Source organism: Oncorhynchus tshawytscha, linkage group LG08 (genome assembly GCF_018296145.1).
Source record: "Oncorhynchus tshawytscha isolate Ot180627B linkage group LG08, Otsh_v2.0, whole genome shotgun sequence".
NCBI classification, from domain to species: Eukaryota; Metazoa; Chordata; class Actinopteri; order Salmoniformes; family Salmonidae; genus Oncorhynchus; species Oncorhynchus tshawytscha.
This window is the reverse complement of record NC_056436.1, coordinates 30,468,666-30,529,613: the sequence shown is the minus strand read 5'-3', so window position 1 is coordinate 30,529,613 and position 60,948 is coordinate 30,468,666. Positions and strand designations below refer to the sequence as shown.

General features: G+C 42.8%; 2 protein-coding genes and 1 pseudogene across 4 annotated transcripts; 1 reads left to right on the top strand and 2 right to left on the bottom strand.

Moving 5' to 3' along the window:
* The first annotated feature begins 2,275 nt into the window (after window positions 1-2,275).
* Window positions 2,276-16,959, top strand: LOC112256661 (muscarinic acetylcholine receptor M5-like). Its single transcript, XM_024430063.2, has 2 exons — window positions 2,276-2,662; window positions 13,649-16,959. Exon 2 carries the CDS (start codon window positions 13,739-13,741, stop codon window positions 15,320-15,322), a length of 1,584 nt encoding a protein of 527 aa, XP_024285831.1. The 5' UTR covers window positions 2,276-2,662; window positions 13,649-13,738; the 3' UTR covers window positions 15,323-16,959.
* Window positions 16,960-17,279: 320 nt separating this feature from the next.
* LOC112257137 lies at window positions 17,280-22,213 on the bottom strand (annotated as a pseudogene).
* Window positions 22,214-22,994: 781 nt separating this feature from the next.
* On the bottom strand, window positions 22,995-34,455 carry LOC112256662 (KATNB1-like protein 1). 3 transcript variants are annotated; one of them, XM_024430066.2, is made up of 10 exons: window positions 34,268-34,455; window positions 28,867-28,993; window positions 28,668-28,705; window positions 27,910-28,177; window positions 27,669-27,784; window positions 27,528-27,578; window positions 27,345-27,440; window positions 27,166-27,264; window positions 26,962-27,055; window positions 22,995-26,863 (listed from the first exon to the last, which is right to left on the bottom strand). In XM_024430066.2, the coding sequence occupies exons 1-10, from the start codon at window positions 34,279-34,281 to the stop codon at window positions 26,831-26,833; spliced, it is 936 nt and encodes a 311-aa protein (XP_024285834.1). In that variant the 5' UTR covers window positions 34,282-34,455; the 3' UTR covers window positions 22,995-26,830. The 3 variants fall into 3 exon arrangements, with proteins under 3 accessions (XP_024285834.1, XP_024285833.1, XP_042181335.1); XM_024430065.2 differs by lacking the exon at window positions 34,268-34,455 and adding an exon at window positions 29,638-29,797; XM_042325401.1 differs by lacking the exon at window positions 34,268-34,455 and adding an exon at window positions 29,165-29,285.
* Window positions 34,456-60,948: the final 26,493 nt, after the last annotated feature.

The window sequence follows — 60,948 nt, the reverse complement described above, 5'->3', positions numbered from 1 at the left end:
GGAGCATCTGACACATCAGCCGTCATCATCACAGGCCATAGGAGAAAGCACCACGCTATAGAGAACATGGGCAAATTATCATAAGCGATGTGAGAGAGAACAGCTAACAGAGAACATAGATACATTATCAGAGGCGATGGGAGAAAGCACAGCGAACAGAGAACATAAGTACATTATCAGAGGCGATGGGAGAAAGCACAGAGTTACAGAGAACATAGATACATTATCAGAGGCGATGGGAGAAAGCACAGAGTTACAGAGAACATAGGCCAGCCATGATCACACTACAACTCACTCCCACTGGGTCTGAGGAAAAGCCGCAGGGTTTTGGTGTATTGGAAAGGCATAATTTAGCTGGAGCCATGAAAAAGCTGTTTTACTGCTCTATTCACAGTACAAAGATCAGATGTTCTATTTTACTTCCTCCAAGTTCGTTTTGGACATTGGAATAATTGATTTATTGTTGTTTTCCAATGCATTAGTGGAAAAGTGAATAAGGCAGATCATGTATGTTTTGAATGGATGATCTGTGGAATATACAAACCATTCAGCATTCATGGTTGGAAAATAGTGAAAATATGTGCGTGTAGGGTGAGGGTAATCTCATGAAGATCAAGCCATAAACCAAGAGCAGGTCAGTGATACATCTCAGATGTTTAGCCCAGTCCACTCTCCTGTGGCCTGGTGCCTGACAGAGTCATTATTAAGGGGGATTTTTGGGGCAGATGTGGCGATAGGATTTCATGCAAAAGTGCACAGCATGACATTCGCATATAGCTGTGGCATGGCCTCATTATCATCTCAGACAGAGCATCCCATAATTCCTGATGTGGTAAGAGTGATGTGGGGAGTTTCAGGGACTGTCATGTGTCTCCATGGGCCAGTGGTAAGCTCACTTTGCCCCCAGGGAGATAAAAGCCAGTTGGAGCACATCTCGATCCACTGAATTGTGTGTAATGACAGTGGTCTCGGGTGACCAACACTAATACGTGTATAATAGGTACTATCCCAGAATAATAATCTTCTGACCAGGGGGACTATACAGTATTATTCCAGTTGGAACAAGTAGTACATATTGACATGCCAAGATATAGGACTTCTGAGTAAACCACGTTGCAGTGCATAATATTACTGCTCTTTATCAGCAAATTAGAAATCAAGGTTACCGTGCAATCATTTAGCATGTTCATTTTGTGGTTTTGGAGGTTATTGTTCATGGATGGTACTAGGACCTAAAGAGAGTGACCTAATTCAGTTCACATAGGAAAAATGTACAGTATATTCTACGTGCTGTACTGATATCTCTGTGTCCTACTTGAATGTACTTGTCATATCTCAGTGCAATTCCCCTGGTGATTTAGTGGGGCCGCGTGGGACAGATCAGCACCCTTCACCAGGACACAAGGGGTTTAGTCTAATAAAACCCTTGTCACAGCCTCATCCCTAGCCGTTCCCTCCTAATAATGCCCCCAAAAATATTCTCCGCACGGCAGCCAGGCAGGAGCACACAGACACAAAGATCCTATGGGGAAACGTTGTAGCCTCAGCAGCATCCTTATCTGGCCAGGCCAGGTCAACGCTGCCTGTGAAAAGGGGAAAAGCAGTGTGATTTGTGTCGAGGCATAGAAAGCTACAGATGGAGTCTGTGATAGGCGCTACTCACCCAAAGCTGTTCAAATGCCCAGACACCAATCACGGCTGATAACCTGGGCTTTGTCTCCCGTTTGCTCTTTGAAGAGCAACAATAGTTGTGCCCTAAGGGTAATTAAAGGGCATGAGACAGCTCTGCTCTGCTCGTTAGTGCTGCGTACTAACAGAAATGCAGATAAACCCGCAACACCACCCTTCCTTCCAGTCACAATCCTTCTCTTGCTTATGCGCTAACCTTCCACAGATCCCTTAAGATATCCTCCTCCTCCCTCTCTTCCCCCTCTCTTTTCAGCTACACAGCTGGGCTGCACGCTTACTGTCCCGAAACATGATGACCATTCAGCCCTATGGGAATTTCTCCTCCCAGCTGGCGTCAGCTACATCTGTCTGTCAGGGAGGAAGACAGCAGCAGCAGCAGCAGGATCAGGCATCCTCTCCTGTCCTCTCTGCCACAGACACTGACTGAGCTCACACTTTACTGAGAGGGAGGGAGCGTCACCAGACAGCCCACAGCAATTCAGGGGGAAAGTTCTCTCCTTTCTCTCTCTCTCTCTCTCTCTCTCTCTCTCTCTCTCTCTCTCTCTCTCATTCATTCACAAATAACAAAGTAAGGATATCATGCAATTTGTGGATACTTTTCTTAATTGAACTGCTACGTTGACTGATTTTGCTCTCCAAAGAGATGCTCTCCAAAGAGATGTCCTCTCTTCTATTGTCAGCGTTTGAGCGGTGATGACTAAAGCCTTCTGTTCCTCGTCTTACTATTACTCTACACCCTGGGATCTATCTATCTGGACTTCTGCAGCATGTTGGGATACATTCAGAGGGCTTTCTTATCAGCAGTGTCCTCATCCTCTTTCCCAGGTTTGTGATAACACTTTTCAGCCCTGAAAATTACCTGGAGAGTTCATAGAAAAACAAATGGATTCAACATGAACTGGGAATCTTTACATATCAAGGAGAAGCTGCTGTTACTCTGAAGGCAACGGGGCTTGGATGGTGAAAGTCAACTGTGAGTATGTGTCTGTTCTCTGGCTTGCTCGGTTGTCTCTAGAGAAAAACAAGTGATTCTTCTGGAAGTTTTACATTCACAGATGTGTGACCTCAATAAAGCCGAGCGCAAACTGCTACAAGCATGTCTGAGAGGTCTTAGCATGTATATTTAATGCTGCCTTATCCTGTCCTTCTCTTGTCCACATTCTGATTGTGCCCACATTTTCAGGCATGCGTTTACACATGGTTTTAAAATGTGTCTTTTATCCGTCCACTATGTTCACATTGTGACCAGATTTAATGATCATTCCCTGTATGCACATTTTTTGGCAGATATTCTTTAAAAATAATATTTATTTATTTTAAGACACATAGTGATGCAATAAGTTGCCACCTGTCAATGATTTTACAGGACAGGATAATGAGGATTTAAATGGTTTCACTATCCAGATCTGTTTACACTAAAGATATCCAGACACAATGGGTCCCTGACTACCTCTAGAGGTGGTCAGGATGACCACATGACAATCAGATCACAATGCGTATTTTAATCGTCTACAGGAAGAGTAGCTGCTATTTTTGCAACAGCTAATGGGGATCCTAATAAAATACAAAATACCAAATCACCTGTCCAAAAATGTGGGCAAGATCAGAATGTGGACAAGATCAGGTCAAAGGATACATGTTAGCACCAGGTATAAACTGGGCTACAGGGAAAGAATTACAGTGTACAGCCACATGGGGTTACTGTATCAAATAGCAGCACATTTAGGCTTCTGCAGTAAATCACTGATGGATGACATAAACAGACAGCTCATGGAAACTTCAAACCTCTCTCTCAGGTCACCTTTCTAGAAATGTCTGTCTCTGTACCTCACGTCACATTTCTATACATTTACTACATTTTCCTCCCCATTCATCACTTTTAATCTTCCCCTTCATCCATCACTCTATTATCATCTGGCAGCCCACTGTGCACCCCCACCCATACACCCCCTTTTCCATATCCCTGACCTATCTCACACTCTGTATCCTTCTGTGTCTTTTTCTCATCCTCCCTTTCCATATTATTAGGTTTTCTTCATCTTCCTCCTTAACTCCTTCTGTTTCCCTTCCCATCTCATCACTCTGGCTCTTTTGAGCTTTCTTATTCTCCTCTCATTAGCCTTCTCCCCCCTATCAATTTCTCCTTTTAACCTGTGTCTCCTCTTCATATACCTTTCATTTCTACCTGGAGGCACGGGATTAAGAATGAGCATACGTAGAAAAAAAACAGTGGCATATGAGGAGAACAACACTAAACTTGCTACCTTGTCAAGTCAACAGATTATTAGATTCAATTTGGATTTTATACACAGTGGAATTGTCTCCAAATGGGCCTGAGGAACTAGTTACTTTAAAACCCACAGTAGGCTGTCTCTTATCCTAAGGTTCCACTCCTCCACCTCCCAATACAATTTAAAAAATTTTTTTTTTTACATTGACAGGGCCTATGTGACCCTCCCATTCCTCGATCCCCTGGCCTGCTCTTTGACTGAATGAAAACTAAAAAAAAGGATTAAGCAGTCGAGCGTGATTTTAACGAGTCCTTGCAGAGCCCTCAAACTTGGTAGAGCGTTAAAGAAATGTGGGGAAGCACAGGGCTATCAAATATTCGGGGATAGGTTGCCACAAAACAGGAAGCATCTGCCAAGCTTGGTTTAGTGGTAGCTGTTGTTTCCCTTGTGTCAAGTGGAGCGTCACATACCTGTACTATCTTATCCTCTTAGCTGCACAATTGGCTCTTTTAAGGTATGAACTGCAAGGGTACAATTATGTACCTATAACTAAAAGGACGTACCTTACAGGGTACCACTACAGTGACGTTTGTACCCCTTTAAGAACACATCTAAACCTTTATTTCTGAGTGTGTATAGGGTTCCTGTATTACCTTATTTCATAGTATTTACATATGTATTTTTCCTTTCAGTTCTACTGACTTTTTGGCAGCCACGACACCTGAGCACATTTCACCCATTTTCATACAGGCAAAATTGCGAGCATATTGAGAAATTGAGTTATTGACCTGAATTTGTTGGCAATGTCCATAAGCCCTTTCCACGCAGGCCTTGGCAGAGGTAGTGCTGTGTGTGTGTGAGAGAGCAAGAGAGTTAGGACACATAGAGGATATTTATAATAGCATGGTTCATTCAAATAATCCCATCAGTGTGCCCAAGTCCTAATCAAACCAGGGACTTTGGCACACACACATAAAGACACTCACATACAGTAGAGACATGATTCTCGGACTGGAATGACTTGGCGTGTTTTGGACTTGGGATAGAAACAACAGAAAACCCTCTGAGGGCACAGACACACAGTTTTGCAGTTTTAGAACCGAGCTGTTAATAACACAAATGACTCAAGTCAAACAATAATAACGATAAGAAGTAGAGATGCAGCAGAAATGCAATGCTCCAGTGGTGATAGAAAAATAAATCCCCAGGGGGAGAGTCAGCCTCCTCATCAACAGACATCAGACCGCTATTGTCATCCCCATCAAACTGATCATAAAACGAATGTAATGATCAGACTTAGCATCTCTCGTCTAAACAGAAATGCAATTACAAAGTTTGTGCTCATGGTTGAAAAAGAGACACTTGGAGTGCCGAAAGGGGAAAATAGTACACACTGAAACTAATTGAATTGAACATTAGGAGATAGATGATGTGTATACAGTAATAGCTATAAATGAATGATTTGAAACAAATGTGAAAAAGATTCATGACAAAAACATGTCAACAGTAGCTACGTTCTGAGAAAAAAAGGTGCTATCTAGAACCTAAAACGGTTATACGGCTGTCCTCATAAGAGAACCCTTTGAAGAATCCTTTTTGGGTCCAGGTAGAACCCTTTTGGGTTCCACATAAAACCCTTTCCACAGAGGGTTCCCAAGAGTTCTACCTTGAACCAAAAAGCGTTCTACCTGAAACCAAAAAGGGTTATCCTATGGGGACAGCCGAAGAACCCTTTAGGAACTCTTTTCTCTGAGAGTGTATGTGTATAAGAGTGTATGTGTATAAGAGTGTATGTGTATAAGAGTGTATGTGAAAAGCTTTAGAGGACTGGTTTTACTTGAGAAAAGTAAATGTCAATAATCAAGAAGACTGTCGCAACATCCCACCTGAAATGTGTCTCTATGCTCATATAATCCCCCTCTCTACCTACTACACTGCACCCTGCCTCAGGAGAATCCTGTCATAGGTCCTCCTCTAGAATGCCAGATATGCTGGGATCTTAAGCATGGGTCACTGGAATGACTAGAGTTATGCGGGATACACTGTGCCAAAAAGCCTTCGGCCGCTCTCCAGAGCACGCACACAGAACACGTGCACACACTCTGGCTTTTTCTCTCTCTCTCTCACACACACACACACACACACACACACACACACACACACACACACACACACACACACACACACACACACACACACACACACACACACACACACACACACACACACACACATACACATCCTCATCTTCATTCACTCTTAGCTTTAGCCAAGCACACACATGAGTAGCACTGCAGTGCGGGGCTGGAGTCATGCAGCCACAGTAGGGTGCAGGGAAAGGTTCAGCGTGACTCTGAGGAGTGGTCAGTGCCAGTGCATGTGGAGACTAGTAGACAGAGAAGCCATGGCAGTGGAGGGCTGGTGGCTGACTGCCAATGGACCTAGAGGTAATGAGCCTGTCATCCTTTAGAATGGACCTCTGAGATGTGCCTTAGATTTGGTTCATTCATACACACCTGACCGCACGCACACCTGACCAATGTAATGAGGTGAAGGCCAAGATTGAATCAGATCAAGCGTTAACTGGCGATAGCCAAAACCCGCATAGCTGATGTTTAGGCAGTGTCGAAGGTGTAATTGCGTTGGAACTGTCAAATCAATGAGTAGCTGCTCTTGATTACTGTCATTAAGGCACACCCATCCCACTCACGTTAGAAGTTCAGAAGGAGAAAGTGTAGGCTATATTGAAATAATTAGTCTCAAATTAAAAATCATTAAACAAAATAATGAGGATTTCTATCAGCCTTATCGACATGTACATTACATGTGCCCTTCCAGTGTTTGAACTTGTAACCAATGCTGCATGGGAGTTCTCGTAATGCGACTCCTTGCTGCCAATTGCAATGTTCACTTTAGATATAATGCCAGGAGCCACTTCTGAACTTGACAGCTCTAACACAGTTCCACCTCAGACACCTTCAAAACAACCACTATGCGGATGTCGGCTAAAGCAGATCTGTTTGAATAGAGCCTTTAGTCGTGCATTCAATCTGTAGTGCCAAAGATCCGCACCATAGCTAGCGTGATTTAAAGGCTATGTTCCGCATTGGCAAAGACGCTGCATATGTCAGTTCAATCTAAAATTACCTATAATTATGATTGCACTATAATGCCTATCTTTCGCTCTACGGATTGAATGCAGCCCTTAGAATCCATGTAACTTACAGGTTTTATAGTGGGTGTAGTTGAGCTAACACTCAAAACGAAACGATACGGAAGGCAGCCAAATTATTTAAAAGGATACAAATATACTGTAGATAGTCAGATCGAAATAGAAATAGCTCAAATCTCACTTCCGCCTCTGACATAATGTCAGAGTAGACTAGTCTACTTCCCACCCCATCTTTCCCCATTTAAAAAGCTTTTACCTCAGAACAAGACAACGATAACAGACGATTCCCCCATGTGCATCACGCTTGTTGCTGTTCTGCAAACATCCCCCCAAAATTGCTAAAATAGACTATTTATTAATTATTTTTAGTAGAACTAGAGCTATGTTTGGGCTTGCCTTACTGAGCATACAGTAGCGTTAAGATTTTTTCCCCTACAATTACGGATTTAGTGTAGGTCCATTGAGCTGGCAAGCTGCTGAAGTCCCCAAGCTTTGAACTCACTGCTGGTGTTAGTCTGACCATTATGACTTATGTTTTGCACCATTTTTGGGGAGAAATGGAAGTTGTGAGTTCTTGCTTCATTCAAGCCTCTCTCAGGCTACACCTCCTCCTCATTTGCTTACAAAATATTTGTGGAATGGAACAATGGCTCTCTTTGGCCCTACTATTTAGTGTCTCGTGCTGTGTGTTTGTGTGTTTGTGTGTACCTGTATACGTGCATGCATTTTTGCCTGAGTGTGTGTGTGTATATTTAAGCATGAGAGTCATTTTTGAGTCAGAGACTGATCTCAAGAATGCCTCGTCACTCAAGTGTCCGTGCATACTAGTCATAATTAATTCATCCACTTCCTGGCATGGAACTAGCTGACTGAGAGAGTGGCCTGGCCTACCTCTCCAGCCCTTTTTACTGCAAGAGGAGAACAAGCTCTTGCTGGAGACCCTCAGTCTACTACACGAGGGCGTACTCCTCAAGCACACATATTCCCATTCGTCAGGCGTAAAAAATGGACAGAGGTGCCAACCTAGAGTACCATTGTCGAGGGAGGCCAGTGAGGTTACTTTGAACTTGATTACGTCTGCCATTTTTCCTCATGATCAAATAAAAAATAGATTTCTTCGGGGCAAGCAGTTCATGGCGAATGAGAGCGTTGGCGTGAGAGACTGATAGATTGAAGAAAAAAATACAGAAAGGGAGAGAGAAGAAGAGAGTTTAGTTCAGAATCTAAAAGGACAGTGCAGAGAAAAAAAACAGATGCCAAGTGCTACCTGGGCTCTCCAGTGCTGTGATGTCGATTGTGTGAGTGATAAAATGTCACAGTAACAAGCTGAAGGGCGATCCAAGGGTTCGCTGAGCCTCCCTGTGGTGAGTGGAATGTTATTTGTGTGGGCCTCAGGCTACCACAGTGTGCCAACAGAATACCAATGAGTGGAGAAGTTACTTAGAAGGATAGGTCACTGTAATTTAGTTGGTAGAGCATGGTGCTTGCAACGCCAGGACAATGGGTTCAATTCCCAGGACCACCTGCAATACTATTGGTAGGTGAACTGACAGAGACTATAGATTCATCTACCAATGCTGAGATGATAACAGATGAGGTCTTCTGATATCCAGGATCAGAAAAGGAGGAGGTGGTAGTCTATCATAATAGTTTTATTGAGACAGCCAATCTAAAACTGGGACAGCAAGTTCAGCAAGATATTGCACACATGTACTGTAAATGTTTCCATTGTTACAACTTACAGCAGGACTCAAAATGTATTTGAAGACCATATGAATAGTGTGTTTCATTCATTTTGGGACAAAAATCTCATAATGCAGATGTTTTGAGAAGGGATCGACCAAGCAGGTGTCTATTACTGAGTGATCCCATTAATCTTAAGTATCATGGACGAGGTACTGTAGGGTGGATGCCCTAAACTCAGCATCTGTGATGCCACCTTCACCCCCTCTCAATAAAATGGACATTGGAAAATAATCGGATGATTATGTCGATTTTTGTCGATTTTATTTTTAGCTTTGAAAATTAGCTACAGCATTTACGACACAGCTTTGGTGACACCCCTGTCCCAGAACCGTATGATTATGACCGTTTGGAACTTTTGCTAAAAAGCTTCTCCTCCCTACCATGCAGTTCTGCTCGTAAGATGATTACCAACTTTCAGCGTTGGGGAAGCTACTCTGAAAATATAGTTTACCAAAAATCATATCTAAATCTGAAATATCATAGATAACAAATAGCAACAGCTCACACTGGAATCAGATGTTAACAGAAGGTTTCATTTAGCCTATTAAACATTAAAACAATGTTTCTAGTGAGGAATAGGAAGGTCTCATGCCGAAAACAATTAAGGAAATGATTGCCTACTTCTTGCCATATTTGTTGTGTGTAGTTCCTGTAGTTAGCTACACCACTACATGGCAATAAAGTAATTAACTACTGAAAATTAGCCACCAAGATTTGAATTTAGTTCAACTACCACCAAGCTACTGCAAAATGTAGTTAAGTTAGTTGAGTAGTAGTTCAAACAGGGGTGCAACTTTGGTTTTAGAAGTGGGGGAGATATTTTTTTTTATCCTGTCGGATAAACACTCCAAACAGCCTACCCAACCGCTCGGAGGTGTCCATATTTTCCTAGAGAACACTGTTGCCTTGTTTTGTATCACATTCCAATGATAAAACTGGGGGGGGGCAAAAACGCAATTTCAGAATGTGTGTGGGGGACATGTCCCCCCTTCCCCAGTGAAGGTTGCGCCCCTGAGTTCAACTACTCCCCAACACTGCCAACTTTATGTAAAAATGACAAACTGCTGTTGAGTAAACTACATCTTTTTATTTTTTAACTTTATTTAACTAGGCAAGCTAGTTAAGAACAAATTAAAATTTTCAATGACGGCCTAGGAACAGTGGGTTAACTGCCTGTTCAGGGGCAGAACGGCAGATTTGTACCTTGTCAGCTTGGGGGTTTGAACTTGCAACCTTCAGATTACTAGTCCAACACTCTAACCAGTAGGCTACCCTGCCGCTAGTCTACCCTGCCTGCCGCCTACTTGACGATAAAGTGTAATACCCTCCTTCCTAAAATGTATATAATAAGACAATATTGATGATTATAATTTTTAGTTCACAGTTATTGTCCATAATTGTCGATTATATGATTATTGTCCCAGCCCTAGGAAATAACATTACCTATGTTGGATATTCTCCAGCAGCACTCCAGATGACGTGGGACATTGGGTACTTTAGGCTCATGGCAGCACGGAAATACTATACAGAGGTGCTAGTGGGCTTCGACTGATTACCGCTGTGATATCCATGTAGCGAGCATCCATGTCAGCTCGGCAAGATCAGGCGGCTTGCGAGGCTAGCTAGCGGGAGCATGGTTTCAAACATAGGCACAGGTTGGCAATGGCAAACGCTACAAATGCTACCATCCAGATACCTTCAAACTTCAACCAACTTTCATGCACAGTATCACACATTAGATGTATGTTCATGGTCGTAGACACAGTCAAACCTATACATCAAATATGACACACTACATGTTGCTCACATTTCTTTTAACCATACCATTCTTTCATCTCACCAGCATTAGAGCTGTGGTTGTCTTTTCCTACCTGTGGTGTTGACCAGAACAAAATAGAAATGATAGGGAAAAAAAGCATTGCTTTCATGTGACCGAGAAACACAGGGCAGAATAAATGATAGCAATCACTCCAATCACTATTTCATTCCCACAGACTCTAAGGGTGATATTACATTGACAAATGCCTGAGTTCATCATTAAACTAAATAACCTGGCAGGAAGAAATAGGCAGAATGTTGAAATTAATTCTTGAAGTGCCTGTCTCCAGGGCTAGATTTAGGACATTGTTATAACCCAATTGGCTGGAACCGGTCCCAAGGTTGCATGTTCAATTCCCATTGAGGCATTATAACATACACGTCAGAATCTGTAGGTGACTTTGGAGAAAAAGTGTTCATCATAGGGATAGGTGTCCCGTCAATGGGACACTTGTAAATCATGCAGCGCCTTGTGTCCCAATCGCAGATTTTAGAGAAAGAACAAATGTCGGTACATATAAGTGTCTTATATCGGCTGAAACTTAAATTGTTGTTAATGTAACTGCACTGTCCACTTTACAGTAACTATTACTGCGAAAAAGTGCCATGCTATTGTTTGAGGAGCGCTCCTAACAACAAAACACTTTTTTTCACCGCAATAGGTTTGATAAATTCACCTCTGAAGGTGAAATGTGTACTTACATTCTGAAATCTTGCTCTGATTTATTGTCCAAAGGGTCCCAGGGATAACATGGTGTCGTTTTGTTAGGTAAAATAATTTTTCATATGCTAAAAAGGTCCATATAGCATGCACGATCAATTTTGTATTTCCACTTGTTCAATTTGCAAAGAAAGGAATCTGTGAAAATCTAACCCTAAACATGATTTCAACCAGTCAAATCACGTTCGTATTTATTCCTCAGAGATCCTAGAATGGAACCACACTTCACTATATCATTAGGAGTGTAGTATATCCTATAGGACACCAAATTTGGTCAGAGAGCAACGCCTTCATGGCACGCCGATGACGCGGGCGGTCTTCACTTGATCGAATCAAAAAAGCACCAATCGGGGTCAACCAAAGCTAGCTAGATAGCCAATGAGCTGGGCTTTACGGGAGTATCACAAAATGTAGCTGCTAACCTTGTGCGACAGCAAGCCTTTTCCTTTTGGACAAAAATTATAAGAATATGGAGAGTTATGAAGTTATGAAAACGGGGTGTTTTGCAAATGTTGAACTAATACTGAAAAAGCTAAATCAAAGTCCAAGTATACAGATTTGACGATATTCTTGCAGAAAAATGTAATGTGAATGTAAATGTCTCCTTCATGACTTGCCCAAATTAACCTGGGCGACTTCACGCTAAATGTCATGTAGTTTGCTCATACTTCAAGTTATCTGTCTGAAACTTTGCACATACACTGCTGCCATCTTGTGGACACAATCGGAACAACCAGAGTGATGGCTAGATGTGGGACCTTTCTGTTGCATTTCAAAGATGGTGGTAGAAAAAAAGGTTGTTTTTTTCTTTGTGTTTTCTTCTACCAGATCTATTGTGTTATATTCTCCTACATTCAATTCACATTTCCACAAACTTCAAAGTGTTTCCTTTCAAATGGTACCAGGAACATGCATATCCTTGCTTCAGGGCCTGGGCTACAGGCAGTTAGATTTGTGTATGTCATTTTAGGCGAAAATTGAAAAAAAGGGAGCTATCCCAAAGAAGAAGTGCTAAATAACTAATGGACAATTCAGGTAGCCTGTCTGTTTGTTGCACAGTTTCAATCTACTTAATCACAAGCCATGACATCGATGACGTTTAAAAACTCAGTCAACCCAGTCAGAAGCATAGTGAAGAGACTGAAGCCAGGATAACAGTACAGAAACATTGAAACAAAGACATATGCCAAAGTTTGGAATTTAGCACCCCAAGCATCCCCATAGTGATCTGAGGTGGATTAATCTCACATAAAGGTGTGTGGAGAAACTGCAAAGGTCCAGGTTAATTTGTGCTTTATCAATCCCCGTCGGTACACATGGAGTTCTAAGCCAAGTGACCTAAGAACTGGGATGCTGCTCTTCTTTCAGCTGGGTGAACTCAGCCAGGAGGCAGAGCAAACACCTGCTACAACCTACATCTCACTAGACAATTCTAACAAGCTCTAGGGACAGAAATGACAGCTCCTTTTGTCTGCTAGTTGATTGATCCCTCAGTACAAAACTCAAGCATATTTCCTCTAGCTCCACTGAAATCAGTCTTTGTCATCCAGAAGCGATCCCTTCATCTCCCTGGTTACAGAGAGCCACCGAGACAATACTGTGACATCTAAATCCATTTAATACAGACAACAAACATGCTTGCTGATATTAATGAGCAAAGGACTCATTTTTGAATGACCTGGATTTCAAGTGTCACAGCTGTTTGGCTAGACTGCTTAAAATGAACAATGTGCTCATCTGTGAAGCCTTGTTGTCTGCTGATGTACCTCTGTACTATAACAAACTGTCTGTAATAGATCTCAATACAGCCACCTATGCATATATACTAGATGAACTAACAATAACTAGAGCAAAGGATACGTGAGTGCTTATATGACCTAATGGCCCTAACATGTTCAGACATGCATTCATATATGACATTGTTCTACATTAGCTTTTTTTTGGCAGTAATCAAACACTTTTATATGACACAGCACAAACATGCATACTACAAGTAGGTGCTATTATCACATGTTAATTATATTGAGGTCCTAAACAGTCTTACAGAGTGGTTTTTCAAGGTGCATGGTCCCAATCTTTGGCCAATGTAAACATTGGTGCCCTACCCACTAAATCACTAGCTGATGATTGTTGATTATTACTGCCATCTAGTGGCTGGTGGCTCTTGTGGCACTACTCGTTGTACATTTACATGGAGTTTTGAGTTTAGGAGATCACCTATAAACTGCATTTGTTATTTTATTAACTCACTTTATTGTTTCTTCTTTTTAGGATATCCTACTCAAGATGGCGCACCCGACAGACTACTGTCTCATAGTCATACCACTGATACCACAATAAGGACAACTTGAGAGAAACAACATGGAAGGTGAAGGAATAAAGAACTCATCTATAAATGGCAATGCGACCGACATCCACCTTGCCACACACAGTCTATGGGAGGTCATAACCATAGCAACTGTGTCGGCCATCGTGAGCCTGATTACGATAGTGGGCAACATCCTAGTGATGCTGTCATTTAAGGTAAACAGCCAGCTGAAGACAGTCAACAACTACTACCTACTGAGTTTGGCTGTAGCTGACCTCATTATAGGTGTGTTCTCTATGAACCTCTACACCTCCTACATACTGATGGGATACTGGGCGCTGGGGAGTATTGCCTGTGACCTCTGGTTGGCTTTGGACTATGTGGCCAGTAATGCGTCAGTGATGAACCTGCTGGTCATCAGTTTTGACCGGTACTTCTCTATCACCCGACCTCTGACCTATAGAGCCAAGCGCACCCCCAAACGGGCTGGGGTCATGATAGGCATGGCCTGGCTGGTGTCCCTCATCCTGTGGGCCCCTCCCATACTGTGTTGGCAGTATTTTGTGGGGAAAAGGACAGTCCCTGAGAGGCAGTGTCAGATCCAGTTTTTCTCTGAGCCAGTGATAACATTTGGGACAGCCATTGCTGCGTTTTACATCCCTGTGTCGATCATGACCATCCTTTACTGTCGGATCTACAAGGAGACGGAGCGTCGCACAAAGGACCTCGCTGAGCTCCAGGGCATCAACAGTTCCACAGACGCTGGTACCACCAAGCCCCAGAAAACCATAATCAGATCCTGCTTCAACTGCAACCAGCTCAGCTCTGCCTCCCGGGACAGAACCCAGGCCTCCTGGTCCTCCTCCAACAGGAGCCACGCAGCCAAATCAGCCGCTGCCACCAACGATGAGTGGTCCAAGAGCGACCAGCTGACCACCTTCAACAGCTATGCCTCCTCGGAGGACGAGGAGCAGCCCGTGTCCCCGGGGGTCTTCCAGCCCACCTACCGGAACCAGTCATGTGGGCCGAGCACGGGTGCAGAGGGCTGTGAGAATGAGCAGCTCAGCAGTTACGAGGACAACTTCTTCCACACGCCTCCCAAGACCAACTCCCATAAGAGCAAGAAGTGTGTGTCCTACAAGTTTAAACCAGTTCCCAAAGACACTAGCAGCGGTGCCCAGCAGAGCAAGAATGGGGACACCAACATGGTCCCATCATCTTTCTCCTCAGCAGACTCCATGAGTGCCCCACCCTCCACCACTTCCTGCAAGCCAATAGATGCAACTCTGAAGATCCAGCTGACCAAGAGGAAGAGGATGGTGCTGATCAAGGAGAGGAAGGCTGCTCAGACTCTCAGTGCCATCTTGCTGGCCTTTATCCTGACATGGACACCATACAACATCATGGTGCTCATCTCCACCTTCTGTTCTGACTGTATCCCTGTGTCTCTCTGGCACCTGGGCTACTGGCTATGCTATGTCAACAGCACAGTCAACCCCATGTGCTACGCGCTGTGCAACAAGACCTTTCAGAAGACCTTTCGCATGCTGCTGCTTTGTCAGTGGAAGAAGAAGAGAGTGGAAGAGAAACTCTACTGGTACGGGCAAAACCCTGTAGTGAGCAGCAAACTAACTTGAGCCATTCACTCTGTCCTTCCAGAGGAACAAGTATGAAGACCATATGACTCAGATACACGTGGATATATTTCTGTTTGGTACTTGAATTATGCCTACAGGTAGGGTGTGTCAAATGTACAAAGGTTAGAGACAAGACTAGTTTGTTCGTGGTATTGTTCTTTAATCAGTACTTTTCTTACTGCTCACAAGAAATACAAAAGTGCTTTGCCGAAAATGTTGACACTGTACACCAATACATCATTGAATATGAAAATATAAAAACATAACCCGACATGCACAAAAAAGTGAGAGATGTTGTTGTTTTTTGAAACATGCTCTGATTGTTTTAGAGGTATTATGTTAGACTACATTGTGTTTGCTTTAAGGGCTATCACAGTTTTTGTCGTGCGAGCTGGACAACAAACGATTGTACACTCATCAAAGCCTTGTTCACGTGTGGCATTCACTTTAGTCAGATACAAACAATCAAACCTTCAACAGCCAATCTTTCCACAAGCACAAACACATACAGTCCAAATGAAGCCAGACAGCACAGAAACACAGGGGAAGAGATTTGATGAAAGTAAATGCTGAGGTTTCAGTATCAAATTCTTCCAAATAACTATTACTTTTATTATCGACTCAGCAGCTTTAAAGTGCACATACATTTCATAAAACGTGATTTTATTCTATAGTTCACTGGACACTTCCGCATAAAGTATACACCTAACCAGGCAAGTGCACAGATAGGGGTCAACCTGTGCCGTCCCACCTGCCCCTTTGCCCTCCCACTCACCGAGTGCCCTTTTGGATGGTGGTATATATACTTTTTTGGTGTACAGGTTTGTTTTTGTTGTTCTGATCTCACTGCACCCAAGTCATTGTGACGTCATCAAGTTCAGATAAGAATTAGCCTTTAATCAATTATAGTGGGTACTTCTTTGTTTGGCGGTTAAGACCCAAGGATGAAATCTTATCAGGGAGTGATTTCATCAGCCCAGGGTCACTATAAGTCACTTAGCACAGTGACAGCTCTCTACACATTTACATTCAGGGGGAGAACAGGGTTTGATTCGTGCACTGTTCTGTGTCATGTATTCATAACAATCTGTTTTACGTCCATCTGTCCTCAGGATACAGGCCTTTGTTTTGGTCATTCTGTATTGGACTTTATCATTCTTATCTACCCATTGATAGAAATAACATTTAAAAAAAATAATAATGACATCGCTGAGTACTCCTTGCAATTGATCATAAGAAAATCTACTGTAAACTCACTGTATATAATCTTGTTTGATTCAGTACATATTGGTTTTTCTACCGACAACCAACACATACATAGGTTATTCATTCAGTGATATTGGGTGAGTGAGTAAAAATACTGCAAATGTTGTATTACACGTGTAATAAGCTATGATATCATGACCACAAAATGTTTGGTATCGTTGATCATTTAGACTACAAGAAAACTGCACTTGCAATTTTGGGGGGGGAGATCAAGGAGGAGACTTACGTGTATGAAATCCCCAAAATAATGATAGATTATTTTATTACTTTAAAAAAATGTGTGACAAGTATATTACAGTATTTTGGTCTCTGTCTATTTCTGAATTAAAAGTGTTGAACTATTGTCTCTATTATGTAAACAATGTTTTGAGAACCACTGCATAAGTACAACCACATATTATCAGGAATCAAGGTAAGACCCAAGTGCAGACTGTGTGAAGTAACAATGTTTATTGTAACCACAGGGGCAGGCAGCGGTCGATAATCTAGAGCAGAGGCCAAGGTACAGGACGGCAGGCAGGCTCAGGGTCAGAGACGGGCAGTGGTCAGGTACAGGGTCAGGACAGGCAATGGTCAAAAACCAGGAGGACGAGAAAAAGAGAGACTATGAAAAAACAGGAGCTGAGACAAACCTCTGGTAGGCTTGAACAAACAAGACGAACTGGCATCAGACAGACAGAAAACACAGGGGATAATGGGGAAGACGGGCGACACCTGGAGTGGGGTGGAGACAAGCACAAGGACAGGTGAAACAGATCAGGGCGTGAAATCTATGGTATTGATCAACCTAATCTCCAAACAACACTCACAGTTCATCCTTCGTACAGTCCCCAGTGCGGACCACCATCACTGTGTCCGAGGGTTTTACCATCATCCAGGCATACTTACACGGGTGCTCCTTGTTGCAGTCCTTCTGCCAGTAGATGACGTTCCTGCGGTTTAGGTTGGCTCCAGCACAGGCGTCGTACCTCCAGCCCCCTCCCGCCACACCCCAAAACTTCAGTTCTGCACAGTTCTGGAAGTAGTTGTCGTTGTCTCGGTCCATGGTGGTAAACCTCTAGTTCTCTGTGTCTTGGGTGAGAGTGTCTAAGGCAGAGCCCTGGAACAGACCAAGATGCCTGAGCCCAAACCGCTCTTCCTCCACCATAAAAGGACATACTCGCCCATCTTGGTGATGGCAATCTTTGTTCACTAGCTTGACACATAGCTTGTAGCGTCCAGGCCCTTGGGAGAGGTGGTGGAGGAGTTCATTCCCCAGCCAGTGGTCACCAGTCAGGAACCCTGCTTGTATTCGATACAGGTGCAGTTGAAGTCCACGCAGTAGGCCAGGATGGGGTAATCACCAGGCTTAATCAGGTACACTCCATCTCTGGCCTGAACCCCTGAACCCATCAACATCTCATAACAGTATCTGGGGTACTCTGCAGGGTGAAATAGCAACAAACTGAATTAACACCCACAGTACTTAGATCACACAAAGAGTTGATGGGTAACATGAGGTCAAGCTGAGTAAATCAAAGCAGATAATCTGGATTGCTTTTTTTTTTTTGGGGGGGGAATTAAATTATCTACTTCCCCAGACTCAGATGAACTGGTGGATTTGTATGTCTCTGCATGCAGTTTGAAGGAAGTTGCTAACTAGTGTTGGCGCAATGACTGGAAGTCTATGGCAACTGCTAGCATGCTAGTCGATACCATAGACTTCCAGACATTGCGCTAATCCTAATTTGCATTGGCACGGGAAACTACCTATAACTTTCGTCATACAAGATGAAGACTCAGAGACATAAAAATTGTATCCACCAGTTCATCTGACTCTGAGGAAGTAGATAAGGGGCTTCATTGACAAAATCCCAAAGTATCCATTGAACCTGCCACTCCCTGTCTTTTCAGCGATGGACTAATCCTTATGGATGTTGGCAGTTCCAACACACATGGGATTTCAACGTGTTCATCAAACATTGATGCTCTAACATCATTTCTCAGCTGTTTAGTATGACAAAAGTGTGTCACAACGATACACTAATGCTCTTATTAGCAGATAACAAATGTGAAACGTGTAACAAGTGTATAGAAAGGATGATGCAGAAGGGTCAATAAGTCATTCGGTCTAGACTTTGGCATTTGAACTACCTCCAGAATAATGGAGACTCAAAACAAACTTGTTTGTCTATCAGCAAAGATATGAGACTTAAAATTACCACACATAGCCCAAACATACAGTTGGGCTTCTCATTCTACATCATCAGAGAAGTAAAGCCCTTCTCAATCAATACCATTTAAAGGCCAAATTAAATCCCCCTGAAATGATACATGACAGCTACAGATCAGACTATTTAAGGTATTTGGAAGTAAGTATTTTGATTATTATTTTTAATTATTTTTAGGAATGTATTTGGAAATACACAGTTCCAAAACGCTATATACATACATTTTTTATATTGGTGTTTTTTCATCAGAAATTATTGCTTATGATTGCCTTCTTGTGTGAGTGTAAAATAGTACTGTTCAGGTGCTTTATTCATAGATTTAAGATGTGTATTAAAATATTTTTTTGTTGCAAAATGCTATACAGTGCCTAGTGAAAGTCTATTCACCCCTTGCACAGTCTTCACATGTTGCTGCCTTTAAGGTAAATCTAAACAAGAAAGATTAAAGGATGGACAATTAAAGGATGGAATTATTTTCGAAGCCAGGTAGGAGACCTGCGCCAACTTCCTGTGCTTACCGGGGGGCTAGAGAGACCGGGCAGGCACCGTGTTATGCTTTGGAGCGCACGGTGTCCCCAGTGCAGGTGCATAGCCCAGTGCGGTACATTCCAGCTCCGTGTATCGGCCGGGCTAGAGTGGGCATTGAGCCAAGTGCCATGAAGCCGGCTCTACGCATCTGGTCTCCAGTGCGTCTCCTTGGGCCGGCTTACATGGCACCAGCCTTGCGCATGGTGTCCCCAGTTCACCTGCATAGCCCAGTGCGGGATATTCCACCTCGCCTCACTGGCAGGGCGACCGGGAGCATTCAACCAGGTAAGGTTGGGCAGGCTCGGTGCTCAAGAGCTCCAGTGTGCCTGCACGGTCCGGTCTATCCGGTACCACCTCCACGCACCAGCCCTCCAGTGGCAGCCCCCCGCACCAGGCTGTCTCTCCGTCTCATCCCTACAGGTGCTCCCGCCTGTCCAGTGCTGCCGGAGCCTTCCTCCTCTCCAGCGCTGCCAGAGTCTCCCGCCTGTCCAGCGCTGCCAGAGCCTTCCTCCTCTCCAGCGCTGCAGGAGTCTCCCGCCTGTTCCGCGCTGCCAGAGCCTTCCTCCTCTACAGCGCTGCCGGAGTCTCCCGCCTGTCCAGCGCTGCCAGAGCTGCCAGTCTGCATGGAGCGGCCAGAGCTGCCAGTCTGCATGGAGCGGCCAGAGCCGCCAGTCTGCATGGAGCGGCCATAGCCGCCAGTCTGCATGGAGCGGCCAGAGCCGCCAGTCTGCATTGAGCGGCCAGAGCCGCCAGTCAGCATGGAGCGGCCAGAGCCGCCAGTCAGCATGGAGCGGCCAGAGCCGCCAGTCTGCATGGAGCGGCCAGAGCCGCCAGTCTGCATGGAGCGGCCAGAGCCGCCAGTCTGCATGGAGCGGCCAGAGCCGCCAGTCTGCATTGAGCGGCCAGAGCCGCCAGTCAGCATGGAGCGGCCAGAGCCGCCAGTCAGCATGGAGCGGCCAGAGCCGCCAGTCTGCATGGAGCGGCCAGAGCCGCCAGTCTGCATGGAGCGGCCAGAGCCGCCAGTCTGCATGGAGCGGCCAGAGCCGCCAGTCTGCATGGAGCGGCCAGAGCCAGTCAGCATGGAGCGGCCAGAGCCCCTCAGCCCAGAGGCGCCGGAGCCCCCGCCCCTCTGTCCCGAGCTGCCCCTCTGTCCAGTGGGTTCATTTAGAAGGGTCGCCGCCGTTGTTAGGAGGCCACGGAAGCGGACAATGGGGCGGACTAAGACTATGGTGACGTGGGGGCCACGTCCAGCACCAGAGCCGCCACCGCGGACAGATGCCCACCCAGACCCTCCCCAATTAGGTTCAGGTTTTGCTGCCGGAGTCTGCACCTTGGGGGGGGGGGGTACTGTCACACCCTGACCATAGTTTGCTGTGTATGTTTCTATGTTTTGTTTGGTCAGGGTGTGATCTGAGTGGGCATTCTATGTTGTGTGTCTAGTTTGTCTGTTTCTGTGTTTGGCCTGATATGGTTCTCAATCAGAGGCAGGTGTTAGTCATTGTCTCTGATTGGGAATCATATTTAGGTAGCCTGTTTGGTGTTGGGGTTTGTGGGTGATTGTCTCCTGTGTCAGTGTTTGTACCACACGGGACTGGTTTCGGGTTTCCACATTTATTGTTTTGTAGTTTGTTCATGTATAGTTTTTCTTATTAAAAAACCATGAACTTCAACCACGCTGCATATTGGTCCGCCTCTCCTTCAATGGAAGAATTCCGTTACAACAATAAAATAACAAAGATGTCTTGATTGCGTAAGTCTTCACACCCCAGAGTCAATACTTCCATTACAGTTGTGAATAATTTAAATAATATTCTACACATTTTACACATGAATACTCCCATGCATTTAAACCCAGGTCTGTTCGGTATATTTGGAAGTAAGTACTTGAAAATATTTTCAAATATTAGGCTTTTTATAGAACATTTTTGAAAGTACTGTCACGGCTTCCGCCGAAGTCAGTCCCTCTCCTTGTTCGGGCGGCATTCAGCGATCGTCGTCACCGGCCTTCTAGCCATCGCCGATCCACTTTTCATTTTCCATTTGTTTTGTCCTTGTCTTACACACCTGGTTTCAATTCCCCAATTACTTGTTCATTATTTAACCCTCTGTTCCCCTATGTTTGTGAGTGATTATTGTATTGCGGTCCGTTATTGTGGCCTTGGATTATTTGACGTGTAATGTGATTATTGTTCAGTTAAATTGCGTACATTACTCATATCTGCTGTCCTGCGCCTGACTCATCTACACCAGTTACACACAGACACATTACAAGTACATTCAAATACTTCCAATAGCTGTAGTTGATTTAGGCCGCATTATTTGAAAATATTCAAATACACATATTTGAACCCAAGTCTGCTACAGATACAGCCACACGTTTTACTGTAGAATCCATCTCTACATTTTGTTAGTAATGACATTACATGAATGTCCATACCATTAATTCCCTGGTTGAGGACCACCTTGTGCTCTTCAGAGGCCAGGAGACGTGTCCTTTCAGCTAGCAGGGATTCAGTGTGTACTCCCATCAGACGTATCACCAGTGCTGCTGCTAATGCCACTGTCCATGTCCCAAAACTCTTCTAACTGGATGTTCCTTCATGGTGAACAGACATGTGGATTCACCGAGTGGCAATGCATCATTTCTCAAACAATTTTACTACACCCATTCAAGAGATAATTATCCATTTTCATACATGGACAAAAAATGTGTAATTCTACTCCTGTCACAGTTCATAGCACAACAGTCCACTGTATACAATGACTAGAAATCCTACTTTAGTAACAATGAAACTTACTAAACTGTTACCTTCACTGTTACTGCACCACTGCCTGTGTGTGCTGAGCTCTGTGACTATAAGCTGTCAAACATACAGTCAACTGTACTTTGATAGCACTAAACAGAGAGAGAAGGGTAGAGAGAGAGAGCAAACAAGGCTAATCAGGCTGCCAACCATAGACCCAGAGTCCACGGAGGTGCAGTCCTTTCCACACAGCCTCTACAGGCCAGTCACGACTGGACTTCAGCCTAAGCTTCCTTCATGTCACAATAGGAAACACCAAGGGTTAAAGCCAGCCTTCACTTATCTGTGTCAAGTGGGATTTATATCTCACCTTCCAAACACTTCCTCCACTCTTGGGAAGTAGAGATTGCAACCTTAGTCTTGGTGTTGCAATGTCAGTTTGTTTTAGTTGATCAAGTGGAACATCAAACAAAACATCTTTTAAAATTGACTATCAATCACACGCATACCGTACATTTGTTTCCCCATCCCCACACCTCCTGTTTCACCTTGTTATGCAAAGAGGTATTTTAAAGCTATTTGTGATTTTAAAAACTAATTACAAAGATAGATGATCTTCAACTATAAAGTCCTAAACGAAGCACCATAATGATAAGGCCTAAACAAAGCACCATAATGATAAGGCCTAAACAAAGCACCATAATGATAAGGCCTAAACAAAGCACCATAATGATAAGGCCTAAACAAAGCACCATAATGATAAGGCCTAAACAAAGCACCATAATGATAAGGCCTAAACAAAGCACCATAATGATAAGGCCTAAGCAACTTATCTTCATGATGATTAAATATACAGTAAATTGTGTGGTGGTTAATTTCTGTATTATCAAATGAGAAGAGACAAACGTATCACACAAGACAGAGTTAAACTTAAACTGAATCTTTATTAGGGAGAGCTTTGAAATAGCGATGGCTGGTCGACGAATCACCGTCTCTGATGATTCCTTGAGAGCCCCGAGACAAAAGTAAAAAAATGTATTTTATAGCCAAGATACACCCCTTTCAACCTTGGGGCCAAAGGTTAAGATTTGTATGAAAGATACCTATAATACATAGCAGAATGTATCTGCGGTGTCAACAGTTTTGATTGTATAGACCAGTGTCTGGCCCTGCGACTCCAAACTGGAACCATCACTCCCTGATACGGTATAGAACAGAAACATGAATCCATGCCCTGGAATGCTCTTTAGGTTTTATCACCCAAAAGACATCGTAAATCTCGTGTCAGTTTGATCTCCCAGAGGCCCATCCTCAGTAGAACACATATACAACTGTTAAGAAGAGTGTATTCTGTTGAATGAAACAACCATTTGATGCAATAAAAGTATTATAACGTAATCTTGCAATTTTGCTCTCACATTCCCCCATTTCAAGAGTCCTCTCAACTTAAAAGAAAATTACAAGATTTAAGAACATTCATTCATGTCAAAAATGTATATACAGTGTATTCTACATAAACCAAGAAGCATAAAAGCAATAACTCATTGCATGGGTTCCTGCACATGACCGGCTGCTGTAGCACTGGCTCAGCCTCCTTCCAAGAAACTCAGCACGGTCTCCTATTTCAACCACCAACACATTTTCAAAGCATTCTAGCAATTTGTCTGAAGAAAAACAAAAAATGCATACAGTTTATGAGTTTCAAAGCTATATCTTCATAGACAGTGAAAAGCACATGTTTAATGCATAATGCAGTGCATGCAACAATGGAGTTTAATAAAATAAGCTTTAGTTATCTATCACACTCCAATGGATCAGCATGGTATGGTGGAAATGATTATTTCCATCCCAGAAACTAAAATTAGCATACCTTGTTGGACAAATCCAGGTAGTGACTCCTAGTTAAAGTAAAATGTATTCCATTGGTGCCTAATGAACATGACCCAAGACAAGCATCATGATTCCACTATTTATAAGGCAATGCCTATAGAGCAAATAGATTAGGATCAGTTTCCTCTCCAGATGAGAGTTCAGCCTCTCCATTCACCAGGGCATGCTTAGAATAGTGTCAACATCTTTAGTTCATAACAACAATCAAAACAATCAATCCCTAATACATTCATGGCTTCACTCATATAGTTATTAACATACTAAACTCAAATCAATCCTTCCGTTTTAAAAATCATTCAGTTTCCAAATCATAATAAATAAATAAAATAATTATCCAACCCAAATCTTGAATGACATTGCTCAGTGATTCAAATTGGTCCTAACACTCAAAGTAAAAAAAACTCAATTTAACACACATCAACATTGGCAGAATGTACATTTAAATTAACATCCAGTATAATTATCCCATAATTCTACTATTAAATGTGTGTATCACGATTATAATACAGATCAGTATCTCAATGCATTCTTAATGTAAATTACTATAATTTTATGTATTGTAGACCTCTACAATCAACCTGATATCCCAAAAGTCTAAAACAATTTTGGGCAGTTGACAAACGCCCTCCTTCAGGCACTGATTCTTCTGGCGTCCTTTTCGGCTTCTTCAGATAGCTTTACAGTTCAAAGTGGATGGCCGTGATAATGTCCCAATTTCAATGTCTCACCTGAGCCGCCATCACCTTTACCACCCATTATGTCTTGTCCATTCCTCAACCAGTATACCAGCAACACAAGAGAAGTTTAGAACAGATCTCTCCCCATGCTCACTCCATGTGGACTCCTCTCACACTCCTGAGAAAAGACATGAGATAAAAGCAGTTGATAGCTTAGATTGGATGCTGTACACCGGTTGCTGGCTCGGACTCATTTCTCTCAGTAGAAGTGGTGCAGACAGGGTCGTATTGAACGCCTTTGTCACTCTTCTTCAGCCAGTTAGAGGGGGTTTTGAGGTACACACTGTTCGGTCCAATTATCTCTTCCATGCATTAAGATACCGTCTGATGTCACTTTTCATGATAGCCTCGAGAGGACAGATCAGAACAACAGTTTAGTTCCGTTCATTAACTATATGATAAATGATTACTTTTACCAATTATTCTTAATACAAATGTCTAAACATATGTCAAAGCGAATAACAACACATTCTATTGAAACTATTCTTTCAAATTGGCTTATACTCCCTATCACACTGTCAACTTCATTGCAGAGCCACAGGATCAGGACGTTAGACCTATAACCCATTGGGAACAGAACAAACAACACAACAATACACTCCTTCACATATCACTCCATACACTCCTACACATCACTCAAAGTGTGTAAACTTCAATCCAAAACTTCAGAGGACTGTACCCTCCCCATTTTTAACACATTACTCTCCATGAGAGTAATGTGTAAAAACAAAAACACTACTGGTCAAAAAAATAAAACAAAAATTTAAAAAACAAAATCAAATTAAAACCTTTACTCTTAAGAACTCCATAAAGAAAAATAATTGTACCCATATGGTCATAGGAAAATAGACTTAGTCAAAGGCAATGCCCTCTCCTTCTTCCAAATCACAAATATCATAATTATCAATATTACAAATTACCTTGAAATCAGTATTACAAATGACCTTAAATACATTATCCAAATGGCTTTTCAACAGTTATCATTGTATAGACCAGTGTCTGGCCCTCCGACTCCAAACTGGAACCACCCCCCCCCCCGTACGGTATAGAACAGAAACATTAACTCATACTCTGGAACGCTCTTTAGGTTTTATCACCCAAAAGACATCGTAGATCTCCTGTCAGTGTTATCTCCCAGAGGCCCATCCTCAGCAGAACACAGACACAATAGTTAAGAATACTCTAATCTGTTGAATAAAACAACCATTTGATGCAATACAAGTATTATAACGTAATCTTGCAATTTTGCTCTCACAATTGAAACACATTTCTTCATTATTTTGGAGTACCTCTGCACTAAGACAACACATACAAGTACCTTATGAATAGGGGAAGTAATCTTTCCTAACCATGTGACCTGACAAATAAAAACGTAGTTATACTCTCAGTCCTAGTTATCGGCTCTAACTAGGGCTTGAGTATTTCAGTATAGCCTGACTAAAAATACATGAAAACTTCAGCTTTGCTTTCGGGGCAGTGGCGGTTGCTAATAACTAATTGTGCTGTACTGCTGCCCGGCTGGCAGTCACTCTGGAGCTGTCGGCACTGACCAACACATGCTCCCACTGAGACTCACCTCTTCTCTCTCACCACTCAGTGTACCCCCTCTCTCTACCCTTTCTCTCCGACTCCATCAACCAACAGCCAACCATTCCACTCTAAAACACGACTGCCTGGCTGAACACAACGGTGTCACATAACCTTACTGGCATTTTCATTTATAAAAAAAAAAATGAATTTACAATAAAACAATTTCAAGTACCATTTTAATTCATCCAACACAACTTCAATTTGTTCTCTACTGTAACCAATCAATTGCACACACTTTCATCCTTTGGATTAATTTCATACCATTGAAATTTAGTGAGGTTAAGTCATGTTAGCAATTGTGGACAAGGGTTGGTCATCTCAAATTGTAATTAAAATTCTGTGCTCTCTGGCACTCTACAGCAGGCACTCTTTGGGCACTGTTTAGGAGCCCTCAAATTAATTTGGTAATGCTTTTGCACACATCAAAAGTCAAGGAGTACAGATCATTGTGTCACAAGTCTATTGTGTTCTTATGTGGTTTCCAACTCTCCAACGACATGTCATCAGGACTAGACTGGAGCTTGGCTTGGGCCACCATTGCGATCAGGGCAATTGTAACAGGTAATAGTCTATAACCTAGAAAACAAGAACAAAGATGACAGAAATTTCACAAACACTATTTGCACTTGTCTTAGATATATTCAAATGACCATGTACCGTAAATTAGAACCCACCTTTGCTATTTCACCTGCACTTCCCGGAACTGAACTCAAATCAGGCTCCTGGTTCCAAAACTCCTTTAGCTGCTGTTTGAACACTTGGATATTTCTGCAATGATCATGAAAAACAGAGAGGTTTTAGTTACACATGGGGCGTGCCTGCACCACAAAGAATTACACATCTCCATAGCTTCCAGTCAGCATGTTAAGTAAACATACCCATCCATAGATTGCGTGTCAGTTCCTCCACTTGCTGAGAGCTCTGGCCACCAATGTCTTAATACTGACTGTACCAATCGTAAACCAGCTACCAGGTGCCTGCAAGACCACATGGGATTAGTTTAGTTGGATTTTCAAGAATTTGTAATGAAAAGTGTGTCATTAACGGTGGTACTCACTCTTCATATGGAGTAGTGAGGACCTTTTTCACTAGGGGGAAAAGGTCAACACAACAGCCAATGGAAACGCTGGGTGACTCTGACTCACCATCAAGGCTATCGGTGAAAGATAGAAAATAAATGTCATGAAACTTCAACTGTAATCATTGCTTTTTACCCCTAAAAATAAAAGGAGAAATGTACCTTTTTGTTATCAGTGGAAGAAAATCAACAAACACACCAGTGTCTTGGATCCTGAGGGAGAAAAGAGCTGTGCTATTATAGAATCACAACTTTGTGTCAATAAAGCCTTAGATATTTCAATCTTGACAAGTTCTACCGTACCTTAAAAAATACGTAAGCAGTTCTCCAACATTTCTTTGCCACAGGGTCAAAGCTACACTCAGTCTCAGATTTCTTCCAAAGAGCACCTCTGTCATTGTGTTGTGGTCTTTTGATAACTGAAAAACAGCAGAGCGGTGGTGGAATACATTCAAATATTTGTGACAACAAGCATATCACGATGATAAGATAATGAGACAACCCACCCATTAGACAAATATAATACACTACTGATATTTCACACCTCTATGAAGTAGTCACTGTTTTTTGAACCAGCCTCATCAGTCTTGTTAGGATGGGGGGCAGTGAGTGGAAACTCCCATGGGTCCATATAGAATATCTCTTCCATGTCCTGCACACAGGCCATTTCGTTCTCCTTGTTGGCCACATCACACGTTTTCCATGTGGCTGGCTGCTTCCTTCGACAGATATTGAGATGGTGGGTCTTCCTCTTACACGACACAACCCGCTTCTGTCTCCCAGGGTTGTTCCCTGAACGACCTACCGGACATCTACAGTATGAAACATAAATATGGCTGAATACTCAGAAATACTACACTCAATCATAAATTATATGAAACAATGAAAAAAGGTGTGTACGTTGTTCCAGTTGAAGATTTCATTAGTGGCAATCAGCAGTTGAACAATACCACCGCCCCTGTTTTGGTAAAAAGCAGGATGGGGCTGGAGAAATGTAACCACTCTCAAATTCATAGAGCTACGGATGCAATGACTGACCTTTCATGATATCAAAATTATAGTTATAACCATGTTTTGAGGCTATATAGTGTTTGTTACATTTTCTTTGTTTACAAACATTGGAGTAAGACAAGCTTATATTTGGTTCTGATGGGGTAAAATAGTTGAACTAAGCTCATGAGGCAAAAAAAAGTTATATTCTTGAAGAATCCATAGGTATCATTAATTTATACATACAAAGATGAATGTAGCAATGGCAGATTGCCCCTTTAAAACCGTACTTTTGAAATGGCAAAAACCTACCTCTTCTTCTTAACATCTTCCTTTTTACAGAAATCCAACTAAAAGGTAAAGACATATTACAAAATCAATTTCAATGAATTGTATGGAGGTGTTACCAAAACATTGCTGATACAGTTCTATAATGTCTATAATGTGTTGTTACAGTAATATAATAGACTGCAATTGAGAAGAATCATAACCCCTCCCTGCCGAAACTTACCTCCTTGGTGTACTTTGGATGAGAGTAGCATACTCTGTACTGGACCATGTCCTGCTCTTCAAGGCTTTGATATTCTCCCTCTTCACTATCATGCTCCTCTGGCTCGTCCGAGTCCATCATCAATATCCTGGAGGGTAAAGTACACATTGCAATCAAGATACATCAAAACTCCTCACACAAACACAAAGCTCTGTAATGGGAATATCCAGAGAGAGAATGTACAGCTGTTTGTATAAGAACAACTGTTTGAAGGGTTGACAGCCTAGCGAGAACCTGAATTACATCACACTGAACATACACTTTAAAAAGTCATAGAGATACATTAAGGGGCAAAATTATTCCCAGGTTTTTCTTTGGGCCTATGTTTGCATAGGGAAAGAATGTGTAAATACATATCTAGCTACACCATGCAGCTGGGTAAACGTGTTTTACCCACAATTCCTCGCGGGCACGTTGTTTATTATTTTTTAATAATGACGTAGCCAGAAAAGGAGAGCAATGTTTGGTGCCACTATTGGTTATGTTTCACATTTCGATTCATAGGAAGCTAATGTCCGTTTACCATTGTCACGATACATATCTCTCTTAAAGTTATCAGCCAGTAAAACCGGCATTGTAGTTTAAACATTTGCAGCAAGCGAGCTCGAGACAGCAGTAGAATGTGGAAGGATAGCTACAGATGAGCTCAATTAACGTTGCTTGTTAGATAACTAAAACTTCCTCGAGCTAACCTATTGTAATAGATAGCTTGCTATAGCTGCAATCACCTACCTGTCAGTGTTGATAGACGTTCTAAGATTTTCTGATCTCACAATGCTGGTTTTGCTATCCGTTCGCCTTGGTTTCTTAACCCAACCGGAGCCCCTGTTACTTTTCTCAACAATGACCAGACACGGTTGGGGATTCATAAATGCACTCATTGAACAATAGGAATACTGGACTATTGTTGTGCACCCCCTAGTGTTGAACATGCTTGGTGCAGTCCAATTCAAAATGTAAATATTAACTGCTTCAAATACAGAATGAATGAATTATCTATTTTTGGTAACTTTTAGGTTCATCCTATTCTCGTAGTGGATTGGATCTTTCACTGCTTCACTCTAAAATACTATTTTAATAGAACGTTAAGGCTGCTTGTACGGAGGCAATCACAAAGTGACACAGTTCTCATCAGTTAGAAAGCCAATGCAAGAACATATTAACTCAAAGCGAATTAATTGTCCTTTAAATGAGAACAAATCAACAATCACAAGCACACATTAACAATCACATCTGCTTTTATTGACTCATCATGCCTTGCCACACTGCATTTGCTGACTCCACAGGCTGCTGTTTCATCAGTTTGGTAGACTGATTCTGACTTCCTTATCAGAGACACACTGACTGATTGACTGATTGTGCAGTCCTCTAGCACTACTGTATAAAACACTAGCACTACTGTATAATACACTAGCACTACTATAAAGTACACTAGCACCACTGTATAGTACACTAGCACTACTATATAGTACACTAGCACTACTATATAGTACACTAGCACCACTGTATAGTACACTAGCACTACTATATAGTACACTAGCACTACTGTATAATACACTAGCACTACTATATAGTACACTAGCACCACTGTATAGTACACTAGCACTACTGTATAATACACTAGCACTACTATATAGTACACTAGCACTACTGTATAATACACTAGCACTACTATATAGTACACTAGCACTACTATATAGTACACTAGCAATACTATATAGTGCACTAGCACTACTGTATAGTACACTAGCACTACTATATAATACACTAGCACTACTGTATAATACTCTAGCACCACTGTGTAATACACTAACACTACTATATAATACACTAAAACTACTATATAATACACTAAAACTACTATATAATACACTAACACTACTATAGTAACACTAGCACTACTATATAGTCCATTAGCACTACTGTATATTACATTAGCACTACTGTACTAACAAGTCATATCCAGTGAGTTTAACCAAATGTTTAATTCACAAATCCTGTCAACAGGGAGATCAAAAGCACAGACTTGTAAGTTATTGAACAATACCAGCCTTTTAAGCGAGTTTCTCCCAGCTTACGTAAGTGGATCAGTAAGTATCCAGGGAGGTAACTCTATCCAGGTTGGCAGGGTGAGCAGTCTGATCAGCAGGCCCCCTCGCTGGATAACTTTGGGGCTTTTCTCCCCAGGACTCCCTGCCTCTAGGGAGATGACCTGGACCACCATCAATGAGACAGAGGAGAGCACCATGGATTACGGCCTGTGGAGGGGGACTGTTTGAGCTGACCGCCAAGAGCAACGCAACTCTTTTTAAAATTTATTTTACCTTTATTTAAGAACAAATTCTCATTTTCAATGACGGCCTAGGAACAGTGGGTTAACTGCCTTGTTCAGGGGAAGAACGACAGATGTTTTTATGGACGGGATCAGAAGTGAGGGAGATCCACATACACAGGGTCACACTCACCTTCCCTGAGACCTGCCTCTGCTTATGGTAGGGTTCCATGTTCACCGAACTAGCATGATGGATGTTTATGGCCTGTCACATTCGGTCATCATCATAGTATTGATAGAACAGTGTTTTCTTTCCTGTGTTCACTGCAGTGTACCACTGTGGCAGTGAGGCTGGCTGGAGTGATGTGTTCTCCTTTACTGCTCTGAATGAGAGCACTAGCTGGAGTCCCAGGTTTTCCATCTATGGAGACATGGGCAATGAGAACCCTCAGTCTCTGGCCAGACTGCAGTAGTAGACCCAGGTCGGCAGCATTTATGATCTCATCCTAAGTGGTTATGCGGCTAACTCCCGACTGATTGTCATAAGTGAATAGCATATCAATGTTGCTGTTGCATAATAACTTCAATCATAGTGGTGTATAATTGTGGTTAACTTTGTGTCACACCCTGATCTGTTTCACCTGTCCTTGTGCTTGTTCCAGGCATCCAGGAGGGTGCCTGGAACCTGGAAGAACTGTTTGACACGTTCCTGCACGGATTTTCAGAGGAAGTAAAGGACGATCTTGCAGCAAAGGAACTACAGATGGATCTCGACTTATTCATCGCTTTAACCATCCGGATCGATGGTCGGCTACGGGAAAGTAGGAGGGAGAAGAGGTCTGATTGCGGTCCCAATCGCTCACTCAAGGATCCCACCTTGCATCTGATGAACTCCGGAAGTCCCTGGTGTCTTCATCCCCAAAAGGATCTGAGTTTACCCGAGTTCCTCCAAGAGCCTACGAAGACTGACAATTTGCCCCTAGCTGATGCAGCCGAAGGAGTACGCAGACTTAACACCCAGAGTTGTCTGTATTGCAGTACTGTCGGTCATTATGTGTCTACCTGTCCCTTCAAGAGACCTAGCTCATTGGTAGGAATGAATACTCTGGTGGGTCTTAAGGATAATGTGTGCTTCTTCCCCTACTCACCTCCCTCTCTATGCCACTGTGGTGGGGCGACCAGTCCAAGTCTCTCCAGATACTCATCGACTCGGGGGCCGATATGAGTCATATGGACATTACCCTGGCATCCAAGCTGGGCATCCCCACTCAACCCCTCTCCATTCCCATGGATGTTAGAGCACTGGACGGGCGCTCTATAGGCCGGGTCACCCACCATACCATCCCCAACCTACGAGTGTCAGGGAATCACAGCGAGACTATCCAATTCCTCCTAATTGAGTCTCTGCAGATTCCTGTGGTATTGGGATTCTGTTGGCTCCAGTGACACAATCCCTCGATTGACTGGTCTACTGGTGCCATCGAGCCCGTTCTGCCATGCCCACTGCCTGAAATCAATAGCCCGTCTGCTGTTCCTCCTCTGTTGCCCCGTACCCTCCATATACTTCCTACTTTTCATCTGTCTAGATCTAAACCCATGTCTCACAGCCCTTTGTCTCCTGTTTGTTCAAGTCAACCAGCATTTTGTCTCAGCTCCTGCTTTTCCCTAGTCTCTCTTTTTCTCGTCATCCTGGTTTTGACCCTTACCTGTCCTGACTCTGGGCCTGCCTGCTTTCCTGTGCTTTTGCCCCTACTCTGGATTACCGACCTCTGCTTGACCTCACCCTGCCTGCCGTCATGTACCTTGGCCACACTACTCTGGATTATCAACCCCTGCCTGCCTTGAACTGTCGTTTGCCTGCCCCTGTTGTTGCAATAACTATTGTTACTTCAACACAGTCTGCACTTGGGTCTTACCTGAAACCTCATAGGTGAAATATGGAGCACGCTTTGGAAAAATTGTGCAAAGCATGACGAATATGTGCTTTTTTGTTTTCTAGGGGACTTTGCATATGACATGCATGAGGTAACATTTCTAAATATTTTTGTTTTCTGTACACGCTTGTCCATCACTGGTCAGTTGGTAGAATGATACACATACCATTTATACTAAGCACTTTCTCATGGGATTTTCATGAAGTTAAACTATGGCATACAGGGGCACACTCAAAGCTTATGGTATCCTCAGGGTAAGATGTAAAAGTGGGCTCTGTCGTCATGAGCCTAGACCACTTCATAATTACTATGACATAAATGGGTATTAATCCCCAGTGGTATACATCAGCGGCTGCTGTTTCCCTGAAATTAAAAAGCAAAGTTGGCTCATTTTATACTTTTCTCAAACATGGAGAAAAATGCTGGACATTAATGAGCAGACAACCTCAAAAATTAATAACTGCAAATTCATGCTGAGTTTGAACTGGAATGTCTAACTCTGTTCCGCGGCTTCCTTGATATTATAAATAGAAAAACAGAAATAGAAATTCTGTCTGAAAGCTCATTAAGGGCAATGGCCACTGAAAATCAGAAGATGGCCATGCCATCCACCGCAATGTGTACATAAGCTCAATTGCCACCATTAGAATATTTGTGAAATTAACAGTTCTGGTTTCATTGGGGTTTTGTTTGGTATGCAAATGGAACATTCCTAAAGTTGTCTGGAAAGATTTACAGTACTTTAGCTTTAGATAATTGAATGTGCTTTTTACATTTATTCTGTCAGCGTTATTATTTCAGACTTCATTAGCACTAATACTGTGTATTATGCTGTGGTAAATGACTAAATCAAACTTTTTCAGGGCAACGGTAGGATTGGAGATGAGTTCATGCGTCAGATCCAGTCCATAGCTGTCTACGTGCCCTATATGACCTGTCCTGGGAACCACGAGGCTGCATAGTGAGTAGGACCTGAACTTGACCCTATCTACTTATTTACTCCTCTCTCTCTCGCTCTCGCTCTCTCACTTTCTCACACCCACACACACCCACACACACACAGGCACCAGTCATTCAGTGTTAAACTGATGATAAAAACTGACAGTATTACGAAATCTTCATAAACAGTGAGTCAACATGGTTGAAGTCTACTTACTTTCTGCTCCCCATTAGCCAATGCTTTTCGCTCCTGGTACATATTTTGGTGCATTCCGTACAGGTCACATCTAATCAATGCTATTATTACATGGTTTGGGTAAAAACTCAGTACATTCTGCATTTCATTTTGGTGAGACAGACTGCCAGACCTCCCCAGACTTGGTATCCATAATGTGCTACTGTACTGTGAGGCAGGGGTAGAATCTCAGAAAAACAACTTTTTGGTCAGAGTGGAGCAACCACAGCTTTTCCACTGTAGAAAACACTTTCGTCAACTCCACTGTGCCATTGGAACATATGGGAGCTATTTCAGCTTCTAAGTCTGGAGCTGGTTCAAGAACCACCTCCATCTAAACAAGTAATCCTTGTCCAAAATAAACACTGGCTGAGACAGATCAGTTTCCTATCTTGCGTTTAAGCCAATGGAAACAACTGACAGAAACTCTATTTACCCCACAATGACTCTCAGACAAAGTCTACTGGGCTCAAATAAAATAAAATTGCATTTGTCCCATGTTTCGTAAACAACAGGTATAGACTAACAGTGAAATGCTAACTTATCAGCCCTTCCCAACAATAGAGAGAGAAAAATAATAACACAAGGAATAAATGCATAACGAGTAACTATAACTTGGCTATATACACAGGGTACTAGTACTGAGTTGATGTGCAGGGGTACGAGGTAATTGAGGTAGATATTCATATAGGTAGGGGTACAGTGATCAGGCACCCGGATAAATACTAAACAATAACAGTAGCATATGTGACGAGTCAAAAGAGTTGCAAAGAAGGTCAATGCAGATAGTCTGGGTAGCTATTTGGTTAACTATTTAGTAGTCTTATGGCTTCGGTGTAGAAGCTGTTTAGGGTCCTGTTGGTTCCAGACTTGCTGCATCAGTGCCACTTGCCGTGTGGTAGCAGAGAGAACAGTCCATGACTTGGGTGGCTGAAGTCTTTGACACTGCCTGATATAGAGGTCCTGGATGACAGGGAGCTCGGCCCCTGTGATGTACTGGGCCGTACACACTACCATCTGTAGTGCCTTGTGGTCGGATGCCAAGCAGTTGCCATACCAAGCGGTGATGCAGCCAGTCAAGATGCTGTCAATGGTGTAGTTGTAGAACGTTTTGAGGATCTGAGGGCCCATGCCAAATCTTTTCAGCCTCCTAAGAGGGAAGAGGCATTGTCGTGCCTTCTTCACGACTATATTGGTGTGTGTGGACAATGTGAATTCCTTAGGGACGTGGACACCGAGGAACTTGAAGCTTTAGATGCGCTTCACTACAGCCCTGTCAATGTGGAGGGGGGCCTCCTGTAGTCCACGATCAGCTCCTTTGTCATGCTGATGTTGAGGGTGAATTTGTTGTCCTGGCACCACACTGCCAGGTCACTGACCTCCTCTCTATAGGCGGTCTCATTGTCATCAGTGATCAGGCCTACCACCGTCGTGTCATCAGCAAACGTAATGATGGTGTTGGAGTTGTGCGGGGCCGCACAGTCGTGGGTGAACAGAGAGTTCAGGAGGTGACTAACATGCTGACCACACCGCCTGCATCTCGTGCACGAGCGTTGCAACATACACTTACACATACATGTTATTAAATCATTGCACCCACACTTCTCACGCGCGTCAATGAGCGTCTGCGTAGCCATACGCTTAAAGTCCTGCCTCTCCCATCTACTCATTGGATTTTAGGAGCATATACCGATGTAGGTGATTGAAAGAGTCCAGTTGGTGGTGGTAATGCACCTTAAAGTTGGTTGCCAACCGCCATATAAAGTCCAAAGTAGAAGAAGAAGCCTGAAAGAGGAGAGATTACTAGAAACAAACTTGGTTTACCCGTTTATCTGAGGATTAATTGTCGGAGTAGAGGACCTTGTGCATTTCAGGTCAAATAACAACCCAATGATTATATCCCAGAACAAATTAGCTAGCAACAGCAAGCTAGCTAGCTAAATTGCCATAAATATTTAATGCCTTTCGACCTGTCCCCAAATTAATATAGTTGGTTCATAGTTTGTTTTGATATTTCTTTCTGTGTGTCCTGATCGTATGTCCTGATCGTTAATAATAGCTATTGATAAACGTTTGTCAGATTACTCAACGTTATGCCTAATCATACTCTGTGTAACCCTGAGTTCATGTGGACAACCTTGATGCCCCTTAGATATTAGAGTTCCAGAGCTTAAGTCCTTGGAATCTGGGTTTAGGCTATCAGCTCAGTGAGAGATCTGCATAAAAAGGGCAGAGATTTACAGGCTCAACCATTCAGATGTGTCATATCCAGAGGATCAGCTGCCAACACATCTCAAATGCTTATACCATGTGTGTCTGTGTTTGTTCATCTGTGTGCAGATGCGAGAATGTGCTTTCAGATGTGAGTGTGTTAGCATCAGGGGGGGATTGAATACAAAACATCTAATCATGCACCATAATGTTTGTGCTCCTTGTATCCCCAGGCCTGGTTTACTCTTTCCCAGTGTAATGTGCCTAGTCTGCCTACTGTCTGGCCTCAATTAAGGAGCTGCTAACTGTAGCCTGTTTTTCTTGGCCTTGTCACCAGACATTAGAACATGAAATCAAAAATCAGTACCCTCCCCCCTCACTCAGATAACACCACGTTTTTTTCTGTGGCGCTCGTCAGAACCTAAACTCGTGGCAGCTTGCTTCAGCTTTTTTTTTACCCCCAAAACCAACAGAGTGAAAGGCAATTAAGCCCGGCTGACCACAAGAGTCCTTAGCATTCCAGCTGCATGAGACCAGCGTGTCCACATGAGATGCTAAGGCCACTATCAAGAGCGCCTTTGTTCCCCTGCACATATAGATCACTGGCCCGTCTGAGGCAATAGGATGTAACTGGTGCCATTTGAAACAATGAGCCATGACGTGAGCTGGTGATATTCAGACAGCAATTGTTTCTTTAACGTTTCAAAGAGCCTGGATTAAGTGGGCACCTTGTAGCACAGACTCATCAGTGACATGAAAGGGCAGATCTGATTGGTTAGTATGTGTGGTTTTTAAACAGTTAACTTTGGGGGGAACGTTGATTAGGATTAGGAATCATTCCATCCACATTGCATTTGACAAGGTTAAAGTTGGAACATCTCCCCTCAGATTTTTATCTTGATATTATTTTCTAGGAAAATAAAACACACATGGAAACAGCCTGTCTAGTTACAACTAGACCGTCATTGTAAGCAAGAATTTGTTCTTTTAACTGACTTGCCTAGTTAAATAAAGGTTAAATACTTTCTTTTTTTTAACAACCGATGACTCACTGTTTGTCATGGGGACACAATATCCATTAATGACACAAATAAGCGTATTCAATTATGCTAATCAGATTTTCCACTGTCAATAGGAGAAAAAAAAGAAACACTTTTGAGCTATTGTTCTAGGAAGTTCTAGTTATTTCTCTTCAGACATGCACATACAGCATATCATTCAGTATTTGACCAAAACAACTCCATATGTTATTGAACTTAACAGAAGTGCTTTTTTATTTGTATTGTCCAGGGTCTCCTAAAATGTATATTGCTTGATGTATGCGGTAAGTGGAGTCCCAGAAGGAGACCTTGGGTCTCGTGTCCATCCAACAGACAGTCAACTGCTTCCCTGCCTAGCCACCACAAGATGGGGGTATTAACCAGACTAAATACAGTACCTTTGACTCAGACTGTGCCGCTCACAGGGGTTCACAGGCTCCTTCATACTGCTGCATACTGCTGTGGCTCCCATTCTAACTCACACAGGATGGTTTGTGATTATCAAGTATGTTACCGCATAATGAGGATTATGTCAGAATCTTTGTTGCAAATGGTAGACCGGTCTTTTGTTACAAACGGTTTAACCACCAATTATTGAGTTATCATAGCTTTTACCTTGACCATGTAATCTTAACCCCTAGGTTGCACTATCCAATTGACTAGAGATCCTCTATTATCCTGAACCTGACCTTTCCTTTTAATCTCTGTCCGGAACTGTCTCTGGTTACCCAACTCTGCATACCACCCTGAATCCCACTGCTGACTTGCCTCTGAGGCTAAGCAGGGTTTCTCTTGGTCAGTCCTTGGATGGGAAACCAGATGCTGCTGGAAGTGGGGTTGGAGGGCCAGTAGGGGATACCTCTTCCCTCTGATTCCAAATGCCCAGGACAGTGAAGGGGACATTGCCCTGCATAGGGTTCTGTCTTTAGAATGTGATGTTAAAGCAGGTGTCCTGACTCTCTGAGGTCACTAAAGATCCATGGCACTTATCATAAGAGTAGGGGTGTTAACCCTGGTGTCCTGGCTAAGTTCCATAGTGGACATAGTACCCAAAATCCTGTTTTAGCATGCACACTGGACAGCACCATTGAGGACTTAAACCCTCACATAATTCCACCCAGGTCACCAGAAGAGATCAGCCAATGAATTATACTTGTGAGCGAACATTCCATAACTGCAGTTGGCAGTAAATCGCCAACCTTGACTTTATACCTCTTCAAACAACACACTCCAGGTGGCAGTATGCACCCTTTCAGTTTGTTTGCCAACTTATAGACGTAGTAGTCGAAGACAATTGGCTACTTCAAACTGGAGATGGCCTTAATGGCGCTGCCTGTGCAATCACAGACACCATAATGGGACAGATACAAAGATGCGATGTCATTCATCCCCTCTGTGACTCTTCCGCAGGTTGTTGCTGTAAAATAAATAGAGTGTTTGTTCTCAGTTAACCTAATTGGTAAAGGGTAAATAACCCTGTCAGCTGACCTCCAGCACCCATACTCACTCAGGGCTCTCCTGGTGGGCTGCTCGACCCTGTCTGCCTCTTACATAAGCCAGGAGAGGTATCAGACTCCCCCATCACCTCACCACGTACTTTACTGTTTTAACTGGAAGGAAGATTGGCTCCCAGTTTTATTGGTGAAATTAAAATCTCTAAACTCATAAAGACACGGCTAGCTCTTGGCTTGGACTGCCGTTGTTATAGTAACCGTCTTCCTAGAAAGGCTTTTCTTTTTACATGCTGTGTGTCAACACAGGTTTCCTCAATTGAAATATTGTGGAAATGGCACGTGTTTGGGTGGGTGGATAGCACACCTGGGACTGACGCTCTTGTCATGATGTTGGCCTGGGGGATAGGTTTATGACCGTCATAAATACCTCTTCCCCTCTTTTCTCTTCTCTAACCTACTAAGGTTACATTTTTTTAAAACCTTGGTTAACATAGAGAATCTGGGAACATCAGTATGTGGGAGGAAATGAACTGTATTCTGGTAATCCGAACAATTGAACATATGCAGTGGTACTTAATGAATATGATGTCAGTTCGGTTGTCATCTGAGACATTCTCATCAATGATAAGATGACATAAACTCCACAGTGGAAAGTCTATACATCAGAGTTATCAGATTCACATGGAATTGTTGTTCAATTTAAATGTTTGAATATGAAATTATTTGTGATGGGATGAAATGTGATTTTAGCTTCTAAAATGTGAGTTAGGGCTGCTCACTCAGTGGCCTGCCCACGTGAAGAGACAGAGGTTGTAAACTTTTCACACACACCCCTTCTCTTCCTTCCTATATAAGCTCTTGACGACAACATAACTTCCTGTTCCGCGGATGTGAGATGACGATCCCATGTCAGAATGGTTCAGATAAAAACTACAGAATGAAGCCAACATCAGCATGAGCTTTGGTTTCGAATGGTATGAACCTTGAACTCTTATTCACAACAGAAGTGATACCTCCTAGCCGTTGAGTTAGCGACCACAGCTGCAAACGCAGGTTAGGAAGGAACAGACAGAGTATACCATCTACCACACAACGACATTACTACAACTTATCCAAGTGACCACCAGAGACATTCTTCAAAGGACAAAGGACTCGGTTTGGCAACACAGTCTTCCATCTACCACCAATCTACTGAAGCGCAGCTCAGAGTAAATATTTATTGCATTTTCCTTTTCCAAATGGGCGGTAATTTAGAATGCACAAGATACTGTATTTACGATAGCACAGCTTCTTCCCTTTGATCCTCAGTCTTCCCGCTCTTTCACTCAAACCCAGCCCCTTTTCCTTTGTGTAACAAGCTGTCATATCTGTTCCGCCCGCTAGGGACGTTTCCTATGACGTAAAGAATTATCCAGGTATAATGAATTATTTGTATATGTTATTCTGTGTGATTAGTTAGGTATTTAGTAAATAAATAATTAAACCCAATTTTGTATTGCTGATTCAACTTGTTAGCCAGGATTCTTGCAGATAACCAAGAATTTATGTTTTACTTCTGTAGTCATTAGGAGAGATAGTCATCTCCATGACGAATGTGAGTGTGGGATTGGTGGGAGGGAGGGAGAGGTAACGACCACAATTGTCTAGCAATTAGAAAAACAGTCTCATTGTGTTATAGAATGAATCTTTCTGCAGAATGTATTCTGAATAGCTGTCTAAGATTAGCTTTGCTTACGAGTACAGACAAGAGGACCACAAAATGATAAGAGAAAGCGAAGGTCTCTGACGCTAATTATCTCACTGAGATATTTAAGGCACCTAGATTGCACACTACATACATATGAAATCTACTTCTTTCTTGATTATGGCGTAGACCTCATCTTCAAGCAGTACGAGTGGCTTAAGGATCTTGAGGTAAAGTACTTAAAGGGCCAATGCAGCCATTTTTATCTCAATATCAAATATTTTCTGGGTGACAATTAAGTACCGTATGGTGATTGTTTTAAAATTGTTATAAAAAAAGCAAAAATAGCTTCTTATCAAAGAGTTTCTCAAGCAAGAATTTTGCTCAGACTGTCTGCAAGTGGTCTGAGCAGGGAGGGGAAAACTACAAAACTAGGTGTTATTGGCAGAGAGGTTTGGAACTGTCATTATTATTGGTCTATTAACTCATTTAGCACCTGGTGATGTCGCCAGGCAAGCCAAAACTCCATCCCACCACCAAAACAGGCTGAGATTTCTAAAAGGGCATTATCAAAATTTTCACAATTTCACAGTATTATTCCAACCTCATAGTGTGGAGATATACAGTTGAAGTCAGAGGTTTACATACACCTTAGCCAAATACATTTAAACCCAGTTTTTCCACAATTCCTGACATTTAATCCAAGTACAAATTCACAGTCTTAGGTCAGTTAGGATCACCACTTTCTTTTTTAAGAATGTGAAATGTCAGAATAATACTAGAGAGAATGATTTATTTAAGCTTTTATTTCTTTCATCACATTCCCAGTGGGTCAGAAGTTTACATACACTCAATTAGTATTTGGTAGCATTGCCTTTAAATTGTTTAACTTGGGTCAAACGTTTCGGGTAGCCTTCCACTGTCACATGGGATGACGCTGGAGAGACGAAGCAAGTATGGGGAGTCAAACATTTAATATAGAACGGACATAAAACGAGACAGGACCAGCTTCAGCAAACAAGTAATATAGACAGAAAACAATGAATGCAGCAGCAGGGAACAGAGCAAGGGAACTGACAACAATAGGGGAGGAAATAAACTCAGATGACTGAGTCCAGGTGAGTCCAATATCGCTGTTGCATGTGACGAGGGAAGGCAGGTGTGTGTAATAGATGGCAGGAGTGCATGATGCAGGGCAGCCTGGCGCCCTCAAGCGTTGGGGGAGGGAGAGCGTGATCAGACGTAACAGTACCCCCCCCGTCTGGCGACCCGCCTGGGCGAACTGGCCGAGAAATGGGCGCTGGGCAAGCCGGTTGGGGCGTGGAAGCCCAACAAACCGGCAGGAGCGTGGGAGCCTGGAGAGCCGGCTGAGGCATGGAAACCCGATGATTCGGCTGAGGCAAGACACCTGTCGATCCCGCTGCAGAGAGGGAGCCTGGTGGAGTGTGATGTGGTATGGAAACGGCCGAGCCAACCGAGAGGAGGAAACCTCTCGAGCCAGCCAGGGCGTGGAAACCCGACGGGCTGACTTAGGCACCCCCAGTTCCGTCGGCGGCAGAATCCACCCCAACGTCACCAACAAAACAAAAGAAACTCCTGAACCGGCTGGGAGAACAAGAACTGACGATCCGGCTGAGGCCCGAGGTGGGATGGGCGTCATCCAAGCCAACTGGTGCAAGGATACCTCTCGAGCCAGCTAGGGCATGGAAGCCCTACGAGCTGGCTAGGTTCCCCCGGTACCATCGGCCGCGACCCAGAGCCGATGTCACCATAAACCGGAATGCCAGTACTCCCCTATGCTTCGTATGATGGCTGCTGCATTCTGTCATATGGGATGACGCTGGAGAGACGAAGCAAGTACGGGGAGTCAAGCATTTAATAAAGAACGGACATGGAACGAGTCAGGAACAGGGTCAGCAAATGAGTAATATAGACAAAAAGCAATGAATGCAGCAGCAGGGAACAGAGCAAGAGAACTGACAAATATAGGGGAGAAAATAAACAGGTGATGACTGAGTCCAGGTGAGTCCAATATCGCTGATGCACATGATGAGGGAAGGCAGGTGTGAGTAATTGATGGCAGGAGTGCGTGATGCATTGCAGCCTGGCACCTTCAATCGCCAAGGTGGGGGGGAGCAGATGTGACATCCACAAGCTTCCCACAGTAAGTTGGGTGAATTTTGGCCCATTCCTTTTTCAGTTCTGCCCACAAATTCTCCATAGGATTGAGATCAGGGCTTTGTGATGGCCACTCCAATACCTTGACATTGTTGTCCTTAAGACATTTTGCCACAACTTTGGAAGTGTGCTTGGGGTCATTGTCCATTTGGAAGACCCATTTGCGACCAAGCTTTAACTTCCTGACTGATGTCTTGAGATGTTGCTTCAAGATATCCACATCATTTTCCTCCCTCATGATGCCATCTATTTTGTGAAGTGCACCAGTCCCTCATGCAGCAAAGCACCCCCACATCATGATGTTGCCACCCCCATGCTTCACGGTTGGGATGGTGTTCTTTGGCTTGCAAGCCACCCCCTTTTTCCTCCAAACATAACGATGGTCAATATGGCCAAACAGTTCTACTTTTGTTTCATCAAACCAGAGGACATTTCTCCAAAAAGTACGATCTTTGTCTCCATGTGCAGTTGCAAACCGTATTCTGGCTTTTTTGGGGCGGTTTTGGAGCAGTGGCTTCTTCATTGCTGAGAGGCCTTTCAGGTTATGTCAATATAGGACTCATTTTACTTTGGATATAGATACTTTTGCACCGGTTTCCTCCAGAATCTTCACAAGGTCCTTTGCTGTTGTTCTGGGATTGATTTGCACTTTTCGCACCAAAGTACGTTCATCTCTAGGAGACAGAACGCATATCTTTCCTGAGTGCTATGACGGCTGCGTAGTCCCATGGTGTTTGTACTTGCGTACTATTGTTTGTACAGATGAACGTGGTACATTCAGGCGTTTGTAAATTGCTCCCAAGGATGAACCAGAATTTTGGAGGTCTACAATTATTTTTCTGAGGTCTTGGCTGATTTCTTTTGATTTCCCCATGATGTCAATCAAAGAGGCACTGAGTTTGAATGTAGGCCTTGAAATACATCCACAGGTTCACCTCTAATTGACTCAAATGACGTCAATTAGCCTATCAGAAGCTTCTAAAGCCATGACATAATTTTCAGGAATTTTCCAAGCTGTTTAAAGGCACAGTCAACTTAGTGTATTATAAGTAAAATAATCTGTCTATAAACAATTGTTGGACAAATTACTTGTGTCATGCTTTTTAATGACTTCAACCTAAGTATATGTAAGTATAAGTATACGTAACCTTCCGACTTGTAACCTTCCGACTTGATATGTAACCTGTATATGAAACACAGGGAAATCAAGGTTTTGATTGCACTTAGCCTTTAACTGACAGTCCCAGTATTAGTGGGCTTGGCAGTGTCAGTAATGCCCTTTTTAGGATTATGTAATATCTTGAGTAACACACTTTTTGTTTAGAGTAGCTATGTTATGACAATGAAGAAAAACATGAACTGGACCATGGTGTTCTAAACAGTACAAACACACACACACACACACACACACACACACCGATGTGACTCTTTCTCTGGTGTCTGATCCTTCCTCAGGAGGCCAACATGCTAGGGAACCGAGCGGAGTGTCCCTGGATCATCACTATGGGAGGAAACAGATCCATTTACTGCTCTAACAACAACAAAGACGACAGCACCCACTTTTACAGTACCAGCCAAAAGTTTGGACACACCTACTCATTCCAGGGTTTTGTTTATTTTTACATTGTAGAATAATAGTGAAGACATCAAAACTATTAAATAAATGCATCAAGAGGGAAAGAAATTCCACAAATAAACATTTTACAAGGCACACCTGTTAATTGAAATGCATTCCAAGTGACTACCTCATGAAGGTGTTTGAGAGAATGCCAAGACTCTTCTGTCATCAAGGCAAAGTGTGGCTACTTTGAAGAATCACAAATATATAATACATTTTGATTTGTTTAACACTTTTTTGGATGAGTATGTGTCCAAACTTTTGATGGAGACTTGATATATGTTTTCACGTGACCCTCCCCTTTCACTGTAAAATACATTGAATACCCTCATAGAATTAACTCAAAATAATGTTTACGACCAAAAATAACAATAACTGTAGCAACCCTAATTTTGCCACTTCAGTATGCTTTTGTGGCACAGTCGATGCCACGCAGGACTATGGGCCAGAAGGTTGCTTTTGGTTACTACATGATTCCATATGTGTCATTTCATCGTTTTGATGTCTTCACTATTATTCTACAATGTAAAAAAAAAATAAAGTAAAGAAAAACCCTTGAATGAGTAAGTGTGTCCAAACTTTTGACTGGTACTGTATGTACCGCATAAAACCACTCACTGATTAAGGAGAGGGGGGTCAATTACATGGATAGATGGATGAATGATACTCTCTGTATTAGTTGTGAACAGGAATGGTATTCCTAGATTAATGAATGTGCAATTGTTTTTAACAAGTAAACTTCAACAGCAGCTATTGTTAACATGTACAAGGGGTTTTAGAGTGGGAGCATCCAAAACGTGTAACGACAATGAACACAGCCGTCCTCTATTAAGCAACGTGTTTGGAGTGGTCTGGTCAGTCAGACGTGGTGAGGGCTGCAGTGTAGATCACCCTGGGCCTGACAGGTCAGTAGAAGGCGGCATGCAGCAGTCCAGCAGGGAGCGAGGCAGAGGGGGACTGAGCTTGGTACTGAAGCGAGCTCCGCCGGCGCCATGCAGAAACACTCTGATCGCTCCTCATCCTGAGGGGTGTAAATCTGACCAAATCTGAGCAACAACCGGTCGACCGGCCAAACATCCCCTATACTGATCATAAGAGAAGATTTACAACCAGGAATAACTCCCTGCTCCCCCTCATGCAACTTTTTACTCATTCAATTGTTATTATTGTCTGGCCAAGGGGGCTCTATATCATTCTGTTAATACCCTTTATAAATCACATGGTGCTGATGATTTACTTGACATAGCATTGCTAGATATGTGAAGAACAGCTAGGCTGTGTCCCAGCGGGCTCTTCTATGCTACGTGAAAACATCTACAGGATTTGTTTTCTGCTGTGTTGCTGGACACATGAATTGCCAGGTCTGACCTGTAACATCTTAGGCAACTGGCTAGTCCACATTAGCACTGAAGCACGTCTGTATATGTTAGATGTTGTAATCACAGCAATTTGAACCACAGTTTCATTCAGCACTTGGCATGGATATGGAGTGACAGCCTGGTATGAGAGAGCAACACCAGATTTCAGGTTACTCCTACTCCCAGCATGCTATCTGTCTGTCTGTCTCTCGCTTCTGTTTCAGGTCCAACTCGGACGGAACGACACCAAACCGCCTGCACCGGGTCTGGAGGATGTATTATGCCTCCACAGTATGGTCTCCATTTGATGACCTCACACAATAGCACTGTGCTCAAATAGGTGTTACGCTCACAAATCTGTCCTCTCAGACAGACTAATGACCCAATGGCGCGAGCAGAGCAATCCAAACACATTTCCTTTATTACAACGACAGACTGCTGGTTTGGACGCTACCCAAAAAGCCCTTATCCAAAGGTTTTCCTATACATTTCTCTAGCTTGTTTGTTGCCTTTAAGAGTTTCTTGAGTGGTCTAAGCTATTGGGAACCATTATATTTAGTGCTCTTTGATGGATGGCAAATGTGAATAAATAGGCAAAACATGTGATGCACGTTATATGCGGGTTAACTAATTAATATTTTCATAATACAATATTGGCATGAAAAGGCCTTGTGATCCAGCAATTGCTCTTTGTCCTTTGTGATGGTATCCATAGTCTGTAGATAAATACTGTATCTAAAGTTTCATATCAACTATTGAAATGTATTTTTTCCAGGACTGGACCTGGAGCTATGGGCCCAGGAGCCTGTCTATGGCTACAAGGTCAGTTCCCATGTGAATAATCAGTATATCATACACTCTCCATCAATGTTTTGTCACAGACTGAAAAGCCCCATAATGGTCCTCTCCCAAAGTTTTCAATGGGCGCATGGAACAGCCAAAGCTCCAGTACATGTCATCACAGGCTCTACTGTAAGTAGCTTACTGCTTTGACTTATCTTTATCACATTCAATAGGTGGTGAGCTGTGGTCTTTCAAACAGCTATTTATCTGGTGCACAATTCAATTATTTTCATCTGTATAAATGCTGTCTGATGTGATGACTAAGCACATGCCTGTATCAAAGTGGTGTCAGGACAGCACCAGAGCCACAGTCCAGTGTTCCAAACGTCACAGGATCCTGAGGATAAGCCTAAGGGAAGCACGTGGAAGCACAGAAGATCTTCTGTTTTTAGTCAAAGGTTCTTCTGTTTGTGGAGATCCACGTGCTTCCCTTAGGCTTATCCTCAGGATCCTGTGACATTTGGAACACTGGACTGTGGCTCTGGTGCTGTCCTGACACCACTTTGATACAGGCATGTGCTTAGTCATCACATCAGACAGCTTTTCCATGCTATACATGATCAAAGAAGGATTGTGATGTAGCATAGATGATGGATGGTCTTTTCAGGGCTGCCAGGAGAATCTGTTCACCCCTTTTTTTTTTTTTTTACCTTTATTTAACTAGGCAAGACAGTTAAGAACAAATTCTTATTTTCAATGACAGCCTAGGAACAGTGGGTTAACTGCCTGTTCAGGGGCAGAACAACAGATTTGTACCTTGTCAGCTCGGGGGTTTGAACTTGCAACCTTCCGGTCACTAGTCCAACGCTCTAACCACTAGGCTACCCTAATCAAATCAAATATTAATTGGTCACATACACACATTTAGCAGATGTTATTGCCGTTGTAGCAAAATGCTTGTGTTCCTAGCTCCTACAGTGCAGTATTATCTAACAATACACAAATCTAAAAGTAAAAGAATGGAATTAAGAAATATATAAATATTAGATTGAGCAATGTCGCAGTGGCATTGACTAAAATGCAGTAGAATAGAATACAGTATATAAACTCAGCAACAAACAAAAAACGTCCTCTCACTGTCAACTGTGTTTATTTTCAGCAAACTTAACATGTGTACATATTTGTATGAACATAACAAGATTCAACAACTGAGACATAAACTGAACAAGTTCCACAGACATGTGACTAACAGAAATTAAATAATGTGTCCCTGATCAAAGAGGGGGGGGGGGTCAAAATCAAAAGTTACAGTCAGTATCTGGTGTGGCCACCAGCTGCATTAAGTACTGCAGTGCATCTCCTCCTCATGGACTGCACCAGATTTGCCAGTTCTTGCTGTGAGATGTTACCCCACTCTTCCACCAAGGCACCTGCAAGTTCCCTGGCATTTCTGGGGGGAATGGCCCTAGCCCTCACCCTCCGATCCAACAGGTCCCAGACGTGCTCAATGGTATTGAGATCCAGGCTCTTCACTGGCCATGGCAGAACACTGACATTCCTGTCTTGCAGGAAATCACGCACAGAGCAGGCAGTATGGATGGTGGCATTGTCATGCTGGAGGGTCATGTCAGGATAAGCCTGCAGGAAGGGTACCACATGAGGAAGGAAGATGTCTTCCCTGTAATGCACAGTGTTGAGATTGCATGCAATGACAACAAGCTCAGTCCGATGATGCTGTGACACACTGCCCCAGACCATGACGGACACTTCACCTCCAAATCGATCCCGCTCCAGAGTACAGGCCTCGGTGTAATGCTCATTCCTTCGACGATAAATGCAAATCCGATCATTATCCCTGGTGAGACAAAACCGCGACTCGTCAGTGAAGAGCACTTTTTGCCAGTCCTATCTGGTCCAGAGACAGTGGGTTTGTGCCCATAGGCGACGTTGTTGCCAGTGATGTCTGGTGAGTACCCGCCTTACAACAGGCCTACAAGCCCTCAGTCCAGCCTCTCTCAGCCTATTGTGCGTTCCTGATGTAACTCGGGCAGTTGTTGTTGCCAACCTGTACCTGTCCTGCAGGTGTGATGTTCGGATGTACTGATCCTGTGCAGGTGTTGTTACACATGGTCTGCCACTGTGAGGATGATCAGCTGACCGTCCTGTCTCCCTGTAGAGCTGTCTTAGGCATCTCACAATACGGACATTGCAATTTATTGCCCTGGCCACATCTGCAGTCCTCATGCCTTCTTGCAGCATGCCTAAGGCAAGTTCACGCAGATGAGCAGGGACCCCGGGCATATTTCCTTTGGTGTTTTTCAGAGTCAGTAGAAAGGCCTCTTTAGTGTCCTAAGTTTTCATAACTGTGACCTTAATTGCCTACCGTCTGTAAGCCGTGTCTTAGTGTCTTAACGGCCGTTCCACAGGTGCATGTTCATTAATTATTTATGGTTCATTGAACAAGCATGGGAAATAGCGTTTAAACCCTTTACAATGAAGTTCTGTGAAGTTATTTGGATTTTTACGAATTATCTTTGAAAGAGAGGGTCCTGAAAAAGAATGTTTATTTTTTGCTTAGTTTATATATGAGATGAGTAAAGCAGTATGTAAACATTATTAAAGTGACTAGTGTTCCATTTTTAAATATGGCTAGGCGTTCCCCTCGGGGAACTCCCCCACCCCATTCAGCTGAAAAGGTGGCGTGAGAAATTCAAAAAATATTATTTAGAAATATTTAACTTCCACACATTAACAAGTCCAATACAGCAAATGAAAGATAAACATATTAAATCTTTAATCTACCCATTGTGTCCGATTTTTAAAATGTTTTACAGCGAAAACACAACATATATTTGTTAGATCACCACCAAATTAAAAAACACACAGCCATTTTTCACAGCCAAAGATAGAGTCACAAAAGCAGAATTATAGATAAAATGAGTCACTAACCTTTGATTATCTCCATCAGATGACACTCATAGGACCTCATGTGATACATGTATTGTGTGTTTTGTTCGATAATGTGCATATATATATATATATATATATATATATATATATATATATATATATATATAAGAATCTCAGTTTACATTGGCGCGTTACGTGCAGTAATGTTTTGAATCCAAAACATCCGGTGATTTTGCAGAAATACTCACAATAAACATTGATAAAAGATGCAAGTGTTATTCACAGAATTAAAGATACACGTATCCTCTATGCAACCGCTGTGTCAGATTTCAAAAAAACTTTACGGAAAAATAATAATCTGAGAACGGCTCTCAGAACCCAAATTAGCCAAAGAAATAGCCGCCATTTTGGCATCAACAGAAGCTACAAAAAACACTATAAATATTCACTTACCTTTGAATATCTTCATCAGAAGGCAGTTCCAGAAATCCCAGTTCGACAATAAATGACTGATTTGTTCCATAAAGTTCCATAAAGCCCATCATTTAGCCACTTGTTAATAGCTTGTTCAGCCCAGCATTCAATCCTCAAAAAGCACGAACAATTCCTCCAGACAAAAACTCAAAAAGTTCTGTTACAAGTCGTAGAAACAAGTCAAATGATGTATGCAATCCATATTTGGGATGTTTTAAACATTAATCAGCAATAAGGTCCCAACCGGAGAATTTCATTGTCTGAAGAAAAGCATTGGAACGTGAGGACACTCTCTAGTGACCGCGCGCAATGAGACCGAGGCTTTCTGCCAGACCACTCACTCAAAGAGCTATTATGAGCCCCTCCTTTATAGTAGAATCATACAACCAGAATCTAAAGATGGTGACATCTTGTGGAAGCCCTAGGAAGTGCATGCACATCCATATCTAAAATGGACTTCAAATGGCACTGTTTTCAAAATCAAGTTCTCACTTCCTGTTTGGATTTCTTCTCAGGTTTTTGTCTGCCATATGAGTTCTGTTATACTCGCATACATAATTCAAACAGTTTTAGAAACTTCAGAGTGTTTTCTATCCACCAGTAATAATAATATGCATATATTCCCATCTGGGAAAGAGTAGGAGGCAGTTTACTCTGGGCACGCCTTTCATCCAAAAGTGAAAATGCTGCCCTTTAGCCCCAAACGGGTTTTTAAAGTGGCCAGTGATTCCAAGTCTATGTAGATAGGGCAGCAGCCTCTAAGGAGCAGGGTTGCGTAACCGGGTGGAAGCCGGCTCGTGATGACTATTTAACAGTCTGTTGGCCTTAAGATAGAAGCTGTTTTTCAGTCTCTCAGTCCCAGCTTTGATGCATCTGTACTAACCTCACCTTCTGGATGATAGCGGGGTGAACAGGTCGTGGCTCGGGTGGTTGAAGTCCTTGATGATATTTTTGGTACTATGGTGTTGAATGCTGAGCTATAGTCAATGAACAGCATTCTTACATAGGTTTTCCTCTTGTCCAGATGGGATAGGACAGTGTGCAGAGCGATAGCGATTGCATCGTCTGTGGATCTACAGCAAATTGAAGTGGGTCTTGTGTATCAGGTAAGGTAGAGGTTATATGATCCTTAACTAGCCTCTCAAAGCACTTCATGATGACACAAGTGAGTGATACGGGGCAATAGTCATTTAGTTAAGTTACCTTTGCTTTTTTGGGTACAGGAACAATGATGGACATCTTGACACAAGTGGGGACAGCAGACTGGGATAGGGAGAGTTTGAATATGTCCGTAAACACTCCAGTCAGCTGGTCTGCGCATGCTCTGAGGACACGGCTAGGGATGCCATCTGGGATGGCAGCCTTGCGAGGGTTAACACTCTTAAATATCTTACACACCTCGGCCACAGAAAAGGAGAGCCCACAGTCTTTGGTAGCGGACCGCATCGGTGGCACTGTGTTATCCTCAAAGCGGGCGAATCTGTTTAGCTTGTCCGGAAGCAAGATGTCGGTGTCCACGACGTGCCTGGTTTTCCCTTTGTAATCCGTGATTGTCTGTAGACCCTACCACATACGTCTCGTGTCTGAGCCGTTGAATTGCGACTCTACTTTGTCTCTGTCCTGGTGTTTTGCCTGCTTGATTACCTTACTTGATTGAGTAACTACACTGTTTGTATTCGGCCATATTCCCAGTCACTTTGCCATGGTTAAATGCGTGGTGGTTTGCACTTTCAGTTTTGCGCGAATGATGCGATCTATCCATGGTTTCTGGTTTGGGTAGGTTTTAATAGTCACAGTGGGTACAACATCTCCTATACACTTCCTGATGAACTTATTCTCAGAGGATACCTGGAATATATACCAGTCCGTGTGATCAAAACAATCTTGATGCATGGATTCCGATTGGTTGAAGTTTCTGTTTATAGGAAGAGAGCAGCAAAATGGAGGTGTGATCAAATTTGCAGAAGGGAGGGCAGGGAAGGGCCTTGTAGGCATTTCAAAAGGTTCAGTAGCAGTGGTCCAATTTTTTCCAGAGTGAGTACTACAGTCAATGTGTTGGTAAAACTTCGGTAGCGTTTTCCTCAAATTTGCTTTGTTAAAATCGCCAGCTACAATAAATGCGGCCTCAGGATACGTGGTTTCCAGTATGCATAAATTCCAGTGTAGTTCTTTGAGGGCCGTCATGGTATTGGCTTGAGGAGGAATATACACGGCTGTGACTATAACCGAAGAGAATTGTCTTGGGAGGTAATATGGTCTGCATTTGATTGTGAGGTATTCTAGGTCGGGTGAACAAACGGAATTGAGTTTTTGTATGTCATCACAATCACACCATGAGTAGTTAAGTAATCATGAAGCATATACCCCCTCTTTTCTTCTTCCCGGAGAGTTCTTTATTCCTGTCTGTGCAATGTACTTAGAACCCAGCATGCTGAATGGACAGGGACAGTATATCCCGAGAGAGACATGTTTCCTTGAAACAGAGTATGTTACAATTCCTGATGTCTCTCTGGATGGAGATCCTCGCCCTGAGTTCATCTACTTTATTATATATAGAGACTGAACATTAGGGAGTACTATACTCGGAAGTGGTGGATGGTGTGCACACCTCCTGAGTCCACCCCGAATACCTCTTCTCCGCCGGCGGTGTTTTGGAGCATCCTCTAGAATAACTTAAATTTCCCCGGGGTATACGAACAAAGGACCCTATTCGGGAAAGTTATATTCCTGGTTGTAATGCTGATGAGTTACCGCCGCTCTGATATCAAAAAGTTATTTCCGGCTGTAGGTAATAATACAAAAAAAACTGGGCTAATAATGTAAGAAATAACACACACAAAAAATACTGCAAAGTTACTTAGGAGCTAGAATCAGAGCTGCCATATCTGTTTGTGCCATATCTAATCCAAGGGACTGTAGTGCCTTCTGCAGTACAGATTATGGATACACCTGCATGCAGGTACACAACACCACCCATCTATCTGTATCTGTATCAGGTGTCCGATGACCAGGTGAGCAGGTGAGCAGAGCGAGAATACCTCAATTCTACACCTAATTGTGAAGTGGATGGCCTTCTGCAATATCTTACTGATGTTATGTAATACAGGAAGGCAGAAGTCATTGGCCTGTTCATCCCGTTTTGTGATGAAGGAGAATGCCTCTTTGTCTTTCAGTATGGTAAGGTGATCGACAGCATCTGGATGGTGAAGGAAAAACACGGCTTCTCAGCCTGGTTCTGAAGCCCCTAACCAGGACTTTCTACCCAGGACCCCCAACTTATCAAAACAACTCTTCTCTTCTCAGGAAACACACTAACTGTCACACCCTGATCTGTTTCACCTGTCCTTGTGATTGTCTCCTCGCCCATCTTCCCCATTATCCCCTGTGTATTTAAACCTGTGTTCTTTGTTTGTCCGTTGACAGTTTGTCTTGTTTGTCAAGTCAACCAGCGTTTTTGTTCTCAGCTCCTGCTTTTGTCAGTCTCTCTTTTTATCGCCCTCCTGGTTTTGACCCTTGCCTGTCCTGACTCTGAGCCAGCCTACCTGACCACTCTGCCTGCCCCTGATCCTGAGCCTGCCTGCTGACCTGTACCTTTGCCCCACCTCTGGATTGTTAACCTCTGCCTGCCCCTGACCCTGAGCCTGCCTGCCGACCTGTACCTTTGCCTCAACTCTGGATTGTTAACCTCTGCCTGCCCCTGACCCTGAGCCTGCCTGCCATCCGGTACCGTTGCCCCACCCCTGGTGTACTGACCCCTGCCTGCCTTGACCTGTCTATTGCCTGCCCCTGTTGGAATATTAAACCATTGTCAATTTGACGTGTCTGCATCTGGGTCTTACCTTGATTCCTGATATTAATGAACAACCTAATTATTGTGAACTGCACTGTTAGCTGCTATCTAGCTGCTATCAATCAAATACATTACTATTCTCCGAATAATGGAAATCTATGGAAATCTTGACACACAGGCCCAGCCTTGGAGGACCGTTAGTGATTAGACACACGTTTCACATTGGGAGGAAGGGCGAAACTTCAGATTTCAAACTCTGTCTGCTCAAATATATGCTGTTCACTCTTCTTTAGTAAATGGGTTATTCCAGAATCATGATGGAATGAGTGAATCAGTTGAGCACAGTGGGAAAGGCACAAACCTGTGGTGAAAGGTATTTGATAGATCACAATAATAACGCCCTACAACTTAAAGCTTCATTCAATCAGAAAACAATTTGGCTTGTTTCCCCTGACAAATTGTGAAAAGGGGCCTACATTTTATAACTGTCTACTCATATTTCCTAGATGTTTATGTACAGTATCTGTTGAAAATGTCTAACATCAGTTAAAATGTCATGTTAGTGAGAATGGAACAAACAAACTGGTGTTTAAAGCACCGGTAGGAAAATGCACTGATTGAATCATCTTATTTGACCATACTGTTAGTTAAGAATGTTAGTGTAAAACAAGGTGTCAGACTTTGTAGCTAGCATCAATAAATCCTGTTTTTCCATGTAACTCTGTGTCAGTGTTTTTCTCCAGAAGCAGCAGGCACTTGGCGGGCCATCTCAGACTCCCTTATGTAAGAGTATTATGTAATGGTATATTGACTCAGAAGGCCCCTATGCCACTGTGTTCCTGTCCTTTGACTCTCTACCCAGTATATTGGGGTGACAGGGTAGCCTAGTGGTTAGAGCGTTGGACTAGTAACCCGAAGGTTGCAAGTTCAAACCTCCAAGCTGACAAGGTACAAATCTGTCGTTCTGCCCCTGAACAGGCAGTTAACCCACTGTTCCTAGGCCGTCATTGAAAATAAGAATTTGTTCTTAACTGACTTGCCTAGTTAAATAAAGGTCAAATAAATATTGCAGAGACCCTATGCTGAGGTGCACAGGAAAAAGTTGTCCACAGAATAGAATGGGATCGGATGTAGGGGGTTGAATTGCTGTGTATTTATATCTTGAGACATTGTGTTTGTTTACTATGATTGGTGACCACCATTTATTATCCTGCTGTTTTCCTTCTCAATCATCTAACAGTAATGTACATTAAAATTACACGAGGACGATATTCAGTACATCTAATTTCTAAATAAAATAGAGGGGTCTGCTTTGTAAGCTCAAAGTTATTGTTGTTAAGAATGAGTGTAGCACATGGTATTCACGTTTCTTTGTCTTTGACTTCATGTGATTTTGTCAAATAAAATAAAAACTCAGGGACAAAATAACATGTCACTTTAGATCGCATGCCTATTTTTGAAATACGATGTGGTTATTACTGTCTACGGCAGAAACACAGCAGGTCTGTGGTTAAAGGTCAGAAATGATTCTTGCTCTGTCTTGACTACAGGGACTTTGTTTTATTGCATGTCCTTGAACATTTGATATTATTCTTCACTATACATTTGTTAAATGGATGGTGAACGTTTAATTTCTGTGCTCATTTTGTGAACTCCCTGAGAGGAATGTGCCCTTTCACTTGGCAAGCTAAAAGCAAGCAGTTTGGGTGTAATGGAATCTTTGATCTTTCAGACACTTTTTGAAATCCTGAATGCCACTCCCAGTCCATGTTATAGTGTGTTAGTAAAGTTACTGTTTGCTGTGATAGGCTGACAGTTCCTCATGGCCTATGGGAAGTAGAGAGGGTCACCCTGCTGTTTCACTTTTCTCAAATGAACACAGTGGAATTCACCTTGTTATTCCTCATCAGATTGCATGGCTCTGGAAACTATTAAAGGAGCAGTTCACTATTTTACAACTTTATGTTAGATGGTCCCTCACCCTGAAAGTATGGGTTAAGAGAAATTAACTAACTTAACTACTTCCATCTTCACCCATTTTACCACTACAAGCTAATTAGTAATGACACGACTATAACTACATATTTGTCCTGACGAGGCTGATGGGTTAACAGTCTCCAGTGATGACCACAGATAGACCAGATGTGAGACTGGGAAGCAAACATCTCCTTATATTCAAAACAGCCATCAAGAATCCCTGTTAGAACACTCCAAACTTTCCTAAGAACTGCACTGTGGTTAATCCTCACTGCTTATCTATTTCCAAAAGAGTCTCAAGTATTCCATTCAACAACAAATTCCCCACGAGAGACAACTTCTGTGTGGTATTTTTTCGCCACATGAGATCAAGAGGAGAACAGCTTACACCAGGGAGAGCCTACTGCCTGCCTCTCTGTGGAGTTGAACTGGGACATTTTTTATGAATTCAAGCTCTCAGATGTTCCATGGGGAGATGTAATCAAATCAGAAGCCCAGTATGCTTGCACGTCCACAATGCCACTGTCCTCGAGAGATATGAGAGAGAGTTTCCCTCTGCCCACTACAATGCGCTGCACATCTCCCCAAATTCCTGCTGTAGATCTTCTCTTAATAACAATCCCACTGATTTACAGGACTCGAGAATTTTGTGTCAACAGGAGGAGTGCATGTTTTGAAAAGCTAATCACCATTGTAAATCTGAAACAAACACAACACAGGGGTCGCGGCCGGAACAAAGCTACCGCAGTCCTGTGTTGATCTTCTCGCACAGTGTGTGTAGGAAAAAGAAAAAGACAAGAATTCCTCCCATAAAATGTAAAGCAAAGTGGATTAGGAATTTTTATGAAAGCAAAATATTAGTTGTAGAGATGTGGGAGGCATGCCACTGGGGTCAAAATAACAAAAAGTTGAAAGTAGTGTCTATAGCTCATCACTGTTAGATTACATAATGGGGATGGAAATAGCATATGTCCTGTCACATTCCAGCACATGGGCTCAGATTGTCTGGTTGGAACTCACATCATCAGAACTGGGTCAGATGGCAATTTCGAAAAAGGTGACCTGCTTTAATTGATTGGTGTATACACATATAAGTAGTTACCACCATCAGAATTCAATGTAGAGGTCACGTCTTTGGCTGAGAGATACCTCTAGTAGTGTGGACAATTAGGATGGAATCCATGTCAATATACTGTAGTCTTTATGTAAACTGAAAATGGACTACTGTAGCATACTGCTTTGCACTTTCTATACCAAATGTGACCCTGCATATATTAGAATTGGTATTTTTTGTGAACACACGTTGGCCGACTGGAACCTGTCCAATTCTAATACTCATGTACTGTGTATGATGACTTGCAGATTGAACAGTTTCCATGGAGTTTAGACAAAGACAAGAGTCTGTTTCTCTACATTGTTTCTCTTTACATTGTAACTTAGTATGTACAAAGTAACAATGTGATTATATCGTACATATTTTGGCCCCCAAGGTTAGTATTGAGGACCTTATAAAAATAAATGTGCTAGCACTTTTATATGATTGTATACTAACAAAGTGTGCTTCTACTGACCTCTGGTTGATTTTCATTAAATAAACTTCACTCTGAGTCGTGTGCTTGTGAAATGTTACCACTTAGTCATTTTACAGCCCTTTTATACCGTACCTACCCTATGTGGGAAGGTTGTACTATGTAACGACAGGGTAAGAGCACAGACCGATTTGCTGCTGTCTTCGTGGGATGTACCTGGAAACCTTCGTTTTACAGCCCTGTTACAACATACATACTTAGTAACTACAGGGAAATGATTGGTACATTATATCTACACAATCATTTCACTTACTCATAAGGAGAGTTTGTTGATCTGCAAGTATCTGGTATTTACATGGTATTAGCAACAGCTTCATTTTACAGCCCTCTTACCTTGTGCCTAACCTGTAAGTGTGAAGGTGGTAACATGAAACAACAGGATAAGATCGCAGACAGATTTGCTGTTGTCTGCATGGGATGGGATTTCTCAAGTAACTACATTGTGTCTACCTGGAAACAGACATAATTTTATTTTACAGCCCTTTTAATATAAACATCTTAGAACTAAAGGTAAAGTACGTAGAAACAACATGAGAGACTAGAAATATCAGCATTACTGACTTGAAGGTATTCATGTGGTAAGTATGTGGTAATAAATAAATTTTGTGACTAGGTATTTACATAGTACAGTAAGTACCTTGTAGTTACTTATAAAGTCCTCAATACTAACCTTGGGCACTAAATATATATATAATTACAAGTTCTTACTTTGTATTTACTCAGTAAGTATGTAGTACCTACTTGCTTGGTTCCTAGTAAGTATGTTTTGGACTAAATAGTTACTATGCATTTACTTTTTGTTACTAGGTATTTACCTAGTTATTACCTAGTAATTACCAGTTTCATTGTTGGTCGATCAGATTCAACCCATGCAAAAGAACCATTAGTACAGCCAAATTATAATTTGCTATAGGCAATGTAACAGACAGTAAGGGGATGGCCCCCTCATTCTGAGTCTCTGACCCTATTCCCCTTGTTCTCCTCTGAAACACAGACCACAAAGCAGAGGGCCCAATATTGGGCACATACAGTAGGTCACACTTTGCACTGTCAGTGACCTTTGGAACTAGTCAATCCCTAATAACTGAGGAGGTGCAGGTCTGAGACTGCAGGCTCGGAGCTGGCAGGAAATGAGAGCTTGTGCCAAGGAGCATGGATTCAACTCATTAACATTGAGCCTCAACATTAAAGGGCATAGGGGGCTGTGTGACAACAGGGTATGCTAGCGAATTGGCTGTTGGCAGGCAGTACTGGGGCATGCCCTTGGGCATAAGAGATCTCTGTTTGGGTCCATTAAACAGCAAACAATTCTTGTTTAACAGCCTGCTCATTTCCAGTAAGAGTAGTCTATGCCTGATGTCCCTTTCCAAAGGAGCAATCAACAGACTGTCAAAGCAATATGGTATGTTTACTAGAAGAGTCATTTTAGTCACACTGGTAAAGCTACAGTCAAAAATCATTAAAGAAGTGAATCAACAACACAGCTGCTGCTCCAGATGTCCATCCAAATCGCTGGACCCAACCCAGCCTGGGTCTCAACGACTCTCCCATTCATTATACTGCTACTCTTCTTAGGGCTATGTCAGACTCACTGTAATGTGGACATCAGCAAGACAAACAGTATAGCATGGCTGGCACCTATCTAGGGTTGGCACAGCTGACCAGTGTGTTCACAGAATGCAGGATTCTGCCATGGAGAATAATGCCCAGCCTGTTATGCCTTCTTCCTGTCCAGGTTTTTCCATGCCAGGCAGTCTCTCTGTCTCCTGTACAGTCATTTGAGGTTATGTTCTCACACAGGGATTAAGGCATCAGGGATAACGTTTAATGGGAAAACCCTTACAAACAGGACAATGAGGCTGTTGATACCTGTCACACTCAGATTGTGCCTTACTGTAGTGGAGCACAGGGCGATGTGGAGGTGAATGGTCCACTGCTGTGGTGTCAGGTATAAAACCTCACTTTATCTCATTTTCAGATCTGAGCATTCCTCATCTAAAGGGCACTGTATGGTTTATACAGTAATACAGGGTAACATGAGGAGCCTCATAAGTCTCCAATTTTAAAGCCATCTAGATAGGAATGACCCGATAAACAGTCTTAATGGACACCATACTGTTAGGAGTTACAACAACCCCTTAACTGCCTCACAGGGAACCAGAGGACTCCAGTTAAATCAGGCATGTGTAGACAGCAGCAGTTAGCTGGAGGGCCCGCTGCCTCACAGGGAACCAGAGGACTCCAGTTAAATCAGGCATGTGTAGACAGCAGCAGTTAGCTGGAGGGCCCTCTGCCTCACAGGGAACCAGAGGACCAGCTAAAGCAGGCATGTATAGACAGCAGCAGTTAGCTGGAGGGCCCTCTGCTCCACTTCTCTCTCCCCACATAGTGGAAAAATGTAGTGGTTAAAAGAAACCAAAGGCCCTGTGGTGATTGGGATTTAGTATTGAAGCTGTGCTGCCTGCATCTGACAGGGTACTCACCTTTTGCTAAATGGGCCCTGCGCTGTCCACTAGAAACCGTTTTATACCAAAAGAGTGTTATGACAAGGCACAACATGACACCTGTCTTTTAAGTAGACATGAATGGCTGTTTCAACACCTTATTCCTCATTGGGGTGATTGACAGGGCCCACTCTGGCCACTTCAGACTCCTCACGGTACTGACAGGGCAGTGGCCTCAGAGGGATTCCTCTCGGGGCACAGTGGCAGTGTCATGTCAGACAGGAGAGTAATAGCTGCACTAATTTCCCACCGTTCCCCCTGAGGTCATCAATCCAGCTGGGGATTACAGTGATGAGCCCTCAGAGTGACACATACACAGAGGAGCGCTCTGCAGGCTATGTATGCCTCGCAGCCTCTCACACAGTCCAGAGGGGAGTCTGAGGCCTAGAGGCTGGATTGAATGTTGCCTTCTCAACTTCCATGCCACAGCAGGCGCTTCTAAGGTAATATTCTACTGGAGAGGGTATTTAGTTGTGGTTTTGTGTTCCCCATGCACTGTCCCCTGCTGGTGAAGGGTATGAGAGGTCTGGTAACAGAGGCTTGAGGAATGCCCCAGGCCTGCCTATGATTTTTAATCCGGAGCCACTTGTGGATTTGACACCTCTAAAGTTTTGCATATCTGATTTGAATCTGTTATTTTTCCTGCAGTGTGAACAACCAAAAAGCACAGGGAATCAGATATGTCAAGCCACATTTCAAACCACACACAAATCAGTACCATGGACAGCCACATTATATTTAGCTGACAATGATTGACTGGACTAAATTGTTTTTTTGTTATCTTTCAGTTGTCACTGTATGCATAGGTGATTTGATGATGTGGAAATGTTGAAGTTGAAATGGTACTGGAATAGTGGAGGCAGCTCCTGTTTTCTTTGTGACTTGTAGTAACTCTCCGTGGTTCTAAATCAATGCTTATTTATTAGTCCGAAAATGGTGAGAACATTAACTTGCTTGACCAAGCTGTATGTCATGTAACTGTTTTTTACATGCAACATTCTTTGTGGATTTCAGAGGACAGATGTTGCTCTCCTGGTTTTGTGATGAGGTGTGGTTGAATTTATATTGCATAAGGTGTGTTCTTATTGTCTCG

Coding starts and splice junctions, on each gene's coding strand:
- LOC112256662 (XM_024430065.2), bottom strand. CDS start 29,786: ATGAGTGCATTTATGAATCCCCAACCGTGTCTGGTCATTGTTGAGAAA. Junction 28,178..28,667: donor GAAGATGTTAAGAAGAAGAG/GTAGGTTTTTGC, acceptor TTCATACTGTAG/ATGTCCGGTAGGTCGTTCAG. Junction 27,785..27,909: donor ACAGTGACTACTTCATAGAG/GTGTGAAATATC, acceptor GCTGTTTTTCAG/TTATCAAAAGACCACAACAC.
- LOC112256661 (XM_024430063.2), top strand. CDS start 13,739: ATGGAAGGTGAAGGAATAAAGAACTCATCTATAAATGGCAATGCGACC.